The sequence below is a fragment of the Felis catus genome, chromosome X, assembly GCF_018350175.1.
Source record: "Felis catus isolate Fca126 chromosome X, F.catus_Fca126_mat1.0, whole genome shotgun sequence".
Lineage (NCBI taxonomy): Eukaryota > Metazoa > Chordata > Mammalia > Carnivora > Felidae > Felis > Felis catus.
In genome coordinates this window covers 91,794,715-91,855,779 of record NC_058386.1, presented here as the reverse complement: position 1 = coordinate 91,855,779, position 61,065 = coordinate 91,794,715, and the positions used below count along the sequence as shown (strand labels likewise).

The following is a 61,065-nucleotide window of genomic DNA, read 5'->3' as shown; positions in this document are numbered from 1 at the left end:
GTATCTCATCCTGATTTGATTTGTATTTCCCTGTTGATGAATGATGTTGATCACTTTTTCATGTCTGTTGGCCATCTGGGTATCTTCTTCGGAAAAGTGTCTATTCATGTCTTTTGCCCATTTCTTCACTGGATTATTTGTTTTTTGGGTGTTGTGTTTGATAAGTTCTTTATAGATTTTGGATACTAACTCTTTATCTGATGTGTCATTTGCAAATATCTTCTCCCATTCCGTCTGTTTATTTTTAGTTTTGCTGATTGTTTCCTTCACTCTGCAGAAGCTTTTTACCTTGATGAGGTCCCAATAGTTCATTTTTTGCTTTCGTTTCCCTTGCTTCTAGAGATCTGTCAAATAAGAAGTTGCTGTGGCTGAGATCAAAGAGGTCGTTGCCTGTTTTCTCCTCTAGGATTTTGATGGTCTCCAGTCTTATGTTTAGATCTTTCATCCAGTTTGAGTTTATTTTTGTGTATGGTGTAAGTGGTTAAATGGCCTTTTCTTGTAGACTAGAAAAGAACATGCACCCATAGTAACAAAGAACTTTATTTAAAATAAAAACAAGCAGCCCCCAATTAAGAAGCAGCTCTGACAAAAGAACAAAAAATAACTTAAAGTATATGCTAATGTGTATGAGGTTTAGTCTTGGGTTAATGAAAATGTTCTAGAATTAGATAGTGGCGATGGGTTGCATAATTTGGGGAATACACCAAAAAAAAAAAAACCTGAATTCTGCATTTTAAAAGGGTGAATCATATGGTATGTGACTTAAATCTCAATGAAGTTGTCAGTAAAAAAAAAAAAAAAAAAGCTAAGGTATATTGACAAACAACATAAACACAGGTTCAAAGGATAGTTAACAGAGAAATACATTTTAATGAACTTACTGAATATTTGACGTACAGTGATCTCTAGTGTGTTGTTAACTTCACAGATTCTAAAATCTGCTGAGGGTTGACTCGCACATTAAGAAAGATGAAAGCAAGCAGCATTTCTTTTTATTTCACTCCGCTGCCCTTCCTTTTCAATCAATCCCTTTCTCCTAATAATTAACATAACGTGTCTATTGGTGTGGGTTTAAATCAGGGGTCAGCATCTTTTTGTTTGTTTGTTTGTTTCTGTAAAGCGCCAGATAGTAAATATTTTAGGCTTTGTGGACCATAAGATCTTTGTCACAACTACTCAAATCTGCAATTGTAGCATGAAAACAGCCATAGATGATACATAAATGAATAAGTTGTGGCTGCATGCCAATAAAACTACAAAAACAGGCAGCCTATTAGAGTTGGCGCATAACACAGTCTCTGGCTTGCTGACCCTTTGTCTAGACTGCAAAATGTTGTGGGAGTGTTGATTTTGCTTGGGAAATTCTATTGCATAGAGTAATGTTTTGCAAACTAGGGATGGGGGGTGGGATAGATATCAGAATCATCCATCACCATATCTTGTCTTTGCAGGATCTCTTATTCCAGACTGACCAAAGACAAAATTTAGGTATTCCCTGGGTCCCTGACCAATACCCATTTTAGCATTATTAAAAATACTATGTATCATCTTATCCCCTAAATAAATGCAAGAAGTGCTCCCTTCTCAATCCTGCCCATGTGATCTTATGAAAGTAGGGCTGAAGAGCATTTTATTTTATTTTGTTTTATTTTATCTTATTTTATTTTATTTTTATTTAATTTATTTTTGAATTTACATCCAAGTTAGTTAGCATTTAGTGCAACAATGATTTCAGGAGTAGATTCCTATTAAAGCCCGTTACCCATTTAGCCCATTCCCCCTCCCACAACTCTTCCAGTAAACCTCTGTTTGTTCTCCATATTTAAGAGTCTCTTCTGTTATGTCCCCCTTCCTGTTTTTATATTGTTTTTGTTTCCCTTCCCTTATGTTCATCTGTTTTGTATCTTAAAGTCCTCATATGAGTCAAGTCATATGATATTGTCTTTCTCTAAGTTCGCTTAGCATAATACCCTCTAGTTCCATCCATGTAGTTGCAAATGGCAAGATTTCAATCTTTTTGATTGCTGAGTAATACTCCATTGTATATATATACCACATTCTCTTTATCCATTCATCCATCGATGGACATTTGGGCTCTTTCCATACTTTGGCTGTTGTTGATAGTGCTGCTATAAACATGGGTGTGCATGTGCCCCTTCGAAACAGCACACCTGTATCCCTTGCATAAATACCTAGTAGTGCAACTGCTGGGTCATAGGGTAGTTCTATTTTTAATTGTTTGAGGAACCTCCATACTGTTTTCCAGAGTGGCTGCACCAGTTTGCATTCCCACCAACAATGCAAAAGAGATCCTCTTTCTCCGCATCCTCGCCAACATCTGTTGATGCCTGAGTTGTTAATGTTAGTCATTCTGACAGGTGTGAGGTGATATCTCATTGTGGTTTTGATTTGTATTTCCCTGATGAGTGATGTTGAGCATTTTTTCATGTGTCGGTTGGCCATCTGGATGTCTTCCTTGGAGAAGTGTCTATTCATGTAGGGCTGAAGAGCATTTTCAATGAAAGATTACCTACAGCCACAAGATGCGAGCAATTTTTTTTTTCCTAAGACAATTATCAACTGTTAAACTAAGAACAGGAAACAAAACTTTGCCCAATAAATTAGATAATTGTTTAGTAAACGTTTCAGTTTTCATATTATTCCATTTAAAGGAACTGGAAGAATAGGGAAAGAGAGGATAAAAAGTGATAAGTAAAAACGATCTCTACGTAGAGTTGCGAATGGTCATCAGTTCTCCAAATGACAGGTGTAGCCACTAAGCAAAGAGCCATATTTATTGGTGGAATCAATTATTTTTCCTATGTCAAAATTTTCAGCCATATCTTATACATAGTTATGATGTGGATGTTAATATTGAGTTATTTTTAGTGATAGAGGGTGTAACATTTCTCTTTATGCAGCCCTATATCTGAAGCAGTGATTCTTAAAGAGACAACAACTGGGAGATGATAAAACTTATCTCAGGAGCTCAGGCTGCCAAAAATCTGACATTCTACCTAAGAGGTCATCTGTCCCTCCCCCAGAAACTGCCTTAGTAAGCCATTATTACAGATGGGAATGTGGTTTGTCACCGATAAAAGACAGAATGCCCACTTGTATCCACAGCAGGCAGGAAAAACTTTTACCTTCATTAAATAATTGTGGTACAAGTGTGTTGAACTGTTGGTTAATTTACTCTCCTCTTTTGAATGATTGCCACAGAGTGCTAGAAAACAGGCCTGAAAACCTTGATAGCATTCTAGGAAGGCAAGTAGGACATTATAGAAGTAAAGATACTTTGGACTAGTCTAGTATGCTCTATTAAGTTAAACTGGTTAGCATTCCTCCTTACAACTCATTTTGTTTAACAAATTTCCCTATGCACACAGCATCCGGGAGGGGAAATGAGACACATATGCAAAAAAACTAACACAAGATAGAAGGTGATAAGTTTCCCAAAATAATATGGAGCGCCAGGGACATTCACAGGTGGGAGAGATGACATCAGGTTGGATCAGACCATCAGGTAGAACCCCAACAATCTCCAGACCTCTCAGCTACCTTCCCAAGCACAAAAGCGATTATTTAGACCCTGACTTTTGCTGGTGCTGTTATTTTTAGGAAGCATTATCTAGCTTTTTCAATGTGTGATTTTAAGTTTCTTAAGTGTAAACTCGTTACATCTTGGAGTCATAGATTGCTCTGTTGGAACATCAGACAGTGGAAATTGGTTTGGGAAAAGAAGATTATTGTGTCTTACTCCATTCAGGCGTGTGTTTTCTGGCGTTTCTAGACATTTAGGTCTACTACCTGACATACACGGTGGGGACTATTTCGGGCTTTTGAGGAAAGTTGAGGAGAACCTTTATTCCTCGGCAGACACACACACACTCACACACACACGCGCGTGCACGCGCGCGCCCACACCCACAGCTGACTTGGCAGCTGTGAGGATGGAGGTGGGGGAGTCTGTGCCAGCTAAGCTACTTCAAGTGCCTGCATGTCTGAGGCTGGATCTGAAACCTCCAGCGTGTGTGGAGTTAATTCCCATTAGGTTGGACTCCGCCCCTCTCTCCCAAAGGTAAAGCAAGATTTTCAGGCGTCACTGCAAAGAGCAGCTGGGATTCCCATCCCCTTCTGACAAGCTGTGAGGAGAAGTTGTTTCTCAGATTTGAGTCTGAAGAGAGGGAACAAGTCAATCAGCTTTCGTGGTCAGAAGGTAAATTTGCAACTTGGGCCAAATGCAATTGAAACAGCTGGATAAGAAACTGCCTCGCTCTCCCCCTTGCTCAGCCCCTCTTCTCCCTTTTCTTTCTCAGGCTTCCTGTACTTTCATCTCACAGCTCAGAGAAGCTGTTTTCTTCCCAAAGAGGGCCTGGTGCATTTTTACTTCCTCAGAGCCTGTTGTTTGCACAGAGGGTAAGAGGAATCTGGGGCTGGATTCCTATTTCATATTGACATGGTTTGAGGACCTAAGGGTTAACTGCTAGCTGGATTCCCCAGGAGAGTTGGTAACTTGAGGAGAGGAAGTGCATGTCTCTGGGAGTGGAGGGAGGGATTTTGTTCTGACCTGTCTATAGAAGGGAGAGTGGATCCGCTTTGCTCGTGTGCTGGGTTGATCTCCTAGACTTGCCTAAATTGGGATTACGGGACGGAAATGGGGTGATGGGGTTAAAGTGAAGTGCAGATGTTGAAGTCAGTCAGGCTGGAAACAAAAGATTGCATTCACTCAGTAAATATTTATGAGTTCCTACTATGTGCCAAGCATGATGATTTACAGGAAAACCTGCAATAGTTTAAACTATAAATCCATTCTTGAAAAGAACACTGGGCCCAGTGGTTCCATTTTGTGATGGGAAACTGAATGCAGAAAGAAGCCGAGGGGTAAGAAGTCACTGGGAGAGGGGCTGGAGGAGAAAGAGTGGGGAAAGGAGGGATGTTCTACTTCTTGGGAGACTTCAAGTCTTCTCTCTTACTTATAGGGGAATGGAATCTCTTCCAGTAGAAGAGAGAATAATTGAGACCTGTCCTGTTGGGTATACCACAAATGTTATTTCTCTTCAACTATGTTTAATCACCTTCATTTTCTATATTTTTAAGTGTATTTATTTATTATTGAGAGAGAGTGAGAGAGAGAGAGAGAGAGAGAGAGAGCACAAGCTGGGGAGAGGCAGAGAGAGGGAGACACAGAATTCGAAGCAGGCTCCAGGTTCTGAGCTGTCAGCACAGAGCTTGATGCGGGGGGCTCGAACCCATAGACTGTGAGATCATGACCTGAGCCAAAGTGAGACACTCAACTGACTGAGCCACCCAGGTGCCCCTAATCATCTCCATTTTATAGAAAAAACTGAAACTGTGAGGTCTTAAGTGATCCTCTGAAGTTCATATAACCTGTAAGGGAAAGACCTTGGGGCCCTATCTCAGATCTGATGCCAAAATCCAGACCCTTTTCCACTAAAATGGTATTTCTCAATCATTAGCTCCCATCAGAATCAATTCAGAATTTTTAAAAAATGCAAATCTCATAAATTGTAATTCAGTGACTCTGAGAAGGAGTGTCACAGTCTGCATTGAAAAACAAGCATGGAGGGTGATTCTAATGCAGAGGCGTTGGGGCCCCCATTTTGAGAAACTCTTAATATGCCACACTGCCTCTTGTGTCTGCTGAAGTGATTGGAGAAGTATCCAGCCCACCTTCTTCCTATACTGGCTAATTTCACTGAGTAGAGGTGATCAGCTGTGGTGGCATTCTATTCCCCATTGAGGCCACAGGTAGAGGGTCTACTGGGCAACAGCAGCAAGGCTGGGACCTTGAACCTAAGAGTTTGGGGGGAGGCAGTACCAGTTAGTCCACTTTGATAGAGCTTAACAGTGTCTTTCCAGAGCAGGCTGGTAGGAATCATTTCTAACTGGTGGAAGGTGTGAAATAGGACTCATAGCTGACCAACTGATCACTGAAGGTGGTGGCATCTGTCCAGCTGGAATAAGAACTGAGATGAAGAGCTCTAATTGATACCTCACTTTCCAAAGCAGAAGACAAATGGGGAGCTCAGTGAGCAGAATTTTTTTTAGGGAAGGGAGAAGTTCATATGAAATTTAGGGAAATCATTCCAATTCTTACCTTTCCAACTTCAAACTCTGGAGAAAGGGAATAGCCCAGGACCTTCCGTGGAGAGTCTTTGTAAGGGCACTCTCTGTCTCTGCATGGCCAACTTGATTATTTAGAATTGGTCTTCCAGGCTGTCAGTGGTCAGTGACTCAGTTGGTCTTCTGTCTCCACTTACCCTCTGACTTCCTGCCTTGAACTGCCTTACCTGCTTGTGAGCATCTCAGATGCAAATGAATGAATAAACAAAGCCAACACAGCTAGTTTTTGCTAATCTTTCTACTCCAGAATAAAAGAGGAGGGAAGGAGGGACAAGGCTTAGAAAGAGGGTCAGCAAACATCAGCTCAGGAATTTGAAAGATACAGCTTAGGTCAAAAGTGAGATATTAAGCAGAGACAAGAATGGTGGTGCTAGGGGCTGGAGGGGAGGGGGAAATGGCGACTTGTTACTCAATGGGTATACGGTTTCAGTCGTGCTAGATGAGTAAATTCTAGAGATCTTCCATACAATTTTGTGCCTATAGATAATGGGACAGTGCCGTGCACTTTAAAATACATTAAGAGGATAGATCTTACATTGTATTCTTAACATACACATACACACACACACACAAAACCAATACAAGGAACTTTTTGAAGGTTACAAATATGTCCTAGTACCTTGATGGTGGTGATGGTAAAACAGATATAAGGAGATGTCAAAACTCACTGAGATGTGTACACATAAAGCTTAAAAATGCGAGGTCGTCTTTGAGTCACCTAGACACAAATGGGAAGCAAAGCCCTTGGAATAGCTACATCATGAGATTATTTCAGGCACAGAACTAGGAGTAACTCCCATTGTGGTGATATACAGAAGAGGAATAACGTCTACAGGACTAAGGTGGTAGAAAATGAGAGAAATGTTTGGGAAGGGGTAGTAGATCCTTTTTGAGGCTGTGTCCAAAGCAGAAAGATCTAGAATGTTCAGGTTCAGGCCGCTTATATACCTAACTTGATCCAAGGCATCCATCCCATTGGGCAAAGATATTTCTGGAGCATGCCTCTATTTACCACTGGAAACCTATGCCTATGTCACTTTCTACAGAAGTCTCAGCACTGGGCATGATATATTTGTAACAGGGTTGGCAGGTAGGTGATGCACACCACCTGGGGGGCATGAGGAGAAAGGCCTGTTCATATTCCTTTGCCAACACCAGTGCCAACAAAGCTGCTCCTCACAGACCAGTAGTCTTGCGGCCATGTTTTCCTTCGCAGCTGCAAATCAGGGACTCTCTGACCACTTTGCATTCTGGTCATTAACTCAATGGCTGCTTTTCCTCGGCCCTGTTACATTTGTAATGCAGTGCTTTACTTAACTCAGAAGATGTATGGCAAGCTTAACCGGGAACAAAAGTATTTGAGTCTTTTTCTGTGGGGACTGGAGAGAAAGTGAAGTAAAGGAAGGATTTGGTTTCTTTTCTTCCACCCGGAAGAAATAAGAGTGGTTTTTCCAATTCCATTGATACCAAGTGCCCACATATGAGTAGAACACATGAGAATGAAAAGGTGAGAACGAATGATTAGAGACTTGGCAATAAGACACCAAAAGAGAGAGGTAGAATGCTCACTTGGGGCGGGGGAGGGCTAAAAGTAAGCTACCAGCAATCTGAGTTGATTAAGGACTGTCATCTGGAAGACCAGCCAAGCTCTTCTCCATTCCCTCTGAGGACACGCGACCAAAGGAATTGCCCTTACGTTGCAGCAGAAAAGGTTTAAAATGAGACATAATAAATGATTTATTGACAGGGAGAGTTGTTAAACTACTGAGAAAGTTGTGGATTCTCCTTCTATAGAGTTCTTTAAAAGCACTGTACATGACCATTGGACATGTACGGCTTAGGTGGGTTTCCTGCCTCAAAAGGTTGAAGTGATTCCTACCCACGAGTCTGAATTAGAATGACCACCATGTCTCTAAAGATTAGTGAACATCAGCCTTCCGTAAAGAACGGTAAATGCAGAAGACACTTCACGCTTCCACTCTGGTTGTTATAACTTTCTGGCTACACTCACTGCATCTTATATGACCACGACCACTCTCAGAAACAGGCATGTGACCCATTTAGGAGATGAAGAAACTAAGGGATGAGGGACCATAGGACACCTAAAGAGAGAGGGTCATTAACAATCCTATCAATGCCCGGTTACCGGGCCAGTTATCGGGAGCACCAGGGTGAGTTCTTGGTTTCTGAAATCCAGTGTAGCTATGTGGCTAGAATTCTAGGGCAGGGAAACAAAGCCATTGTGTATATGACATATACAAGAAGAATAAAGATAGAATGAAGTATAGCACTGTGTGTGTGACTTTTATTTATGTCATTGCAAAGAGACTTAGCTAGTTCCCGGGAATGAACTTGGATTGCTTTGGAGGAGTGTCACGAAGGGAAGTTACTCCACTGCAGGCAATACAGGGACTGAGAGCACTTGCTTGAATGCGCTTCCCCGCCTGGCGCATGTGACCATGTAGCAGTGTGCCTGCCTAGAGTCCACATGGCCCATGACCTCTCTGTCCAGCCACAGGAGAAATCGTTCTAATTCCTGAGCTGGGTTGGGGCTTATTCTATGCTCAGAAAATATGGGGCAATTGGATCTGTGAGACCTCTTCCTTGACTGCATGAGGTCTCATCTATGATCCAGAAAGGCTTACATTCAAAACACATAGGCTTCATCTCTCCCCTGTGTAATTTCATGGTCACTTCTGACATTGTATTGTTCTCTCTGGAGAGAGAACATTAGAGAGTTATCTGTGGCAGTGATTCTGAACTTGCTGTCCACGGACGGTGCTGGCCCACCACACCTCTAGTACTAAATAGAATGACTAACTCTCCTAGTCTTATCACTGAAAGTCCCAGGAAATGCCTCAGTCCCAGGAGAACCAGCATAATTTGTCATCCCAGTCCTGAATGAAGTAAGGACAACGAGTCTTTTCTGAAGTTAGAAGTATCTAATTTAAGTTCTGAAAGCTGATGAGTTTCCCTAAAGCTAACCATGTGTAATTTAAACTGACTTTTGTGATTCTGCCATCTTACATCTTGGGCTCAAAATACCACTGAAAAAATAAAATTGTGGCGACAGTGGTTGGCAGTATTGTAGTTTTTTAAACTGCTGGATTTGTCACAGATGATGATACTCTTATGTCAGAGCCCCACCTCTTATTTCGAGTATAGTCTAGGTACCACTCACTGATATAGTTTCTTTCTCTGCCTTCGATTCTCTGCCCTTCTACTGGTTGTCATACTGGAACCTTGGATCTCCAGGTGATCATGTTTTGGGGCAACCTATGGGGTTGGTTCTGACTACAATTGCTGAGCTTGGAAGAGCTAATGCTTTTGTTCTGCTGGTTTACACGCCGCTTAGAGGAAGTGGCCTTTCTCCCACCTTCCCAGTCTGCGCCTCTAGTTCTTTCCCCATTCTTAAACATTTTGTTGAAATCCTGGATGGGAAACCATGGAGGCTTTGAAGTGTAATACTACTGGGGCGATAAAGGAGAACAATGGGGGAAGGTTGTGGGTGAATGAGCAGTGGGAAATGATGGCTGTGCATTACATCACTGTGTCACCTTGGGCAAGCCACTTAGCTTTCTGATACTCAGTGGGCTACTTTGTAAATCGGGAGTGACGCCTTTCTTACGGAACACAGATCGTTGGGCCGAGGACGTGAAGTGAAGGCTTTGGAAGGGAATACGATGAAGCAGTCAGCAGTCTGCGTTGGTCAGTTTGTTTCCTTTCATCCTCCCGCCTGGGCTTCTTCACCAGGAAGTGAGCCCATAACAGAGCTCTGCTTGTACTTCTCATAATCTTACAAACGCTAATATAACAAGCAGAGGCATTACCTCATTGCGGCCAAGCATACCTGTTTTCTAACAGCAATTACTTAAAACTAGTTCCACTTCTCCTGTTGGCTTTCAATCCCTCATCACATCTTCTTCTCACTGCCCACCCCCCCGCCCCCCAATCAGGCACAAAGCCTCCTTCCCAGGGGCCCAGCTCAGGGCACTTTCTTCCCAAGCCCTAACATTCCAACGTAAGCACCTACAATTTATGATCTCCTCTCCCTTCCTGCACAAAACACATAGCACACAATACATATGTTTCAGGAGGGGAATTGCGGTGGACTGAAAACAGAGCATTATGCTAAGAATCAAATAATTGGGCTCTGGTCTGGCCAGTGTACCTCACTAGCCCTTTTCCCTTGGGTAAATCACTTCCTCTCCGGATTCCCGTCCGTAAAGTGATGGTGGGGGGAAGGGATGTTAGGACTGTGTGGTAGAAAAGTAATGGCCCAGGAATAGGCAGATCGGGTTTCTTATTTTCTTATTCTGGTGTTGCCGCTTGCTAATTTACTCTATGACTTAAGGGAAATCATTTCTCCCCTTACTGGGCCGTGCCCCCCCCCATACATAAAACAAGAAGGTCGAATTAGGAGATTCATTAAGGTCCCTGCCAGCCTGGAAATTGGCTGCTTCTGTGAAATGGGTTTCATGAAACAAACATGAGTTGGAGCGCCTACTCTGTGCCGGGCACTCTGTAATGGTGCTTGTGAAAGGGCCCATGGCTGGGCACGGTCCCTGAGACCCTGAAAACAGCTGCTGCTAGCTCCTGACAATGTCTCCAATTAGCAGTATGGTAGCCCATACAGCCAGTGCCTGCGCAGTCCCCCTTACCTTGGGTCCCCACCCCTGAAACCCTCTCCCACCACCTGTAGCCTTAAGCAATGGTGATGAATCATGGAGACGTTTCTGAAACATCCTCCACCATCTGCCTGCTGGAGACATTCACAGTGCTGTCATCAAGCTGCAGTGTGGTCTCTGGCTGCCCTAATTGCGGCCAGAAAGCAATGGCAGATTAATGGAGTTGGGAGGGAAGTGGTCGATTTTCAACAGAGGGGTCTGTGAAAGCCATTTGTGAGCTGGGCCGAGGAGATGAGATCTGAAAAGGCTCTCGGGGTCTTGAATCTGAGATTGCTTGTTCCGGAAGCACCTTGAAAGGTCCTTACAGCTATATATACGTTCCTGCTGCCAGGCAGGGGGCACCTGATCCGTGTCAGAGAGAAGAGAAGCTTTGGAGCAAAGGATGAGGCAGGTTTTCTTAATAGCCGGTCTAGAGTCAAACCACGCTTACTGGTTGGAAAGTTGCCTCGTGTTGCTTTTGGGGAAAAAGTGACTGATCAGTGCTCACTCAGTGATAAGAATGGGGTGTGAGAGAGGAACCCCATATTTTATTCTGCACGTTTTTCAACCCTGTGAACGGCTCATATTGATGCCCTATTAGACATGCTACATAGGTCGTAGGGGCACATCCTGTGACCCCCCCCCACAGTGAGCTCTCTTTCCTTCTTCTCCCTTGTAGGAGGGGCAGCCCCCTGAGTTGTCTGATCAGGCTGCATTCGAGCTGCTGGAGCAGCCACCAGTTCATTTCTATGGCTCTTCCACTGCAGCCTAGAGACCATAGAAATCGGAATCAGGTGGAGGGAAGGGAAGATGGGGGAAAATGCTGGAAAGCAGAATCCCAGAAGGACCTAAACGGTCCTGAGGAGAATAATGTTATCCAGAAGCAAAGGCCAAGTGGTACATAAACGAGCCCTAGGACTGGCCAGCCAGATGAAACTGGCCTACTTGCTAACTTTCTGCATTTGGTGCTATGACCCAACTCATCTCCCCATCCCTGCAGAGAAACCTGGGACCATGAGGAGCAGCCTGACCCTGGTGGGGACCCTCTGGGCCTTCCTGTCCCTTGGTACTGCTGTGGCCAGTTCTACCAGTTACTTCCTGCCTTACTGGCTCTTTGGATCCCAGCTGGGGAAGCCAGTGTCATTCAGCACATTCCGGAGGTGCAACTACCCCGTGCGGGGAGAGGGGCACAGTCTGATCATGGTGGAAGAGTGTGGGCGCTATGCCAGCTTCAGGGCCATCCCAAGCCTGGCCTGGCAGATGTGCACAGTGGTGACAGGTGCCGGCTGTGCTCTGCTGCTCCTCGTGGCACTGGCTGCTGTCCTGGGCTGCTGCATGGAGGGGCTCATCTCCAGAATGATGGGACGTTGCATGGGAGCAGCACAGTTCGTGGGAGGTAAGACTGTGTCACCGGGGCTGGGCAGGTTGTGGAGCTTGGCGGTGGGGGTGGGGGCGGGACGTGTTGCCTTACGGGGAAATCCACTCTCAGCCCCTCCTGTTTGCCCAACCCGAACGCTATGAACGTGGACTCCTTTGAAACACCCAGCCCAGGACTCCCCAGAGTGCAATCTATAGCAGGGTTTTACTCACAGCAAAACGGGCTAGTAGCAAAGTTGGTATCTGGGTTTTTTGGTTTTTGTTTTTTGTTTTTAGCCTCCATTTTCATCACCTTCTTCCCCCTGAGCAGTGCCCATTGAAGACTTTTATCCAGGTCCGCTTTCCAGGGGCGGCAACATATACTCTAAATACACTTGATCTCTGAGAGCCTTGATCTCTGGTAGTGATCTCAAAGGGCAATGATCTGATAAACATGTACATGCAAGTGCTAATTACTGAGAAGTTTAATGTACAGCCTTCACCAAAGGAATATATCTCTAAAAGTGAAATGCTAGGTACCAGACAGACTGTAGGTCCCTGCTTATTTGCCCTATATCTAAGGCTAGCCCTATCTGGTAGCTGTTAACAGTCTATCCCAATTTCCTATGGCCCTGACCCACCCTACTCATTTTTCCCCTCATTCAGTCTCCCTCTAAATTTAGTGCAGAAGACCTGGGGTGCTGGTAGCGTGCAGATGGGCCAGGAAAGAGCAGAATGCAAATACGGCAGACTGCGGGAAGGCAATGGGGGCAGTTTAATTTGAACTTTGCGAGAAGAAAAGGCAAGTGTAGACAGGCAAATGTATGTGTTATATTTTATACCTAAATGGGGCACTGGGAAAAAGTGCTGGTAGAACATCTTGCTGAAGTTTGTGGTTGTTGTTCATGAAGTTTTAGAATCATTATTCAAGTCATCATCATTATCACCTCCATTAGCAGCACAATGTGTGTGAATGGAGCCAAGAAACTTGGTTCCCACTTCGGGCTCTTACGCTAAGTTGCCCAGTGGCTGGGCAAGTGACAGTGACCTCTAGTATGCTCACCTCCCTTCCTTCCTTGAATTTGTTCGTTGGCAAGATGGCGCAGATGCTAAATTTCTTTATTCTCTCTAATGACTGTATTGAGATGGCCTTGGAGTAAGAGAATAGTGGTGAACAAAGACATTGTTTCTCAACAGGAGCTATTCCCGCCCTGCCCTGGACTTTTGGTAATCTCTTTGAGACACTTTTGATTATCACAGCTTGGGGAGTGTGCTATTGACATCCAGTGGATAAAGATGTGGGATGATGTTAAATATCCCACAAGGCACAAAAACGCGACAGCTTCCAATTTCCAACAACAAAGAAGTATCCGGCACAAAATGACAATCATGCCAAGGTCGAGAAACCCTGAACTAACGCATCATGGTTTCCTGACCTGCTTATGAAAATTGCCAGTTTCTTTGTGTTGTTCCAGTTAAGGTGATATTTTCTGGTTCCCTCTTTCTTCAGACTCACTGTAAAAGTTTTAAATGTGAATTCACATTCTAGTCTCCCTTATTCCTGAAATTTTCCATTCTTTAGCTACTAATGGTTTTCTGGCCACATTGAAAGTCATTAGACTAGCTCCTTTCTTCCCCCTTGAAAACCATGGTACAGAACCAGTTACTAAGGCTGGTCTAAGCCAATGACTTTGTCTCCCTTTGGGGGCTCTATGGGTATCACAAATAAACCTTAAATAGGCTCACTTTTCACCTGAATTCTTGGGCATGCTATAGATAGCTCAGCACTTTTATGGACACGTTATTTCAGAAAATAACACTTAGCTGGCGGGAGAAAGGGACGGTCTTTGCAACTTATATTTATAGTCTCAGGGCCCAGTTCGGTGCCTGGCACAGACCAGGTCTTCAGTAACTGTAGAAGAATGAATACACAGCTATAGCAGTGTCTAGTGTATCTTAGGATAAGTTGAACACGTGAGAGCTGGGTTCCTTCACATCCAATCCTTTTTGTTTCCCCAGGGGACATTAGCACCCTGAGTCCTTTTCTATTCTGATTTGAGAGTGACAGCTTAGCCTCACTTGAATTTCTAAGAGTTGCCAGCAGAGGGTGAGAGGGGCTAATTGGTAGGAATCAGAAGGCAAGTAACGACAGCTTCCACCAGAGTCCAAGCATTATTAACAGTGGCTCCTACTCCCAGCTTACTTGGGCTTGACTGAGACTTTTACAAAAACTCTTATGTTTCTCCATATGATACATTTTAGTTGATCCCACTTCCGAGGTTTAGAAACTCAGAGGAAATTCTTGAGGAGGTATGTGGGTAGGTCATGGAATTTTACAATACACGCATGGACTGAGTGGGGAAGAACTTTGGCTGAGTGGCAGGTGTCATACATAAGAAGCAAAACATTAGTACTATTTTCCTCTTATGTGGTTCCTCATATAGAATGATTCCCCATTGACCTTTGCTCATAGGCATATGGTCACAGTATTTATACCTGGGTGAGGGTCTTTAAAGTTCAAAAATAAAATGCCATATGACAGTAGTCATAGGAGTCAAGACCCAAGGCATGGTGGTTCAAGGTTTATCCCTGGATAAGTGAATGATACTGGAGAGATGGCTAAATTTCCACAGCTCTCCCATCTGTAACACCAGCCAAATAAGGGTCATTTGTACCTCCTTTTTAAAAACCAGCACCTGTCAAGGTTACATCAGATGTGAGGGAATGGTGAAGACTGCTTGGATGCATCATATTTCCTAGGAGCCCCTTGGCACATGACCATCACCCAAGGGTCTCCAGAGATCTTGTATCTGACCCCTCGGAGATATGCTCTGTCAATGTCAGGAAGCCAAGCCTGAACAGCATGTTTAGCACCACGGATAAAAGACACAAGAGAAAGAACCGTGGGGGTTAAGTTTAAGCTTGCTGTTCAGCTGAGGGGAATTGATTCTGTTGTTCCAGGCCTGCCTGCTTCTCGGCAGCTAGTGCATTAACCGAAATACAGCAGGGGGGTGGAGCCAATTTGTTTTAGGTCTGGTTGATCTCTGCCAGACCCCAAACCACTGAAGAGATGGAGTATCCATTAAGAACTACTCCCTCCCCCTGCCTGACTCTTGTTCCCCAGTTTGGCAGCTGCCCACAGAGATGAACAGTGGGAAGTGGGAGAGACAGGAAGAAATAAAGAGCTGCTGGCCTGAGTCAGACTTAGCAAGGTGACCTGATGGGGCCCTTGGGTCCCATTTGCTCCACCTGCAGCTGATCCAGCTGGACAAGCCTAGGGTCCAGGGAGCCTTCCACTGGGACCTCCATGCCCTGCTCCAACCGGTGAAGGAAACATCTGGCCAGGAGATTATTTCAACCCTGGGGATGCTGGGCTTTCCAAACAGCTGGCCCCCAGTCCCTGAGAACAAGGTCATTATTCACATTCCCCTGTGTATACATATGCAAGATGCTTGTGAATTGTTCTCTATCTTCAGTGCGAGCTAAACAAAGAAGAAATAGTTGAGAAGTAAATATAAGGAACTTCTTGGCAGGAAAAAGTATAAGATCTTGGGTCGGGTTACAGGAGGGAGGCCAAGAATCTTTCTAGAGCAGGGAATGTATCAAGATCACCTGGAGGGCTTAAAAATATGTGGACTCCCCAACTCTCTCAACCTTTTTCCCATTCTGATTTACATAGCAACAGGTGGACGTCTGCGTGTTTTGAAAAATCTCCCCAGTGACTCTGATGTGTATGCTGTGTTCCTTTTTCCCAACGCAAGTGAGAACCACCACTCTGGACATTTTTTTTTTTTTTTTTTGGTTAAGGAGATATAATTCAACGTACCCAGATAGGCACCAGTGTTTCTCTCCACGTAAGGTCCTAATGTTACATGCTTCAAGCTCAGTGAAAACCGCCACTAGAGACAGATCACTGAGAACTTGAATCAAGGAAAGGGGGCTATTTTTCTAAAAATAAAACAAAACAAAAACAAAGTCAAAAACAAAACAAAAACAAAAACAAAACCTATTATCTTCCCTGTAAACCATGCATTTCCTGGAAAAATCCCTCAAGTTTTACCAGGCATCATTTAATTTATCCTTACCATGATGAACGAGGATAAAAGTGGCTTTCTGCTTGGGAAAATAGTATTTAAAGAAGTTAACCTACTAGCAAATACTTAGGTACCCAATTGGAGCAGAGCAGAGAATATGGGTCAGGGCTCCTGACTCTCAGCCCTGGGCCTTATGCACTGGTGCTACTGATTTCTCCTTTTCCTCTTGAAGATGAAATGCTATCACAGTGTTTTTTTAGAGTGGCCCATGAACCGTTTGTATAAGAATTACCTGGGGTGCTTGTTAGTGCCATTCTAAGCCTACTGAATCAGAACTGATGCCTTATACTCTGTATTTTACACAGTCTCCTTAGGCTGATCTGTTCTTGACAGTATAGTATAAAATAGTTGAGATGTATGCACCGGTCAGCTTAAGAAATATGTTACCAATACAATTATATTCTCCTTCGTATCCCGATCCTATTCCCTTGTTCCTACAGCAGAGGTAGCTATGATCTTTCATTTGTACACACCAAAATTTGAGAACCTCTGCTCAGGGTTGTTCATAATGTTGCTTTTTCCTAGAACTCCCTTTTCTTCCATCTCTGCCTGTAAACATCTGCCTCTTTCTCCAAGTTCAGGTCAGATATAGCCTCTATGTGAAGTCTCCCCTGATCTACCTTAAATATTTCTTGCAGAAGTAAACTTTCTTATAACTCCAAGAGAGAATATGGGGTCAAATGAATTAGAGAGTTGAGTGAGGAGCTCCCTGGGAAGGGAAAGCTAAGATTATAGCTAGAGGGCAGATTTATACATTTTCTAGTACGTTTGAGTTAAAGTTGCTACAAGAGCAATAAATTGAGCAAATTAATAACAAATTAACCCACACTGGACTTCTGCTCAGGTGGTAAATTCAAACTACCTAATAACCGTATTTGGACAGATATTTGGGGATGGGGTGGAGAGTGCAACCAAATGGTTGCATCCTCAATATTTGCGCTTGTGGATGGCGGACGGGGTAGCAAAGGGGATTGGTAACACCCAGAGATGGGACTTTCTCTGCCCAGAGACGAAGGTTAGGCATCTGCCTAATGGAGAATGTGCAGTTAGAAGGAGGTTACATGACTGTTGGGGTATGGGAAAGTAGTCATTCTGTCATCAAGGGAAGGTTGAGTGTAGCTGGGATGTAGCTGCAAGAAGGGTTCCACGTTCTGTCCGAGAAGGTGAGTGAGTCTGAGGGTTTGTACTGGTGTTGAGGTTGCCTGCCACAAGGGCTGAATAAAGTGTTCAACTCCAGGCCTCTGCTTGGTCAGAGAAGGGAATTGAGACTATAGCAACAAAGTTAGGGGAGGATATTTTGGGATAGGGGATTCTTGTGGAAAGAACAGTCAAAGAAGGGAAACAAGATGGCAGCCCACTGGTCACTGTATAGTAGGGAAGTAAGGACGAGAACAGGCTCTCACATTCCCCTGTGTGTACATATGCAAGATGCTTGTGAATTGTTCTCTATTTTCAGTGAGAGCTAAACAAAGAAGAAATAGTTGAGAAGGAAATATAAGGAACTTCCTTCTTGGCAGGAAAAAGTATAAGATCTTTTCTAGAGACAGGTGAGAATAAGAAAGTACCCAGCGGAACAGAAGCAGTTGGGGCAGACTTTTCCAAGGGACGTATTTGGTTAGACAAAACCAGGAGTTAGCAATAACACATACAGAAGTGGGAGCCGGGGCTAGATCTCACACGGGGCTGGAGTTGGGATTTAAACTAGTTTTTTTCTGGGGCGCCTGGGTGGCTCAGTCGGTTAAGCATCTGACTTCGGCCCAGGTCATGATCTCACAGTTTGTGAGTTTGAGCCCCGTGTTGGGCTCTGTGTTGACAGCTCAGAGCCTGGAGCCTGCTCTGGATTCTGTGTCTCCCTCCCTCTTTGATTCTACCTCACTCTCTCTCTCTCTCTCTCTCTCTCTCTCAAAAATAATTAAACATTAAACTAGTTTTTTTCTGCCATCAGAGCAGCCCAGGAATATGCTGAATATGCTGTGTTCATCATTTAAAAGGCAGGAGGGAGGACAGAGGATAGGAAGAGTAGGAAAGCTGGTTGGGCAGAGTATGGGGCCACATGCACTGGGGCAGAACACATGCCTGGCCGAGATTTCTAGTCTCTGGCTTGGTGCCTGCAAAAAATTGCAAGATAACAACTCCAACCAGGCAGCTTTTGAATCGAGCCCCATTCAGTTTTTGACTTTTCAACTGGTTTTTCTTATGAGGACAAAGAGGTGAGAAAGAAATTAGCACAGAGAATATTATATGTGAGAAGTTGAGAGAGGAGTCATAGGGGGAGGCTGCTTTTTAATAATAATATTTTTTATTGAGCACTTTCTATATGCTAGATACTTTATGAGTATTACTTTTTGAAGCAGTCCTATAGGATAGAGTACTATTCTCATTTTAAAGATGAGATAACTGCACAGAGAGATTAAGTAATTTGCCGAAAGTCACACAGCCTCTAGGTGGCAGAGCTGAAATTTGAACGTAGATCTAGACTGACTATAGAATCCATTCTCTCTCTCTCTTTTTTTTCCAGCTTCTTAAAATATAACGGACATAGGACACTGTAAGTTTGAGGTGTAAAATGTGATTTCATACACATACATACTGTGAAATGATTACCACAATAAGGTTAGATAACAATCTATCACCTCATTTCATTCCTTGTGTGTGTGTGTGTGTGTGTGGTGAAAACATCTAAGATCTACTCTCTTAATAACTTTCAAGTATATATAATCCAGTATTGTTCTCTGAAGCCATTGTGTTGTACCATCTCTCTGGATCTAATGCCTATAAGATTCCTAGTGCTTGCTAGAGATATTGTTGTCAAAAGGCAGTCATATCTGGATAGAAGGACAGAGCTTCTAAGGGTTGATGATCTCTCTGATTAGTGAGAAAAAGTGTTTCCAGTAACTGGCTATGTGACTATAGGTAAATCACTGTCCCTCTCTGAGTCTCAATATCCACATCTGTAATGGGGACGGATTAGAGTAGGTAATCTCCAGAGACCTTTCCCTCTCTAGGATTCTATAGCTGTACCAGGTGTCTAGGATGATCTCCCATCCATGCTAAGAAGATCCCTTCAGAAGGCTTCCCCCTTGGGTAGTGTGGGCAAAGTAAGCTGTCTATTAGGTACCCAGAGCATACTCTGAAACAGATGCATTTATTGGGCACTTATTATGTACCAGGTACCAAGGGTACATAGTCGAAGATAAATAAGGCCCCTCCCTTCAAGGAACACACACCTTTTTTTTTCTCAAAACATTTTATTAAGAATACATTCATTGGGAGTCGATTCCCATGGTTCATCACTTACACACAACACCCAGTGCTCATTCCAACAAGTGCCCTCCTCAATGCCCATCACCCATTTTCGCCTTCCCCTGCACCCCCAGCAACCCCCAGTTTGTTTTCTGTATTTAAGAGTCTCTTATGGTCTGACTCCCTCTCAGTTTGTAACTATTTTTCCTTTCTTTCCCTTCCCTCATGGTCTCCTGTTAAGTTTCTCAAATTCCACCTATGAGCGAGAACATATGATGTCTGTCTTTCTCTGACTGACTTATTTCACTTAGCATCATACCCTCCAGAAGGAACACACACTTTAGTGAGGGAAGCAGACCACAATCAGTTGTAAAAGATACATATCACAGGATATTTCAGTCACGGGAGTAAGCACAAGGTGCTGTGGGAACAGAGGGGAGGAAAATGGTAACTTAGGCTGGGGGCGGGGCACCTGGGGGATTGTGAGAAAGGCTTCCTGGAGGAGATAGTTCCTGACCTAAGCTTCTCACCACGGTAAGGTCTGAGGAACAAGAGAGGGCTGAAGAAGTTCCACCCTCTTCAGCCACGGCAAGACAGACACTCGGCCAGCACTTGTTCCTGCTTGAGCACTCAGAGCTCATGCCAGTCCCAGGGCTTTGAAGGTGGAGGTTAGAAAGCTGCACTGCTGTTCTTTCATAAACGTGTGTTCTTTTCTTCCTAGTTTATGTGGAAAAGCTCACTTTTTAGTAACTCTTCTCTCAAAGGATAAGTACCAGGGGCAGGAAAAGGCTTAGGATCCGTTTCCCATTTTGTCTTTAACCCATTGTGCACGCTCTGAGCTCCATATTCTGGCTGATACCTCTTCATATCACAGGGTTTCAGTTCATCTGTGGTAAAAACAAACGAACACGACGAAGGAATCCCTAAACAAATAGGAGTGTTGTTCCATTGCTACTGGATAAATTCCAGAGCTTAGGAAGACCTTTGAGTGACCAGTTTCGTTTCCTTTAAGACTACGAGACAGATAAGAATGCCTTCTAATTTTAAGCATTCCACTGAGGAGAATTTCTAACCTTAACTGGTCATTCTTTTAGTTTCTAAACCCTCTCTTACTGTTAGAAAGTTATCTCAGTTTTCCTATTTAAACTCTTCTTGCTACCTCATCTTTTTCTCTGGACTCGTTGAATATTAAGAAAAGCTGGCTGCCATGTTGCAGACAAGCTTAGAGTACTTTGTGGTCTTCTTCCGAAAGGATTCAGCTTAAGGCAGAGTGGACTTATTAGCTTCTCAGCGTGTATGTGGAATCTTCCTCAGCGGGGAAAGGGAGGTGCAGGGGAGGCCAGCAGTCCCTGGAGTAGCCTGCTTTTCACTGTCCAGCCGAGCCCTAGAGCTCTGGAACCTATAAATATGCCATTCATTCATCATTGATCAAAGCCCTGCTCCGTGGAGGTTCTGTGTTATTAGTTTCTGCATTTATATCTCTGGCACATGACCTTCCCATAACCTTTGGTGTGGCACCCAGGTATAGTGTTCTTGTAATTAGGCTCTCTTGGTCGCAAGTAGAAGAGCCTCACTTGAGCTCTCTCACTAAAAAGGGAGTTGATTATAACACAAGGAAAGTGGAACTGGAAAGCCATTGGGAAGGACTGGATTTTTCTCTAGCTCTTTCAGGGGAAGTGTGGAGTTCTTCGCCATGGCGTGTCTGCTTCGCGCCGCTGTATTCTCTCTCTCTCTCTAGGAATCAGTTTGCTCAGCCTACCCAGAGTTGATGTCTATTCATAACTCTGGATTGAACTTGGCTTCAGCTTGACACACACTTGGTTCTGCCTCTTAGGGTGTTTCTTCCCTAACCTTTGCCCCATCTGCTAACTCCCTCAGCATCTCTGTTTCTGGATTAAAATGTCCAGAAGGAAGAATCAGGCCCAGCTGATGTCTTCATGCCAGGATATGAGGTCACCCGTCATTGAGCAGCCAATGAATTTGGTTGTTTTTGTGTTAGCTGTCATGTGTAGTCCACCGCAACGTCACCAAAGACATGAGGGAGGAAGAGGTCATAGGTTATAAAATGTAAACCTGGGCAGTAAGGAAGAGCTGAGGATCATGTAGTTTCCTTAGAAGGAAGTATCAGCAAGCAGAGCCAGATTTGTATCTCTGATCAGAAGAGTAAGGTTATTGCTAAGATCCCATAGTTTCTCTGTAGTGACCAAATAACCTAAACAAAATGGATGCGAAGATGGGGGGCACAGCGGAAGGTATCGGAAGCCAAATAAAGGAGAGATACTTAGCATAAAGCTGGAACGATTTCTCAGAATGAGACAGTATTTCTGGAAGAAGGAGTGTGGTGCCCTCCTCACCAGGAGAAGCCTACCCAATGTGTATGCTTTCTGTAGATATCGGTCTGGCAGCTGAGTCTAAGTGATAGAAGCCATGACCTACCTTTAACCATTAAGGACCCATTTGACTCTTAGAAAAGGCTGAGTTTTAGGAAAGAGTAACATTCTCTACATTGTTGTCTTTTGAAAATCAGACCAAGATAGAAGAAGAGTCCGACTGGAGAGGCCAAGTTAGCTTCGTGGGTCGTTGTCAAAAACATTTTGCCTGTAAAAAGTACACCGGCCTGTCTTAATTCCTAATACTGCCTTTTCTTTAGAAGTTCCCTCTACTATCTACTGCAGCTCACTACTTATGACATGGCCAAGAAATCCTGTTGAGTTGGTAGTGTCACAGACATTTAAGGTTAAAGGGGAAAGATAAACTCTGGGAACAAGAGGCAGAGTTGGAGCTGAGCTAATCCAGAGAGAAATTTGGGGTGACAGAAGACTTATTACATTTTTTTTCTACCTATGTGTATGCTTTTCTTTCCAGGGTTGCTGATAAGCTCAGGCTGTGCATTATACCCCTTAGGATGGAATAGCCCGGAGATAATGCAAACATGTGGGAATGTCTCCAATCAATTTCAGTTAGGTAAGGTGGTCTGGGCAGGATGGCAGTGATGGTTCTTTTGGGAACCTGGTTTTCCAAGCGCTTTACTTCTTGGAGGGGAGTCTTCTTGCTAATGGTGCTTGCCTGAGTCTCTGTCATCATGTTAGCTTGTGGGGAGTGGTGGCTTGGCTAGATTCATTTGGCCTTGATAACTCACCAAGGTGGGACATAAATTTCTCTTTTTCGGTTATGTCTCTCTACATCCTTTATGCGCTTTTACCCAGAGTCCTGTGACCAGTTTGGGGAAGCCCTATCTACAGGGGGATTTCAAATGTTTAGAAACTGATGATCTGTCATTCTCTGAAAAAAAATCCCAGTTTCTATTACTCTTTCCTTTCCAGGCACTGATTTCCAAATATAAATCAACACTATCTCTTCTCACTCTCTATGAAGGATATAACAAGAGGTAATCTGGTTTACATCAAGCATTAGGAGCCTAGATTAAATATTGGGAATTGTTACTCACATTGTTACATTGTTAGTGGTACGTTAATGGCAAGAGCTGTCAAATATTAGAATGGGTGGCAGAGTAATTCTGGACTCTTCTATGGCTGCCAATTCTCACTGAGAATGACAAGTTCGCTAATGTGAATTGGGACTAGATTAGACTCTAATTGAAAGACGTCAAAGTATTTTCCCAATATACTATCGTGGAAGAGAGTAGAAGGGGAAATGTCTAGGAGAGGATTTTGGAGTAATGAGGTCACCTATTCCCTACAGCTTACGTTCCAATACTTCCCTTTCTGTCTGTTGCCTCAGCCTGTTTTTTGAGTCTCCTCTGATTCATTTTTGGAGAAAGGAGTTGTTCACTATAGAAGCATAGCATGAGGGAAGAGCTATATAGAAGATGTGACAAATGTGGGCCCTGGAATGTCTAGTGTTACTGGCTCAGGGATGAGCTGAGTGGCAGATATAATAATTTTGCCATAGGTGAAGGAATGAGTACATATTTGGGGGTGGGTTCTGAAGAAAAACGAAGCAAGCCACTATTCCAGCTAGCTGGGATAGAGACAGTTAAAGATTTAATACATTTCTCCTATTTGGTTGTTGGATATATAATTCTACTTTTTAAAATAATGGCTTTATTGATATACAACCCACATGCCATAAAGTCTGCCATTTTATTTATTTATTTATTTATTTATTTATTTTTTTTTTTGTAACTACAGTCTCCTTTATTCTATATCATTCTATTAGAGTTTTATTATTTTTACACCAGAACTGTGATATGCTTAAGGTATAGATTATTAAACAACAAATAAAAAAGGGATCTCAATACAGAAAATACATTTAATAAATAAAGCAAGAGTCAAAGATCGGGGGAGACCCAAGAGCGCAAAACAAGCCTTAACCAAAAACATCTGGAAATACCCAAGGAGCTAGTCTTTTGAGCCATTTCTCTTGGTTTCCAGTGACCATATTTAATAAGGAGCACATCAGCCCAAAAAGGCCAGCAAAAAGGTTAATGGTTTAAAAGATAAGCAAAAGTAGACTTAAGTTGTACTGCGCAAAGTGCTTTCAACAGATCCATTAAAAATAAAGAATATGTGAGAAACATTAATAAAAGTGATGGTCACTCAATCCAAATCAATGTTAGACATACAGTTTACAGCATTTTATTACTGCTAGTGTTTTAAATCTGTATGTATGTACAAATCCAAATATTTGAGTAGCTAGTTTCTTAAACTTTCTAGAAAACCTACTACAATCTCAAATGCTTATCATCATAAGCATGTTAAGAAATATTGTAACTGTTCAAGTGTTAACTAGGTGCTACGGTCCTAAGACAGGCCACTTCCAAAAAGTCTAATAACTATGGATTATCACAGTAACTATATAATGTATTACAGTAAACAGAACAGTTATACACATGAGCCATCTGGAAAGCTCAGCAGTCATGAATATGAGGTGATCACTGGACATCCATTTCCAAAGCTTCCACGATGTGTGCGGCAGAAGGGCGATCCTTAGGGTCTTCATTAGTGCATACGGAGAAGAGTTCAATTACTTTCTGGTACGTTTCATCCAGCTCTTCCATATTAACGGGTGGCCTCGTCCCCAAAGCTGCATAGTAGGCTTCATCATCAAAGTCACTTTCATCAAAAGTTTTATCTTCATCATCATCATCATCATCTGGAAGATTAATGTGTGGAATAGATAAAGTCATCATTTCCCACAGAGTCAGGCCAAAGGCAAATATGTCTGCCTTGTCAGTAATAATACCATTCTCTTCCAAAGCTTCCTTGGGTTTCCAAGGCTCGGTGCCAATGTAACAGGCCTTGGGGTCAGTCACAGTCATATTTTCATCCAGTGGTAGAGAGACTCCTACATCACAGATTTTAATTGTTTCAAAATCACCTTTAATTACAACATTTGAGGACTTTATGTCTCCATGAAGCAGTTTCTTTTCTTGGTGTAGATACTTTAACCCTTTCGCCATGTTCAAAGCAACTTTTAAAATTATGGCTGCTGGAAAAGGATCTTGGCTGTCTTTATTTCGTTCTTCTATTAAGTCATTTAAAGACTTTTCCCCTCCATATTCCATAGCAAGACACAGACTACCGTCACTGGCTTCAGTGAAAGCACGATAACCTACAATGTTTGGATGATGGAGGTTTTTCAAAATCTTAGCTTCATCTATTAGCCTCTTTTGATACATACTTTGATAATGATCATTACATCTAGGGTTAATCTTTTTCACAGCCCAAGGAGAATGAGACAAACCTCTTGGAGATCTTTTCATAAGGTAGACATTTACTCCAGTACCAAAGCCAAGCTTCTGCATAAATGGAGAGGCAGGAATATTTATACATGGAGTTGAACATAGTGCAGATTTCTTTTTTTCAGATAATTTGCTTGGTGTCTTGAAATTATTGATTTCTTCCATTGTAATAATCACTCTAGGTCCGCAGCCGCGCTGGGGTGGAGAGGTCCAGGCCAAGGCTATCTTGAACACTGATCCTGCGTGGCCGCCAACAAGACCCTCAGCGGCTGCCTCAGCGCCCCGCCACCTCTAAAGTCTGCCATTTTAAAGTGTACGATTAGTGGTTTTAAGTACATTCACAAATTTGTGCAATCATCACCACTATCTAATTCCAGAATATTTTCATAACCCCCCAAAGAAACCCCTTACCCATAAGTAGTCACTCCCCATTCCTCCCTGCATCGAGCCCCCCCCCCCCCCCGCAACCACTTTCAATACAGATTTGCCTATTCTGGAAATTTCATATAAATGGAATCATATAATATGTGATTTTTACATCTAGCTTCTTTTACTTAGCATGTTCGTCCATGTTGTAGCATGTATCAGTACTTCTGTTTTTCAGTATGAAAGAGTTCCAATTTCTCAGCATCTTCACCAATACTTGTTTACTTGTTTTCCATTAATTTTTTAATGTTTATTTATTTTTGAGAGAGAGACAGAGAGAGACAGAGCATGAGCAGGGGAGGGGCAGAGAGAGAGAGGGAGACACAAGATCCCGAGCTGTCAGCACAGAGATCGACACAGGGCTAAAACTCATGAACTGCAAGATCATGACCTGAGACAAAGTCCAACGATTCACCAACTGAGACAACCAGGTGCCCCTGTTTTCCATTTTTAAAAGTCATAGCTATCCCGGGGGGTGTGAAGTGGTATCTCAATGTGATTTGAATTTGCATTTCCCTGATAACTGATGATGATGAGCTTCTATTCATTTACTGATTGGACATATCCTTCCTATATCTTCCTTGGCGAAATGTCTATTCAAATTATTTGCCTATTTTTGACTGGGTCATTTGCCTTTTTTGTTATTGTTGTTGAGTTGTGAGAGTTCTTTATGTATTCTGGACACTAGACCCTTTTCAGATACATGATTTGCAAGTTTCCCATTCTGTGCGTTATATTTTACTTTACTGATGATGTCCTTTGAAGTACAAAGTTATTTAATTTTGATGAAACCCACATTTATCTATTTTTCTTTTGTTTCTTGTGCTTTTGGTGTCATATCTAAGAATATATCGTCAAACCCAAGGTCATGAAGACTGTTTGGGCTATTCTGGATCTCTTGCATTTCTATGTAAATTTTAGATTCAGCTTGTCAGTTTCTGCACAACAGCCAGCTGGGATTTTGATAGAGATTGTGTTGAATCTGTACATCAGTTCGGAGAGTATTGTTACTTCCACAATGTTAAGTTTTCCAACCCAAGAACACAAGATGATGTTCCACTGAGTTAGATCATCTTTAATTTTTTTCAGTGAGATTTTGTAGTTTTCAATATACAAGTCTCACTTCTTTTATTAAATATGTTCTGAAGTATTTTATTGTTTTTGATAATATTATACATAGAATTGTCTTCTTAATTTTATATTTGGATTGTTCATTGTTAAAGTGTATAGAAATACAGATGGTTTTTCTATATTGACCTTGTATCCATCAAGCTTGCTGAACTCTTTTATTAACTCTAATGATTTTTTTTTTGGTAGAGTTCTTAGGATTTTCTACATATATGATCCTGTCATCTGAGAATAGAGATAGTTTTACTTCTTCTTTTCCAATCTGGGTGTCTTTTATTTCTTTTCATTATCTAATTGTCTTGCCTAGAACCTCCACAACAATGTTGAATAGAACTGGTGAGAGCAAACATTATTGGCTTACCCCTCACCTTAGGGGTAAAGAGTCCAGTTTTCCACCACTAAATATTGATGTTAACTATTGGTTTTTTTCATAAGGCTTTTATTAGGTTGAGAAAGTTCTCTTTTATCTATTCCTAGTATGTTAAGTGGATTAATCATGCAAGTGTGATGGATTTTGTCAAATACTTTTTCTTCACTCACTGACATGATCACTTTTTTACCGATTGATTTTCATATGTTAAACCAACCTCGCATTTCAGGGATAAATCACAGCTGGTCATGGTGTATATAATCCATTTTATATGTTGTTGGGTTTGTTTGTTAGTATTTTATTGAGGATTTTTGCATCTATGTTCATTAGGAATATTGGTCTATGGATTTCTTTCCTGTGATGTGTTTGTTGGATTTGGGTATGGAGGTAACATTGGCTCCATAGAATGAGTTGCTACTTTGATTAATGTAAAATGCCAAAGTAAAAGATTGCAGACATGATTTGCATATAGTCATCTGGCAGTTTTCTGCACTAATCACCACCCCAAGGGGCTAGTTCACAAATGGGCAATTTTGTGTGTGGCTGCCTTTGTTTCAAGTTGACGGCCATCAATCTTGTTTACCACAGGATCATTATTTTTCTCTTAATTTTTACTCAATATCTTATTATTGTTTCTCTCTCCATTACATTCTTCTTCTTTATTACCTTTCTCTCCTGCACCATATGTCTCCCCAGGGACTCTAGCTCCCCTGTCCACAGTGCACAGGATAGTGTAGTTCTGTAAATGCTTAGGGATAAAGGGATTGCTGAATCCTGCTTGAGTCAAGCCCTCCCAGTTCCTTTTTCGAATCACCCTTTCTAACTCTTCCAATCACCGAAGTGTCTCTCATCCATGAGCCACATTTCCTGCCCATATTCTTCAATTACAGGCCTCCATATTAGCACTTTTCTGGTTGAAAAAAAAAAAACCTGGTTAATGCTGAAAAGGAGAGACCATCTGTGCCACTCTTGACCCTTTTCTGGTCAGCTGCCAAAACACACATGACGGTGCCAGCTGTATTATCAGCTGTTCCCTTGTAATACAGAGGTGCCAGGAGCAGCAGCAAAACATGTAGTAGAATTTAAAAACATATATTTTATGATATGTTGGGAATACTGAGCTTGTGGATACCAAGGTTTGGAAAAGCCAATGCTAGAAGTACAGCTTTTCCCCTTAGACTTTTGTTTAAGACTCTGGAGATCCTGGGGTGCCTTGCTGGCTCAGTCGGTTGAGCATCCAACTTCGGCTCAGGTCATGATCTCCCGGCTCATGGGTTCAAGCCCCGCGTCGGGCTCTGTGCTGAGAGCTCGGAGCCTGGAGCCTGCTTCAGTTTCTGTGTCTCCCTCTCTCTCTCTGCCCCTCCCCCCCCTCACACTCTGTCTCTGTCTCTCTCTCAAAAAGGAAATAAACATTTAAAAAATAAAAGTGCATTAATGCTCTGGACATTCTGGTAGTGGGGAAGCCCCTTCGGCATACCTTAAATACTGTGTGGCTAGATGAATGAAATACAAGAAAAGTACACTCAGTATCCAGTGTACAGACTTTCGTTTCTTTTTCCTTGAAAGTAAGCCTGGTATACTGAAAGATCATAAGCTTTGGAGTCAAAGATCTCAGTTGCTATCCAGGCTCTGCCCCCTATGTATTTGTATGGGGGTACAGTCACTTAAGTGTCTGCGTCTCACTTTCCTTCTCTGTAAAATGGGGGATAAAAATAATACCTATTCCAACGTTGTCACAATGACATAATAAAATATATATTAAAGTACCTAGCACAACATTTGACTTGAAGTAGATAGGGGCCTTCTTTAAAAGATGGCAGAGCAGAATGTGCTGGAGGGGAGACTATCGATCGGTGGCATTAGTTTGATTCTGCTGTAGGCTCTATTTTACGCACTCTGTATTTCGGAAAGGACGCTTCACAGAGTCAAGAAAGACATGAGCCCTACCCGAGGAACAAAGCTTCTTACCTTGACTTGCTTGAGAGAGATGAAGGGAATGAGGAGGACAGTGGAAGCAGGCATTGTTAGTCTGCCAAGGCGATTGTGAGAATGAGTAAAATAGAATTCTACTCTGAGACTCTGGATAGCCTCCTTCATCTTCCAGTATGAAGAGGTCACACTCGTGTTTTTAGCTCCTCTTTCCCTGGGTTTCCATTCCAGTTATCCTGAACCATTCACTGTTACAATTTTTAGTCCTAACCTGAATTATCAAAGATATAACTTGTATTAAGGCAGCACTCTTGGGGTATGTGTTGGATTAAAGATGAGCACAAATTCTTTGATGCCCTTCCCATAGAGAGGCTAGGTCTGTCTCTACTGCTTATGTTATAAATCTGGGCTGGCCTATAACTGCTTTAACCAATAGAGTATGGCATAAGTGACATAAAGCTTATTCTAGGCCTAGCCTCTAAAGAACGTTCAGTTTCCATGTTGGTTTCTGGGATCTCTAAGCCATCATATAAAAACTTTGACTACTCTGCGGGAGTGACCAAATGGAAAGTCCCACAGATACTTGGAAACAGAGAGAGGCCCAGCTGAGTCCAAACTTCCAGCCATTCCTGCAAAGCACCAGACATGTGCGCAAAGCAGTCCTAGGCCCTCCATTCAAGCCATCTGAATACCACTGAATGACTCTAGTTAAAGCCAATTGCAGTAGAAAAATTGCTCAGCTGAGCTCTGACCGAATTATTACCTATAGATTCATGAGATATAATAAAATGGATTTTTTTAGTTTATTTATTTATTTTTGAGGTGGGGGGCAACGCAGAGGGAGGGGGAAAGAAAGAATCCCAAGCAGGCTGCACGCTGAGACCTGATGCAAGGCTTGATCTCATGAACCGTGAGATCATGACCTGAGCCAAAACCAGGAGTTGGATGCTTAAACGACTGAGCCACCCAGGCACCCCAAAATGGATGTTGTTTTAATCTACTATGTTCTAGAGGTAGTTTTTTATTTTTGTTTTTTTAATGTTTATTTATTTTTGAGAGAGACAGAGTGCGAGCGGGGGAGGGACAGAAAGAGAAAGAGGCACTCTCAGAGAATCCAAAGCAGTCTCCAGGCTCTGAGCTGTCAGCACAGAGCCCAACCAGGGGCTTGACCTGATGGACTGTGAGATCATGACCTGAGCCGAAGTTGGATGCTTAACTGACTGAGTCATCCAGGCGACTCTCTGGGGACAGTTTGTTATACAGCAATGGATAATAAGAAAAATTCCAAATCATATACATATAAATTTAAGATTTTGATTTTTATGGGGCGCCTGGGTGGCGCAGTCGGTTAAGCGTCCGACTTCAGCCAGGTCACGATCTCGCGGTCCGTGAGTTCGAGCCCCGCGTCGGGCTCTGGGCTGATGGCTCAGAGCCTGGAGCCTGTTTCCGATTCTGTGTCTCCCTCTCTCTCTGCCCCTCGCCCGTTCATGCTCTGTCTCTCTCTGTCCCAAAAATAAATAAACGTTGAAAAAAAAAATTAAAAAAAAAAAAGATTTTGATTTTTAATCAAAAGCAATTTATGCATGTGATTAAACAGTACATAAACATATAAAATGCAAAGCCAAAGTCTTTTTCCTAACCCTGACTCCATTCCCCAAAGGGACCACTAAATTTTTTATATCTCTCCAGAATTTTAATAAATATAAAAATATGAATATAAAATATAAAAATATATATAATATATAAAATATATATTATATAAATAAATATATATTATATATATTATATATATTTTATATATATTTATAATATATTATATATATAAATATATATATTTAAATATAAATAAATAAATAAATATATAAAATATATATAATATAAAATATAAAAATATTAAAAAACCATCTTTATTTTGTTCATCCAAGGTCATATTAGATATCTAGTAGCTAACTGTACCATTCTGCACCTTACATTTTTTTACTTACCAAAATCTTTTAGAGACCTATCAATGTTCATAGATCTCCTTTCTACATTTCCAGCATGCCATATTTTTCCATTGTAGGGGCAGCATAAACTCTGTGAAGGCAGGAATTTTTTTCTATGAGATTAAGTAACTTGCTCAGGGTCACTCAGCTGATAAACTGGCAGAGCTGGGATTCGAATTCTAGAGGTCTGGTTCTAGCTAGCACCATCCAAAGGAAGTTCCTGCAATGGTGGAAATGTTCTGTGTCTTTCTGTCCAATGTGTTTAGCCTTTAGCCGTATGTTATTGTTGAGCAATTGAAAGAGTAGGTTGGTGGGACTCAATTTTTAATTTAACCTAATAAATATTTAATCTTATTATTTTATTTAATTTTATTAATTTTATTTCTTTAATTTTATTAATTTAAATGCAATAGCCACAGTGTGACTAGTGGCTACCATATTGGAAAGCAGGGCTTGAGAGTCTGTGTTTTTAACCTCTATGCTCCTCTGTAGAGAAGGAAGAGCCTACTAAGGAGGCCCAGAAAGAATAGCCAGAGAGACATATAAAGAAAAATAGGAGGGCGCCTGGCTGGCTCAGTTGGTAGAGCATGTGACTCTTGATCTTGGGGTTGTAAGTTCAAGTCCCATGTTGGGTGTTTGAGAGTACTTAAAAATAAAATCTTTATTTTATTTTATTTTTTTATTGTTTTAATAGAGAAAGAGAGTGCATGTGTGCAAGTGGGGGAGGAGCAGAGGGAGAAGGAAAGAGAATCTCAAGCTGGCTCCACACCAAGTGCAGAGCCCAACTTGGGGTGTGATCTCACGACCGTGAGATCATGACCTGAACTGAAATCAAAAGTCGGATGCTTAACCAACTGAGCCACCCAGGTGCCCCTAAAAATAAAATCTTAAAAACAAAAAAAGAATGCAGGGTCACAAAAGCCAAGAGAAAGAGAATCCATCAAAGAAGGGGGTGTAGTCAATTGTGTGTAATACTGATTCAAGTTGCTAGATGAGGACAGAGAAGTGACCATTGGCATCAGCCAGCCAAAGTTGACCTAGAGAAGTTTTGCAATTACAGATATTGGAGTAGTTGTGAGATGAGGACAATGAAAGCAGCATGTGTAAACAATTCTTTCAAAAAGTTTTGCTATGAGGGAAAGCAGAGAAACTGAGCAGTAGCTGGAGGAGAGGAGGATGTAGGATTAAGAGAGGCTTTTTCTAAGATGGCCAAATACTTGAGTACTGATGATAATCATCCTGTAGTGGAGACAGATTGATGCAGAAAAGCAAGGTCCTTGAGAATGTGAAGGTACAAGAAGACCCTTGAACAGAGACTTCATTTCAGTGGGTTTCACATATTTCAGCTTCACTGTGGTTTTCTTTTTTAAATTTTTTTAAATGTTTATTTATTTTTGAGACAGAGAGAGACAGAGCATGAACGGGGGAGGGGCAGAGAGAGAGAGAGAGACACGGAATCGGAACCAGGCTCCAGGCTCTGAGCCATCAGCCCAGAGCCCGACGCGGGGCTCGAACTCAGGGACCGCAAGATCGTGACCTGAGCTGAAGTCGGACGCTTAACCGACTGAGCCACCCAGGCGCCCCATGTGGTTTTAAAAATCCTCTTAGATCCACAAAACTACTAGGGAATTCCTTCATACCCAATGGCCTATACAGACAGTGGACACCCAACTGAGCCCCGCTGAGAATTTTGAGAAGCTGAATACTTCTAATGGGACAGAGCAGTTTTCAAGCTAGCTTATAAAACCACTGTGTTACCAACAGCACTTAAATGCAAGGTAAGGTCTATCAATAGATCACATTTGCAACATGTTCTCATGAATATTATCTAATCTGATTTTCAAAAGTGCATGGATAACGGATGGTAATATGCCCATTTTATAATGAGGAAAGCCTGAGGTAGGAATAGGTAAAGTGATTTGTGTAAGGTCATACAGCAAGTTAAAGGCACAACTGTGAATGGAGCTTATCTCCAGACTCACCTTCCTATGTGCGCGCGATGACTTTTCCCCACTCCACTGGTGAGGGTGTGTCTTGAGTCATTTGAGAATTTTTCCTTAAGATCTACTTTAGCTCTATTGTTTCCAGAAACAAGTGTCTGAAACATCATGGAAAGTACCTAGTTTTACATCTTGTCTCTCTCACTTCCACCCTCAGTCTGAGTCCCCTGTCGATCTTTTAGTGTAGTCAGGGTACAAATACATCAGGCAGCAGCGGCACCTGACGGGATTCTGGAAGAGGTCGTAAGTGGAATGGATATGTGTGGGAGATTTCAAAGTGCCTCTAGATTTGACTTGCATTAATACAGACACCTAAGTTGTCTTGCTAAACTTGATCATAGAAGAAAGATATACAAAACTTTTTGTTTCATATGTTCTAAGATCACATACAGTCTACCTAGGGCCTCTCTCTGGTCTTCTAGCATATCTACTCTTTATGTACTACCCATCTTGGTCTCTCTTCTTGAAAGGAAGAGATTGAGTAGAGCAGGGAAGGGAAAATAAAACATCAGAGGGTCTGGAGAAGACACAGCTCCTGAGACAAAAACACGGTTGTATAAGGAATTCCCAAACTCTTACACCCCAAAAGTTTGGTTATCACCAGTTAGACCCCCAAGACCTGACCTTTACTGTCCTCCAGCTTGTGCTCACCGACCCTTCTCCACATTTTTTCTTAAGCTCTTTTTTTCCAGCTTATCTATGAACTTAGGCAAAGGGAAAGTGAAACTGCCCCTGGAGCAAGTGACTGCCCTGACAAGACCTCCAGCCAGCCCAGACCATCGAGACTAATTTTAACTTAACCCCTAGACCCGCACCTGCACAGATGGACCTTGGAGTGACCTCTAGAATGACTCATGACTACCTTTATTATAATACTAAAATCTCCACCCAAGGTGGACCTTCAGCCTCATTACATAACACACAATGTACGTATGGGCATGTTTCCTTAAGGTGCATGTGTGACCTTATGCCTGCCTCTACATACAATGTCAAGGCTTCCCTATCTAAATATTTATCCTAAACCTAAATAAAAGGGGGAGTCATGGCTTTGGAAGCTATTCCTTCGTGATCTCCTTATTTGCTGCAAATAAAGTTTACTTTGTGAGACAACTCAACCTGGTCCAGTTTCTGACTCACCGAGGAGCTAACTCACATTGATTCCATTACATGACCACCTCCCTTCCATTGCCTCCTTTATTTCTAGGATCTTCTCTCGTGTCTCCAAACCTATCTTCCAGGTCCCCTGCTGTCCCAATCCTCCCTCAGTGCCTGCTCTAACCCCCTGGAACATACCTTATCTGGCTCTCACCCACCAGGGTCATCAGTTGAGCAGTGTAAGTGATTGACTCCTTTTCTTCTTTTTCTCCCTTCAAAGAGGAAATTAACTTGTATGAAACTGTTGTAGGATTTTTTTACCCCAATACCCAGGGTTCATTGTCTTGCCACTTCCAAGAATGAAGATGTGGACACAAAATGAGCAGCAGGCAGAATTTTATTAGCATATAAGATCAGAAAGGAAGAATAGTAGGAAAGCTCTCCTTACAGAGAGGGGACATTTGAAAGTGAATGCCCAAGAGGGTGGGGGATGGGTATTGAGGAGGGCACCTTTTGGGATGAGCACTGGGTGTTGTATGGAAACTAATTTGTCAATAAATTTCATATTAAAAAAAAAAAAAAAAAAAAAAAAAAAAAAAAAAAAAAAGAAAGTGAATGCCCAAGGACTATAGGGGAGGGTCCTTATTTTATAAGGTTCTGGTCACCACCCCTCTTCCCTTCCCCCTCGTTCCTTCTCATGTTCTACCCTTATTGGCTGGATAACTCTGGGTGCTGGGTTGAACATTCCTGATTGACTTGACTCCATTGCATGAGGGGTGGTCTATGGCCATACCATTCCTTGTGGGTCATGTGTTTTATGCTCTACTACTTATTTTTAATTAGGTCTTTTGTCAAATTCCTGAAGGGAACCTGAGGGGGAGTAGGTGGTGTCTGTTACATTCTTAAGAGGAACCTTATGCCTGAGGGGCTTTGCTGTGTTCAGACACTCCCAGCATTGTTCCAAAATATGTGTTTTTCCCCACCCAGGGACCTCAGGTCCTAACCTTTCACTCTCTGCCTGCTGAATCCTATCTTTTCTTATCATAAAATCACAAGATAACCCCCCCCCCCCCAAATAGCCAAGAGAGTCTTGAGAAAGGAGAACAAAGTTGGAGGGATCATGTTCCCTGATTTCAAACTATATTACAAATCTATACTAGTCAAAACAGTATGGTATTGACATAAGAACAGTTGTATAGATTAATGGAACAGACTAGAGAGCTCAGAAATAAACCCACACAAATTAATTTGCAACAAAGGAACCATGAGTATACAATGAGAAAAGGGAAGTGTCTTTAACAAATGGTATTCAGAAAACTGAACCACTATATGCAAAAGAATGAAGCTGGACCACTATCTTATACTGTACACAAAAATTAACTCAAAATGGATTAAAGACTTAGACATAAGACCTGAAACCAAAAAACTCCTAGAAGAAAACATAGGAAGTAAGCTCCTTGACATAGGTCTTGCTGATTTTTTTTTTTTTTTTTTTTGGATTTGACACAAAAAGCAAAGGCAACAAAAGCAAAAATAAACTAGTGGGTCTATATTAAACTAAGAAGCTTCTGCACAGCAAAGGAAACCATCAACAAAATGCAAAGGCAACCTATCAAATGGGAGAAAGTATATGCAAATCATATATCTGATGATAAGGGGTTAATGTCCAAAATATATAAAGAACGCATACAACTCAATAGCAGAAAAACCTCAAACAATCCAATTTAAAAAATGGGCAGAGGATCTGAATAGACATTTTTTTTTCAAAGAAGGCATACAGATGGCCAACAGGTACATGAAAAAGTTCTCAACACCCCTAATTATCATGAAATGCAGATCCAAATCACAATGAGATATCACCTCACACTTGTTACAGTGGCTATTGTCAAAAAGACAAAAAATAACAAGTGTTGGTGAGGATGTGGAAAAAAGGGAACCCTCGTGCATTGTTGGTGGGCGTGTAAATTGGTGCAGCGACTGTGGAAAACTGTGGAAATTGCTCAAAAAATTAAAAAAATAGAACTACCATATGATCCAGGAGTTTCATTTCTTGATATTTATCAGAAGGAAATGAAAACACTATCTCAAAAAGATATAGGCACTCCCCTGTTCATTGCAGCATTATTTACAATAACCAAAATATGGAAGCAAACTACATATCCATTGATGGATGAATGGATAAAGAAAATATGGGATATGTATACAGTGGAATATTATTCAAGCATAAAAAAGGAAATCTTGACATTTGCAACAACATGGATTAAACTCGAGGGCATTATGCTTTGTGAAATAAGACAGTGAAAGGTAAATACTGTATGATCTATAAAACCAACCAATCCAACAACTAACCAACAAACCAAACTCATGGATACAGTGAAATGATTGGTTATTGCCAGAGGCAGACGATAGGAGGTGGGTGAAATAGGTGAAGGGGGTCAAAAGGTTCAAATTCCCAATTATAAAATAAATAAGTCTTGGGGCCATAATGTACAGCATGGTGACTATAGTTAGTAATACTTATCATATATTTGAAAGTTGCTAAGAGAGTAGATTTTATAAGTTATCACAAGAAAAATATTGTAATCATGTATAGTGATGGATGTTAAGTAGACTTATGTGATGTTAATTTCATAACATTTACAAATATTGAATCGTTTGCACATCTGAAATGAATATAATGTCATACGTCAATTATAGCTCAATAAAAATAAATAAGAAGTTAACAATCAAATATTTAATACAGGAAAACAAAACAAACGCTGATCAGGAGCTTGCACTGAAACCTACAGTGGGAGGGACCTTACAGATCAATCAGCGGGTTTATTTATATCTAGTGAGACCCAATGGGGGCAGGTGACTTTCTCAAAGCCCCACAACTAGAGACCTGGGACTAGCTTCCTGACTCTCAGGCGTACTACCCGTGCTGCCCAATAGCAATCCAATCAATACCTGTTTGTTGAATGAATCACTCATTCAGAACGAAGGGGAAAGTCAGACAAAGGCTCCCAGCAACAGCCTGTTAAGGGCAAACTTTCCCACACTTTAATTTGATTAACTAAATGAGAGATTTAAGCTGTGAAAGGTGTTTGGATGGTTCTTAATTAAACTCCGGCCATCAAATAGAGATTTCAACAACTTGATCCCACACAAGTGAATCCTCAGTCCAACGTCAAGTTGATGCATTTAACTCTACCACCTATTTGTCCTTCACGGAGTCTCTAATTGGCATCAACAACAGCGTGAGTCAGGGAAGAACCCAAGGGAAGATTGACTAGTGGTAAGAGTGGGCTTTAGCACAGCTACATCCTGAGCTCTGTGACCTGGGGCCAGTTTTTTCAGCATTTGGGAGCTTATTGCTACCTTGTGGGGTTGGCGTGAGGATTAAATGAGCTCACACAGGCAAAACACACAGTGCAGTTGTTGAGCGCCTGGGTGGTTCAGTCAGTTGAGCGTCCGACTTCAGCTCAATGAGAACCTATGATCTCATGGCTCATGGGTTTGAGCCCCACGTCAGGCTCTGTGCTGACAGCTCAGAGCCTGGAGCCTGCTTTGGCTTCTGTGTCTCCCTCTCTCTACTCCTCCCCTGCTCACACGTGCTCTCTCTCTCAAAAATAAAGATTAAAAAGAAAATTTTTTTAAAACACAACAGGTTAATAGTAGAAAGACCTGCATTCAAATTTGAGCCTTGCCACTTCCTAGTTGTGAATTTGGGGGCATGCTGGTTAACCTCACTGTGTCTCCATTAATGGGGATCGATAAAAATATTTTTCTCCATAAGGATATTGAGAAGATTAAGTGAAGTGATACACACATACAAAGCATTTCACACAACAGGCTGCACTAAATGTAACTTGTGTTTGTAGGTAGTCGGCACAGTTCTCCAGAGCCTCTTTAGGGAGGACACCCCAGGCTCGACTTCTGGGAGGGAGGGAGAGACCCATTCAACTTGACAAAGGCCTGCAACAGAGGCTACCCAAAGGCCTCATGTGTGCTCCCCGTGTTTCCTCTCTCTGAGGCCCATTTCCTTTGTTCTCTCATCATTTCCTCTCATTCTTGCCAGTTCAAAGCCTTTTACGGCGACTCGGGGTTTAGACTTTATGGGTTCAGTTTCCAGGCATTTCCTGTTACCTTTCCTCTTTATCAGTTTCCTTCTTTACGGACAGTCTGTTTTCTTGTGCTCACCGCAGCACAATGAGGCAGCCTAATACATTCTCATGTCCACAGAGGGGCAGCAGAGTGTGGTAGAAACAGTCCTGGCCTGGGTATCAGGACAGCTGTGTTTTGATTTTCCTAAATTTGCTCGAGCACGTTACGCCCCCACCCTGAGCCTCAGTTTGTCTGTTTTTATAGAGAGAGCATTGAATTAGACTGAGGAGCAACCAGAGGCCCCAGACACCTACCTAGACCTCTGCCGCGACCCACCTACGTTCGTGGTGAAGCCTTTGATCCAATTTCATGTTTATCTATTGTGTTCTTAAAAAACCAGAAGGATAAACCAGTCTACTTAAGGCAGCCTTCCTAGAGGAGAGGAGCCTTTTATTATCACTCCCCCAGGGGAGTGAGGGCCAGGGATTGGCCCAGGGGATTGAGAAAAGCAACTCGTCTATGGGGCAGCATCGGCTAGAATGCCCTGGGCAGCCTGTCCTTCTGGAAAACTCCTGGCTCAGGTGTTGCTTAAGGTTTTCCAGTTGCCCTCCTAACTCACACTCCTGGATGGGGGAGTCTCCATCCAGAAGAGCTGGGCTAAGCTGGAACAGACAGGAGGAAACGGGTGAGTCAGGGAGCAACTTCATTCAGCCGTATATCCCTGGTGCCTGGAACATGCTTGGCACTCTCTAAACGTTGCACTGAGTGGAATGAACCGATTGTAAGGTGGCTCTGTTGTCATCTTACTATGGGACCATAGCTGAGTCATCTCAGTCCTTATTTTTTGTGTTTTTTTTATTGAAATATATTTGACCTATAACATTGTATAAATTTAAGGTGTACAACAGGTTAATATGATACATTTAATAAACTGTAAAATGACTGCCATTGTAGTGATCATTAGCACCCCTATCACATTACATAATTATTTCTTTTTAGTGGCTGGAATAATTAAGGTCTAGTCTCTTAGCAAGTTGGATGATTATAATACATTATTATTGTTTATATTCACTATACTGTGCATTAGACCCCTAGGGTTTATTTACTCCTTGTTGCAAATTTGTACCCTTAAACGACATCTGTCCTATCTCCCCACCCCCAGCCCCATTTTACTCTCTGCTTTGGATGACTTTGGCTTTTTTAGATTCCTCATATACATTTCACGTCTTTCTTTGTCATCATTTAAAAAAATTGTTTTAATGTTTATTTGCTTTTGAGAGACACAGAGAAAGAGATAGAGAGAGCCGGGGGGGGGGGGGGGGGGGGGCAGAGAGAGAGGGAGTCACAGAATCCGAGGCAGGCTCCAGGCTCTAAGCTGTCAGCTCAGAGCCTGACACGGGGCTCGAACTCACAGACCACGAGATCATGACCTGAGCCGAAGCTGGATGCTTAACTGAGCCACCCAGGAGCCCCTGTATTTCACTTCTTTAACCCTAGCTCCCCATGACTAAAGTGAGGATGATTTTTTATCTACTTTCAGGGATTGTTTTGGCCATGAAATGACAAAGTGCACATAAATGTACTTTATGAAAACAATGCCCTACAGGCGTCGGGCGTCGAAGATGAGAAAGCTTATCTACTGTTAGATTCCTCCCCCCAGAACGTATCATTTTAGTGACTAAACTCCAGTGCCAGGTTTCTCACTGACCGTCATCTCTTAAAAATAGTGAAGAACTTTAATTAGATTCTATACATCCCATGGGATGCTAAGCTATTTTCATTTTGAATAGGAAAAAAAAAAAAAAAATGACGGTGCTTATAAACATTTCTGGCTTTCCTGAAATAGCCAGCATGAGAAAAGTGTGCTTACCCCTGGAAGAATCGACCCTAAGGTGACTTCCAGCTTGACGACTCCAGAGGGAGACAAGACTCTAAAAAGACCCCAGAGGGCAGGTTCTCAATTTACTTGGCCTTATTTCCCCACTTAGCGCTTCGCAGAGGGTCTAGCGGGCTCATTGAAACAGCGAAGGCAGACTTGTGAACTGCTTGTCTGTACATCAGACCACCACGAGATGGCAGTAAAGTCAGGCGATTTCATTCTGTTCTCTGCTCCTTCGTTCAGCCTCTGGTCCTCAGGTCAAAGAATATGATTCACGTTTAATTTCCTTGCTTCCGTTTCCTCCATTCAAATATCCTTCTACAAACCTCAATATCATAGTTTTTTGTCCCCCTCAGTTTTAGTCTGTGTCTTTCCCTGGCTACTGGGGAATGAAACAGTATTGTAAGCCTTTGTTTAGAAACAGAAACCGTTTGTAAATAGGGGTGTTAGTACCGTAACGCCCATTTTCACAGGGCTCTCCCAGGGATGAAATGAACTGATGTACCTAAAATTTCGTATAGGGCCCGAACTCAATAAATGTGAACAATGACTGCCATTATTAGTATTGTTATTCTTATGGCTTAGACTGACCCAGGTTATTTGATAAGTGAAACAGATTTCAAAGGTAGGAACCAGAAGGAAAACGGGGAACAATTCTTGCACACACATCCCAGGGGCAGTTCTCTGGCAAGGTTAGAGTTACAGGGGTGGAAATATATGTCTTTCTGCTGTGTTGTATGACTTTTTCAAACCGTCTTCACCAAGCCCCCCCACCCCCACCCGGGTGAATTTTGGGAGAAATTGCACACAAATACATCTTTCAAGAGAAAGCCCCTAGCATTGCATCGAGCGCTGTAGGTTCTCAGTGGAAGTCGGACTTTTCATCTGAAAGCTAGACCAGTTTGAGCTAATGATATGGTCTCATTCAGGTGGTTCCCCACTGGACTGTGTGTTGCAATCATCTGGGCCCTCTTCCCAGAGATAATAATTCTATATATCTGGAGCCGGGCCTAGAAATCTGTATTTTAAAGCTCTCTCCAGACATTTGTGGGAAGGAATAGACTAGTTGAAAAGTGTTTAGCGGGAAGAAAAAGGAGCCAAGATGCGTTGATCATTCTAGGTGTTGTGCTGAGTGCTTTATATGTGTCATATCATTTGACCTTCACAGCTGCTCTGTGAGGTGGGTGGCGTCACTTCCATTTTACTCACAGGAGGGCTGACACTCTGAAGTGTTAAATCACTTGCCTACTGGTTCAGTTTGTAAATGACAGGTCATGGCTGCAGACACCGTTCTCTGTAATTCTCATCCAGGATCTTGTTCGTGCACCACTTGACTTCCGAGCACATATGGTCCTGGCCCAGTCTCTACCCTCTGGCTAAGTGTCACTCTTGGTCAAATGCTTACCCGTCTACTCAATGGCTTTCTCTATAACAACATTCCTGCCTCTAGCTGGGGCTTGATGAATGAATACAACAAATAAAAGAGGATTAAATGAAATAATGGATAGAAAAAGCGCCTCGTAAATTGTAAAGTTCTATACACATATTGGGTGGTATTGCCACACATTATTTAACGTATTTGTGGCATTGGTTGTTACCTAGAGGTTCCGGGCCCGATGAGAGCCTTCAGGGTCTATATCTATTGGCCAATGGAGCATGGATGGAAATAGCTGAATGCTCAAAGCTGGCCTCACAGGTATGGGGCTAAATCAATGGCTGGAATGAGGGTGCACTTGCTCCTGAGTCGTGAGGTGTGTCAGCTTGCCAGAAGAGCAGTGACATGGCACATAGCAGGTGGTGAGCACGTGTGCACCCTTGCTCCTTCCTCTTTCTTGACTCTATCTTTGCAGTAGAGGCTGCGGTGGCCGTGGTTCAGTCTCACGGGAGGGGATCACTCAAGAAGGCCAAGTCTTCCTCCTGGCAGGCACTCACCTAGAGGATGAGGCCATTCCTGGTCAGTGTGGAGTTGAGGCTCTGATCACCCTGGAAGCAGCTGGCCCCATGCTTGGAAGAAACGTCCGTGGTTCCCTGGCCTGTGCCGGGAACATAAGAGGGCGGACTCCCAAGGTGGCCAAACAGGATAAATGGAAGAAGAAAGGCCAAGTCATATGGTTGTACTGGTTGCAGTACAACCAGCCATTTGTCAATGCTGTGTCCACCTTTGGCAGGAAGAAGGGACCCAGTTGCAACTCTTAAGTCTGTTGTGATCCTAGATTTCCCCAATAAAGCCATTTAGTCCAATGAGAAAAAAAAAAGTATGTAAGAGTCACTCAATAAGCATATTATGGACACTTACTGTACATAAAATACTGAATGAGACACTGTACATAATTTTAAGAATTCAAGAATATAGTCTTCAAGAAGCTTTGAGATGTTATATATATAATATATGATATATGACATATATCTATATATATATATCATCCATATAGCCATTTTATATATATATATTATATAAACATGCATCTATTATGTCTATATATATACATATATAGACATCTAATAAATACAACCATAATAATATCAATTACAAACCATAATGACATGAATCATCAAAAGGGATAAATACTGCTAAGGCTCATGAGAACTTTAGAATCTATCTTCTTTTAGTGTAAGTTGCCATCTATATTACAGAAAACAACTCTTGACTCTCTCTCCATATTTCTCACACTACTCCCTTGATCAGTCTCACCTCCTGTGGCCAAAGTGATTTTGAAAAATGCAAATCTGATGTCACTCCCATTCTTTAGCAATGGTCCCCATTGTCTACAGGATAAAGACTCCTTAAGAATGGCCTATATGGACCTTGGCCGTCACGTCCATTAACACTCAAGATCTTCCTCTTGCCCGGCCACCCTCAAAATACCATGTTCTTTCAAACCTTTGCAACCTTGCATGTGCTGTGTCCATTGTTAGGAACACCCTTCTCCCCCTTCCTCAGCTAGTTAACTTCCTACTTTTTCTTGAAAACTCCTTGCCCTCTTTGAGCTGGATTTGATGCCCTACATCTATATCTTTGTTTCATCTATATAATAGCACTCGTCACACTAATATTCTCTTCACTTGTTCCACTTCTCTCTCTGGCTCCCTTTCCCTCAATCTAGTTTGTTGATCTTACCTATGTGAGAACAACATATTTAAAGAGCTCACCACAGTGACTATGAGCTGAAAAAAGTTCAAGTGGATACAATCAGAAATCTATTGAGCAGATGCTAGATGAGAGAGGCCAATTTCTTAGAGAGCTCATGCTGAATCGAACAGGTACAAACACTTGGTTGGCTGGTTTTTGACCAGTCTCTTTGGGGGGAAAGTACCTGTCTTAGTCCATTTGGACTGCTGTGAGAGATGCCAAAAACTAGGTGGCTTATAAACAACAGAAATGTTTTTTCTCACAGTTCTGGAGGCTAAGAAGTCCAAGATCAAGGTGCCAGCAGATTTAGTGTCTGGTGAATTCTTTCTTTCTGCTTCACATGTGGCAATCTTCTCGCTGTGTCCTCACATGGCAGGAGGGGGCATGGGAGCTCATTGGGGGGTCTCTTTCGTAAGGGCACTAATCCCATTTATTAAAGCTCCACCCTCATGACCTAGTCAATTCCCAAAGGCTCCACCTCCAAATACCATCACGTTGGGCATTAAGATTTAACATATAAATTGGGGGGTTCACATTCAGTCTACGGCAATTCCCAAAGCTCTTCTGAAAAGCTGCTTCAAGTGTCGTTTGATGGTCTATATAAAGAATAACAGAGTGACACGAAGGTTTCTTCAGGGGCGGGTGGGGGTCAATCTTAAGAAAGATCCAGAAGCACAATTTAAGTTGGCCTAAGACATGATTCCTCTCAGTTATCCCCTAATGAGGAAAAAGATGAGCAGATTAGCTAAAACTTGGGATAGCTATGCAGGAAATAATATAAATAGGAAAGACTGGTTGGCAACATATGTGGATGGGTCAGAAGCAGATGTTTAAGGGTGCTGTGGAAGATTTCAATGGAAGGACTTTTTTTTTTTTTTTTTTGGCAGAACTATAAGGGAAAGAAAATCAACCATATCAGGGCATCTCTGTCACCATGAGGATTTGAGTCTTTACTGAGTGCTACCCTGACTTTCTGGAAGTGGTTAGAAATAGTGACTACTAACAAAAACATGTTTTCCTGAACTACTGAAGTTTTTTCAAAGGATTTTTTTTTTTTTTTTTTGCCTTTGTCTCTGGCAAGAGAGCCTGACAGACTTCTGGAATCTTTAGCAGGTTCTTGGCCTCCAATCTAGAGTCTGGTTGATAGTTATGCCCAGCCTGGAGAGCAAGAAGAAAGCTGTCCTCATGGCTTTGGCTATCTTTTTACTGGGGGCTGTGGTAGGGTGTTGGGGGGTAGGGTGTTTAGCAATTGCCCTTGAATTCACTGGCTTTGCTTTATATTTTACAATTATTCATCTATGCTGAACCTAGCGGAGAAAGTTCTCTCCTCATTTAGCTTGGCTGCATTGAAAATATTTTTATGCTGCTACCTATGGAGACCCTATAGTTAGCAGTGTCTCTCTGAACAGATGGGACCACCAACTTCTTCCAAACCCTTGCTGCCTGCTTAACACAAAATGCAAGTTCCTATGGCAAAAAAATATGTTGAATAAGCAAATAGCAACCCTAGCCCTCCCCACCCCCAACCATGAACCCAACCAGGTGGGTTGCAGCCCTCGTTTCATAAGTTGAGATGGTGGGTGAAGGGAGGAGTAGCTGATTTTCCTGAGCTGGGTATGCTTTGGGGAAAACGCCACTTTTATTAGGAAGAGGTCGGTTGAAGAGCTCAACCTCTCCACTCGGTCCCTATGTTCTCTAGTGTTCTAATTTTATACTAATGTTTTCTAAACTCCCCCCATCTTTCTTTTCTTCCTCTTCTACCTATCTATCCCATTGACTCTCCTTTAGACTCTTTCCTTTCTTTAATCTCTCTCTAATTCTTTCCCTTTCCCTCCACAGACTTCCAAAGGAATCTCTTTTTTTAATTTTTTTTTAACATTTGTGCGTATTTTGAGAGACAGAGACAGAGCACGACTGGGGGAGGGGCAGAGACAGAGGGAGACACAGAATCCGAAGCAGGCTCTAGGCTCTGAGCTATCAGCACAGGGCCCGATGCGGGGCTCTGAACTCATGAACCGTGAGATCATGACCTGAACTGAAGTCAGACGTGTAACCGACTGAGCCACCCAGGCACCCCAGAATGCCAACAGAATCTTAAATATCTCTCTGTAGCTGAGGTGATTGTTCTCAGGGCCAGTGCGGGCAGCCTGGTTTGCTATGAAGGCTGCGATGGCCCCACAGGTGGCTCCTAGACAGACATCCTGCATATCTGTTCTGTCTTTCTGCTCTGGATGGTGAGGTTGAGGGCAACATGCTTGTTCCCATTGCAGGTCCCCCTCTACCTTGGGGTCACTTCTTCCATCATTTTGCCTATAAGGCTCAAGCAGTGTCTCTCAAGTTCCCTGGTTATGGGAGTAGATTTGATGATAAAAAAGATGTCAATATTGTTCTCATTGCATTCTACCTGAACCCCCTCCCTGAATCCTGACTTCATGAGTTCCTAGAATTTGGATGTCATCTTTGTATAGGACTATAGTCCCCCGTCCATACCCCTAAGCTGCTTACATTGGTAAACAGCTCTATACCTTCTTGCCCTACCCCAAAGCTCCAAGCTACTTCATAGATCTTATCCCTTCCATTAGTCCCTTCCTCACCACATATCTGGGGTGCCTTACCTCTGATCCTGGGTCATAAGCATGCCTTTTTCTGGAGCGTTAGCTTCCAGAACTAGGCTTTTGGCAACACTTGCATCAAATCAAAACTTCATATATCTGAAAGTTCCGTTTCATTTCGTCTAGCCCTTCATCAGTGTTGGAAGTGTCAGTGGTCATTAGGTACTTGCTATATTCTTGCTTCCCTGTCTTTTCCTCCAAACTTTCAGGGGCCAAGACTTCCATCAGATGATTTTGTAAAAGAGAAGGCTTGAGAAACCCAAAAGACAGACTTAGCTCACTCTTTTTAAATGAAGACTTCGATAATGCAGTTTAAGATTCACAGCAAAATTGAAGGGAATGTGCAAAGATTTTCCTATATTCCCCCATGCATGCATAGCTTCTACCATTATCAACATCCCCCCCCCACCAAGAGTGGTATACTTATTACAACTGATAAGCCTACATTGACACACCATAGTCACCTGAAGTCCATAGTTTACATTATGGTTCACTCTTGGTGGTATACATTCTATGCATTTGCACAAATGTATATTGATGTGTATCCACCATTATACTATCAAACCGAGTGTTTTCACTGCTCTACCAACACTCCATGACCTGCCTATTCATCCCTCCCCAAGCCTACCAACTCATGGCAACCTTTGATCATTTTACCGTCTCCATAGTTGGAATACTAGAGTAAGTAGCCTTTTCAGATTGACCTTCCACTTAGTAATATATATTTAAGTTTACTCCATGTTTTTCATAGCTTGGTAGCTCACTTCTTTTTAGTGTTGAATCATATTCCATTGTCTGGATGGACCCCAGTTACTCTATCCATTCACCTACTGAAGGACTTCTTGCTTCCAAGAATGGGCAATTATGAATAAAGTTGCTATAAAAATCCTTGTGCAGGTTTTTGTGTGGACATAAGTTTTAAACTTCTTTGGGTAAATACAAAGGAGCATGATTACTTAATCATATGGTATAAGTATCTTTAGTTTTATAAGAAACTGTCAAACTGTCTTCCGAGGTGGGTTCACTCTCTTTTATGCCTTTTCCCTCTTTCTCCAAGCAGGACTCTTTTCTTCGGATTAGTTCTCTAGCATCCTTGGCTTCTAAGCTGGCATTCTGAGCATGTTAGCTGCAGAGAGAGCCTCTCTGTTACTCTTTCCTACTCTGATTCCCAATCCTGACGCCCACACCAATGCTAGGCCCTACCAAAAGCATCAGCGTGTGGCTAACACCTCCCAGTAGTTCATAATGACCCATTTGTAGTTGGCCAGACACCATGTCCCTTAAGTACATAGGACTGGGGTTCTATGGAGGGCAGTCAGTTTAAGTAGCAGCCAGTGACAGTTTGTTCTCTAAACAGCAGAGATGTAATAATATAACTTAATGCTGAATCAAAGAAAATAGTGTCAAACTCCAAACCAATTTGATTTGCAACTTGGAATAAAAGCAACGTGTCTTGATTTAAATGTCAGGCCCACTGCTGAGTGATGATTTAATAACTTTTATGAGGGATCTTGTCATAGCAAATTCAACATTGGAATAGAATGACTCACAGATAGAGTGTTAGAAATTGTACAGAAGAGCACATAAAGGAACAGGCTTATCTCAGGGCCCCTCTAGAAACTTTGCATGCAGCGAATTTGCAGTTAGGACCTCTTTTCTCCCTCTCTCCTGCCACCTAATCTTTCTTTTCACAGATACATATGCATGTGTGTAGAGACAATCCCCCAGTGTGATGCCAGCTTACTGCATTATTTTCTGAGCACACAGGTCCCTGAACAATTGTAGCTTGGAGGCTCAGAATTGGTGCAATCTGAGAGGTGAGGCAGCAGCGATCCTGGCTACTTCTGAAAAAGACCTCACGAACTCATCTGGTCTTTATTGCTCTGTCTTTAGACGGGTACTTAATTGCTTTCTCCCATTTTAGGAGTGAGATAGCTGAATTCCAGTGGGGTTAAGAGGTGCCTTCAAAGACTCCAGTCTCCTGACTCCCAGGGTATTCCTCCTGAATACCTTGTGAGATCTCTCTCCTTGGCCTTCCCCAGCTTCCCTGAGCTAGCATACTAGAATACTCAAAGCTGACCATGCTGTAGTTCCAGCCAGCTCCCCAGGTCAATAGGGAACCATGCACAGATGTTCTTAAGGGAAAAGCTTCCATTCTGTTGGGCTAATTGTTCGGTCATCAAGATTCATTTTGGAGGTCATTCAAAGTGTAAATATCTGGTGTTTTGCCTAGATGAGGGTTGCTTAACATCAAAAATATTGACATTTTTGGCCAGATCATTTTTTGTTGTGGGAGGCTGCTTTATGTATTGTTGGATGTGTACCAGCATCCCTGTCCTCTGGTTAACCGGTCTCTTCCTACAGTGTACAACTGCCTCCAGTCTCTTTTATACAGAGATTTTAGGTTAATCTTCCCAAACTATACCTCTAACTCAGTCGTTCTTAACGGAAAGCAATCCACCACGCCCCCACTCCCAAGGATGCTTGACAATGTTTGTGGATATTTCTGGTTTCCACCACTCAGGGGGGAGGGATAAGTTGCAGACATCTAGTTGGTAGAGGCCAGGGTGCAACAATACACAAGACAACCCTCCCCACCCCACCCCACTTCACCCCCGTACAACAAAGATTTGTTTGGCCCAAAATATCACTAGTGCCAAGGCTGAGACACTGTTTTCTATCCTGCCATCCTCTGGTCAGAAAATTTCCATTGCTCCCCATTGCTTGTGGGAAAGATGCCACATTCCATGGTTCCTCCTGGTCTCGATTCAGCTTATTATTTGCCAACTACATCTTCTTTCCCGAAGCAATTCTGAATAGAGTACTGTTTTTGGAGCGTGTGGTCAACCTTCTTCTCACTTACGTACTTTGCTCACACCAACCATTCCCACTTCCTAGAATGCCCACTTCCCACTACTGAAGTCAAGTTGCAATGCTATGTTCTTTATAAAGCATTACCTGAGCACTTGTTGCGATGAGCACTGGGTATCATTTGTAAGTGATGAATCACTGAATTTTGAATTCTACTCCTGAAACCAATCTTGCACTGTATATTAACTAACTAAAATTTAAGTAAACACACACACACACACACACACATACACACACACACACCATACACACACAAACATTTCCTGAGCCTGAATTCTCCCAGATAGAAATAATTCTTTTTTCCCTAGGTTTTCCTGTAGAATTTCTTGCATGTCTCTTAAAACATTGATTACATTCAGAGTAGAATGGACATTCTGAGTTGGAAGGGGATTTTTAAAATCTCTCCAGCAAAAATTCCCTTCACTTAAAAAAAAAAAAAAAAAAAAAAAAAAAAGGAAATTGAGATCCAGAAAGTTGAAGTGATTAGTTGAAGGCATTATACTTTGGATTCTAGTAACTTGTATCCTTGGCTCCATTCTTCTGGCATGGAAATAGATGACCATGGACGTTCTGTGCTGGCACTCACATCTGAACACTTGTTAAGTTGGTAAAGTAATTTATCTTTCTGAGACTCCATTTTCTCAGCTGTTAAGGAAAATAATCATGGCTGTTGTGAGAGTCAAATGAGATGGTGTATTCAAAATGTATGGCACGTGGTAGGAACTTAATATGTATTTGTCAGATGAATAGAAGAATCAACAGTGCTTCAAGGAGTAGGATTTAGGGATTGGTGATGGTTCATGGGACTTCACTAAAAGGCGATTGGAGGAAAAAGGCGGTAGCTCATCGTCACTGCTCCCTATTTTGCACCCTTTCATAGAAAGCACAAGTTCCTCTATAGGGCATCAGACCAGTGTCCAAGGTTTCTGTGGAGTAGGTGAATATTGACATCAGCTCTCAACCTGAAGCTGTGCTTCTTTAAAGGTTTGCTTCCCCTGCCTCCCCTTTGCAATGCTAGTGATGTAACCTCTTTATTTCCTCAAGCAGATAGCAGGGAGGGTTGTGGGGAGAGGTTTGGATAGAAGGTGTATTTCCTCTATTTCTCCTTGGCTCCCTGTGTGGCAGCAGCCTGTAGCTTAGGTGCTGTTCAGTTACCTAATAGGGGTGTCTGTGCCTCTGTGACGCTGTGACTCCATGACTCTGACTCTGACTGGAAACTCTGAGTGCATTTGGTGTGGCAATGGGAGTGCTTTGGTGCTGAATCCTCGCCCGGTGGTACCCGGTTCTGACTGACTTCAATAAGGTTTATTGAAGTCCTTCTAGCCAGGTCTTCACTCCGGAGTTGCCTGCTCTGTCAACTTTCTTCCTGCCTAGAGCTTAGAGGTAATGGCATGCTATGCATCTATTCCTTTCATTTACAGAAACAAGTCTTTCCCTGGTCCCTGGGTGCCTATATCTAATAAAAATGTCCCTGCTACTCTAATGGGAGGATGAGCTGACAAGCAACTGAAGAAACAGAATGAGACTTCGGATGCCTTGTCTGGACTAGATTGGGAGCATTCCAGAGAGGAGGAAGTTGCCTGACAGTTAGTCCACCTCAGAGCTGGCGCCTGTCTACTCTACCATGTGAGCACAGGAGATTTCGGTTAGAGGGGTCACAGGGGAAGCTCAGGTGGATCTATTACAAATTAATTTAGGGACCCCTCTTTAGGGCTTGTAGGTCAAGGGTCCTATAAGAGGAAAATGGCTTTTGAGAAGATGAAAAAAAAAAAAAACAGTAGAAGACAGAGTACCAGATTGAGAGTAGAGAGACTTGATCTGGATCCTTGCCTCTACCTCTCTGTTTCGGAGAGAGTTCCTAAGGCTATCAACTGAGCCTCACGATTCCTGTCTGTGAACTGGGTACAATAAAACCTGCAGCCTTCTTCCTAGGGATGGCAGAAGTTGAAGGTTTGCCCGTCTCTACAGTTTTCACCTTGTGAAACCCAAAGCATTATATAAAACCTCCTACTTTTAGTAAGAGAGGGAGTATGTATGTATGTCTAAGGGGAGGCGTGACAAGGTGGTTAAGGAACAAATTTATTGTTTGCTTGCCTCAATGTGGTATTCTTCAGTTTACTCTTCCCAGAGTCCCACCCATCATTGTTCATGTTGAGGCCAGTTAGATTATTTTCCCTAAGAATGGTTCTCTTTCAAATTCACTCCATCTATCTGAGGATTGCATTGTTTCCATTACCTACTGTAGTCTGGCTTTCGCTATAATTTTCAGTGGGGCCATGTGACTTCAGGGAGTTATATGACTGCCTCCATCTATGGTAAAGCAGTATCTCTGCTGAAGAACTGAAGTTTGACATTTGCCATGGGAAGGGATAAGGGATCCATTCATTCATTCAAGTATAGAAGGCAATATACACAGTACTCATGAGGGCCTCTGATGAAGGAATTTGACTTAGGGAGGTCAGGGAGGGCTTCACTAAGGAATTAATGATTGGGCTGAGCTTTGAAGAATGAAAATTCACTAGGCAAAAAGAGCGGTGGGAAGTATATGTGCACATGCCTACATGCGGTAAGCATTTTAGGGAGTAGAATATGCATAGGCCTTATGGTGACAAGGATCATAGCACATTCCAGAAACAAACAGAACAATACTGTGGCTTTAATAAAAAAATTAAGTCATAAGTTTGGCTGTTGAGGGTTAAAAAATGTAAGTGTACCCACCTTTGGAGTATTGTCAGGCTAAATCATGCACACTGAGCACCCACTGTTGACACAATATGGGAGCTATTATCAAGAAAGAAGCTAATGCATCTGCACTGTTGAGCCAATCTAGAAGGGGGTAAAGGGTAGATGAAAAATATTTGATATGCAAATTTTCCTCCCAAAATTTTGACCAACAGGTACACCCATGTAAGGGATGTATGGACAAACTCCTGGTAGGATACTTGTTGAGGTGACTTGAGCCGACTGGGGTTAATCTAGGAAAGTTTCTTGGAAGTCCTGGATAGAGTTCCAAGGTAGATATGAGTTGGTGAATAAGAGGAAAGAAGCTGTTTCTGGCAGGAGAGACAGCATGAGTGATAATTTGGTGGTAGAAGGAACACTATTTCTGAGGTGAGAATTTCGGGATATATAAGGCTGTCCCGAATAGAGGAGCAAAGCAGCCTAACTTGGGACCATCTTAGACTCTTTATATGACATGCCAACTAGCCAATTAGAAGAAGTAAAATTAACATTCCCTGGGCACCAGGTGAACAGAAGAAATTGGTTATTAAAAAGTAAATTGTCATGAAGATCAGTCTTGACATCTCCAACTGACTGTAGTTAGACCTAGCTTTCTGCAAGACTGTGAGGTAGGTGAAGGTCACTACCTATGTCTTTTCTCAGGATCCCTCTGCAGTTTCCTATCACTGGCATCCATTCCAATTGCTGGAGTCTTGTTTGCTTAGGCACTTGATTTTTAGTAATTAGTTGTTAGTCTGTTCCCTTATAAATTAATAGCTCTCTTTTCTTTGGGCACTGACATTTTCTGAGGGAAAATTCTCAGAGAAAGCACAAATACTTCAAAGGACAGTATCTACTTCTGATAGGATGGCAGGTGGTAGAGTGGATGTTTTTGAACAGGTGACCTCTCCTATTACCCTTCAAATTTAAACTGCTGCCTCACAAGCTTGGCCTTGATTCCAACACATGTTTCTTCCCTCGATGATGCAAGGGTAGGTTAAGACAAAGACATGTTGTAAACAGCAAGGGATTTTTATTGATGTTTTGCCTGTCAAATCTCCTGATGATGCAGAATATGATTCTTTGGAAATAGTCTATGCACATCAGTGTGGTGAAAAACGTAGAGCTTTAGAGTCAAGATTAGCCAGTGTTTATACCCTGACTCTATGGCTGTTCATCTGTGTGATTTTTCACAATTAACTGAACCTGTGCCTCAGTTACCTCATCTAATATAAAACGGGGACAATAAGAGTGTCTATCTCATATAGTTACTGTAATGGTCAATGAGATATATGTCCAAGGAGTTTAGCGTAGTTCTTGACACGTGATTAAGTGGCTCTTGTCATCATTCTCATTAGCATCACCACCACCATTACCACCCACACCACCCCCAGGTTCCTACTGTAACAGAATAAAATTCTGTAACTTCTTTCTAAAGCAAATACCAGCCATAAGCCCAAGAGGAAAAGGAGGAAACAGGAAGCCAAGTTGTATTTGCTGTTTCATATTATCACATTAACCCTAACACCCCAAAGAGAATGTATGAGAAGACAACCCAACCTTTATATCTCTGTCCCTATTTCTACAGGTACCTGTCGGCTTGGCTGGGCCTATTACTGTGCTGGAGGTGCAGCAGCTGCAGCCATGTTGATCTGCACCTGGCTCTCTTGTTTTGCTGGAAGAAACCCCAAGCCTGTCATGTTGGCAGAGAGCATCATGAGGAACACCAATTCTTATGCCATGGAGCTTGACCACTGCCTCAAACCTTGAGTTTTGGCAGAAGATTGGAAAGGGTGGGAAAGAGAAGGGAAGGGAGCCTTGAAAAGAGACACTAAGGGGCGCCTGGGTGGCTCAGTCAGTGAGGCGTCCGACTTCGGCTCAGGTCATGATAATGAGTTCAAGCCCCGCGTCAGGCTCTGTGCTGACATCTCAGAGCCTGGAGCCTGCTTCGGATTCTGTGTCTCCCTCTCTCTCTCTGTCTTCTCCCCACTCGTACTGTTTCTCAAAAAAGGAATAAGTGATAAACGTCCAAAAACTTAAAAAAAAAAAAAAAAAGAGAGACACTAAGACAAGGCCACTTGCTACCCACCTGCTAGGAGTATAGCCTAGTGTTTGCATGCTTTTTAACTTACCAGTCATTCGTTTTCTCTTTTGTTTAAGCCAGCGGGTCAGTGGCTATTTACAGAATTCGTCAAGAACTATGATTCTCTCAAATGTTTACCTAGCTGGTGAGTACCCACTAGCCCTCAAGTCCCAAAGTGCTCCTTTATGCAAAATAAGGAGAAGATCCTCACCTGAAAAGTAACTTCACAATCAAGCAGCTCTTCAGAGTCCTACAGCTCCTCTCTATCACTTAAAGGCTGTGTAAGAACCTGTGTGCAGGGAAGGACTAGGAGACAGACAGGGCTGGTTCCCACCACTCCACGCATACGGCCCTCCCCCTGGGACTTATTGCTATCTCCGAACATCTATGGAGTGCCACTGCTCAAATTTTTGTCACCTTCTCAGGACTATACCTTGACTCTTCCTATTTTCTCCTGCCTCTCTTCCTTTCCAGTTGCGGGGAAGCTTACGGGGCGGGTGACTCCCAGTGGGGAAAACACGAATCAAGTATGTTTGCATATAGTCTAAGACCCCTTCCTTATTATGCTTTACAATATTCATAACATTTCATTTTGTGTTTTGCCTGGGTGACTGGCATCAAAATAGTGGCACGAATTCTCTAGTCCCTTAGAAGTTCAGAAATTGTGGTCCATCCAATGTTCTGAGCAGCGACTATAGCATTTGTTGTACCCTCAATAAACATGGATTCACAATGATGATGACAAGGATGTTTCTGCTGGCTCCTTATTGAAACTTCTATTAGAGTTCACTTTTATCAACCAGGAAACCCACAGTGGCCTTTTGCCCCTATAGTCATTCGGAACATGATATAAGTTTCTCTGCCTGTTTCAAAGACTGCTCATCAAATGCTTCCTCTCCATCTGGGATGAATTAGACATGAAAGAACATAGCTCTGCTGTCACCTAGGGCTGATGTATTTTTAGGGTTGGCCTCCATCCCATCTGTGCTCAAGGTTGACGGATGGTGTAGAAGAACTTGGTGTCTCCCAAGGACAGAATTTGTCTACCGCTCCCCCCACCCCCACCAACGGCCATTAATTCAGGCCAGCTCTATTGTTCCCTAACTGTAGCTTTAGGGATTAGGGACAGCCCGTGACCTAAAAGGCCAGCTCATCTGTTTCTATTGTTAATCACTCCAGAGTGGTTTGGGTACGGCCTTACCTGGTAGGAGAGAAATGGCAAAGATTGGCTGATTAGTTATATGCCATTTCAAGAAGGTTAGGCCCTGATATTGATCTTACGGAGGTGAGTGAATTCAAGCATATTCTTCCCTCATGGGCTCATTCACTCATTTATTCACTCATTCAGGACACATCTCTTGAGCATCCTACTACATGCCACATTCTGTGCTAAGTGCTGAGGATAAGAGGAAGAAGAAACAGTTTCACATCTTAAGAGTTAGTTGTGGGCTCTGACAGACATGAAGATAAATAATTGCCAGTGTGTTGAGTGCTAGTAAGTGAACAAGAGGGGGCTAAAGGATTATGCAGAGAAGCTATTAAAACAACTTGGGGTAAAGAGGTTCATGAGAAAACTTCGTAGGAAAGATGATGCCTAAGATAAATCTGAGAGATGAGTAGGAAGAGTTAGTCAGCAAAGGCAAGAGTGAATGAGACAAAAGAGTGGGGAACCAAGAGGCATGGAGACACGAAAAGAATATGGCACCATCATGAAAGCAATGAATAGGTTTGTAAAAATGGAAGTGGCAACAACAACAACAAAAATGAAGCCGACAAGGGAAATACTACCCAGAATCCATGGGGCTTTCTACACCAAGATAAGTAGTTTGGATTTTATCCTAAAGGAGCACCATTGAAAGGGAAGTGACATAAACCTATTTGTGTTTTTTTCAAAGGTCAGTTTGACAAAAGTGAGGACAATCGGGAGAAACTAGAAATATTTCCATAATCTAGGGGTAAAAGGCTCCAGTCCTGACTAAGGTAGTTAACTGTGGGGCTTGAGCAGATGGGTGAATCTGAAAGAAGATATTTAGGAATTAGATCCCACAGCACTTAGCCTAATGGATAATGTATAGGTGAGGGCAAGTGAGAATTTGGGGATGACCACTTTGAGATATGAGTGGTCTCTATCACCGAGATGGGGATACTGGAGGAATAACATAGTGAGGAACTGGTGATTGAATCCGTGTCAAGAACTATCTTCCTCATGGAGCTGGATTAAGTGTTTAAGGTAAGGCAAGCTGAAAATAGCTCAATGGGAGGCAAGCAGTGTAAGTGAGTTTGCAATTACAGGAAAGATGACTAACAAGAGGCAAAACAAAGTGGAACCAGCTCAAACCTCCGTTTTATTATATAGACAAAATAATGCAACTTTAATTTAGAAAACTCCAAGATATGGAGAGTATGTCAGGCATCTGAGAAAAGGCAGGCCACTCCCCTTAAAAAAGATCAGGGGATCTCTCTTCTCAGGATAGGGAACATTCATGAATTCTGTAGCATGGAATTTACGGAAGGGGCAGAAGTCTTTAAGTCAAGGTCTTGGCAGGAAACAGATGGCATACTCAGTAAGGTATACTTAGCTGAGATGAGCTTAATGCAGGGACCATTTATGGTGGTATGGGTAGGATTAAAGGGACCTACAATACTGGTGAGGCATACAGACACTATGAACAGTGGGGAGCCGTCAACACCCCTACGACTGAAAGGGCAAAGGGAAGAAAGTGTGTTATTGGAACCCATCGAGAGCTACACCAGTGCACGCTAGGGGCTGCTGTGTAACAGCTGTGGCTTTAGGTTGCACAATGTGGGCTCTGCTTAAATGCCACACAGCTGGGAGGGATACAGGGGCATAAAATCTATATATCTCACTCTCTTACCACTCTGATCTCCTGCCAGTGCCCACCATTAGCCAGACCCAGCCAGATGCCAGCTGGCAAGGAAGCCTATTGCTACAGTCCATTGAGGTCAGCTTTGGCACAGAACGTGGCAGAGAAGGGCAGAGAATGGACCTTGGGGGAGCAAGGGGCAAATGGAAAATCACAGCTCAGTGGTGAGTATACTTAGACCTGACACTGTCATCTTCTTACACATGGCTCTCCAGGAAGCCTACGCTTTGCTGCCCTACATGGCCCAGACACCCAAAGACACTGGGAAGCAGTCACACCCTAAACAGGAGACTGAGCAGGAAGGAGTTAATTCGAAAGAACTGTTTTACATGACTGTCGCCTTGTATAAGGTACTAGTTGGTTGGAATGTTTCCTCTCCTTTTCCAGGGAAAGGGGATAGGATTTAAAAGGGATTTTTTTTTTTGTTCTTTAAGGAAATCAGGCCTTCAGGGAGCTTATACTGAATAAAGGATCCAGCCCCTTGTTCAATTTGAATTTAAATTCCTTTCTGCCTGTGTCTGGTTTCTTTGCTGCCAAGCCTTGTTTTTGCAGAGATGTCTGAGTAGCCTGGGTTTTTTTTTTCCCTGTGGCCTGGAGCAGGCTCTTGAAAGCTAAGCCTGCCTTCTCTGGCTGCTGTTGAGCAGAGAGGAAGGAGAGCCATTCTGTCAGGAGGAGGGCCAAATGAGTCAGGTGAGGACCTTAGAGACTATGGTTTGTTCCGTGCCTGGCTGGCTGTCATGCTCCCCACCTGTGTACACGGATGGAGTGGCAAACCATGGGTCCTTTATGAATCCTGGAAACACTTAGATCTTCTGGGGGGGGGGCGGGTGACAGGTGGGAGGGTATTCACCTGGACAAGCTCGCAATCCACTGACTGTTTCATAAGAGCCCATTTAGCAGGACATTCTTTCAGGAGAGAAGGCCAGATTGGGAGTAACTGCCCCATGAACATGCCTTCATGTCTGTAGGGTTATAGTTTCTACACCTGGAGTGGTCTTTGGTTTCCTGCAAGTGTTTAGTCACCCAGGTGTGTCTTAGGCAATGTCCTCTCCCGAATGTTGTTCCTCGTTATCCCTGTTCCCAGAGGAATAGCTGCCTCTGTTCGCTTCCAGGCACTGGGATCCTGCCTTGCCAAGATGGAAAGGAAACGAAGATAGAAAGGCTCTGGCCTCTGGGAAAGGGGTTTCTGGCTTCTGCAAGAATAGGTGGCAATAAAAGGTTTTTGCTGGATGAGGGGAAACCCTGGGAAGATGTGGGGATGAGGAAGCTACTGAGACGCACATGCTTTATAAACTGTTAAACAACTTGCACTAAGAGGGAGGGCCTGGCCCCTTCAAAATGTGATAAGAGACGCTCTCCAGTCTGGCAGTCACTCTTGGTAGAAGTACTAATGTGGAGAAACTTCAGGATTGTATCTGGTCCCAAGGCAGCCTGTTGGTGGTGGTGGTGGTGGGGGGGTAAAAAAGGAAGCTTCAAGAAAACTAATAGTGAACGCATTTTGTAAAATGTGGAAGGCATCCCACTTGGTGGCTTGAGGGGAAAGGTATGCTATTTCTAGAACTGACAACGATCTCTCACCAGGCCCAGGAAAACTTTCCTAGCAGACAGGAGGCGGGACCCTTGCAAGGAGTCATCTCCCCTCCATGTCCTTGGTCGAAAAGCATTTCCTGAGCTGGAGAGAGGGCTGAAGTTGAAAGATATTTTTACTGGCCTCCCTTTCAGATGTAGAGATAATGTATTTTCAGCTTGAATTTTCATTTTGTCTACTTATGAGATTAGGCTTTCCCAGTGTTGATCTCTTCTCTAAATGCATCGAACCCCCACTGAGTCCTCAAAGCTAACAGCAAAATAAACAGTTGCTATGTATGCACACAAATGATTTAGATTTTCATTATACAGAGCTGCTGACATGTCAGGAGGCAGAAGTAGGGGGAGACAAAATGCTTGGTTTTGGCTGCAGCGCTGCATCCTATTTCTTCCTCCCTGTGTAGAAAGGAGGCCCTAGAGAACAGTACTTGGGGAAAGGGGGCATTGAGGCCAGCTGGCATCCATGAGGGCAGCCCACAAAGCTGGCTCCCTTTCCCTCTACCTCCTGGGAAGATGGTTGCAAATCCGGAAAGGAAACAAAGCTGGTAGAAAGGTCAAGCAGGATAAAAAGGGGTAAAGACATAAATACTTGAATCATTCCAGAGACACGTTGTCTCTTCCCACTGTGGCCTATTAGAGTCTCATTTGTGGAATTTTGGACTGCTTTCCAAGACATCTCTTTGTGTCCTGTGAGCTAAAATATTGACCCCCTAGACAACATGGTAAAGTGAAGGCCTCTAGGCTGTGGAATCAGGCTGATCAAGTTTTGAATCCAAGCCTAAACATTTCCAAGCTGTGTCTCCCTGGGCAAGTTACTTAACTTCTCTTTGTTTACTAAACTTTCTAAGACAGCATCTCCTATTTGCTGTTGGCCTTCACATTCCCCGGGAGCTATGGTAGGTATTTACCGTTCAGCAGCTCCATACCTTTCACTTCACAATAGTTATTCTAACACAGTGATTTGTATTTCTGGGTCACATTAGAATCCTCTGAGAAGCTTTGAAAAATGTTGGATGCCTATGTTCCACCCCAGTTTAACTGAGTCAGAATCTCTGGGGGCTAGTAGACCATACCATTCCATTTTCATTGTTGATATCATCTGCTGGCCTCTTACTCATCTGTCATTCATTGAGGACTTCAGCACATGGCTTGCTTCTTGACTGCCATAATTTTGTAAATTTCAACATCCATGTGAACTTCTGTGCTGACTTCTTGCTCTCCAAGTTCTTTGGCTTCCTTACCTCCAATTATATTTTCTTTCACTTAGTCTCAACCACTCCCACTCTTGAAATCAACAATAAATGCTCCATCACCAAAATCTTGATTTTAAGCCTTCTATTCCTGACCAACACCTCTTATCCTTTCAGTTCGTGGTCTTAATATCTCCAGTCTACCAATTCTTTTTTTTTTTTAATTTTTAATGTTTATTTAGTTTTGAGAGAGAGAGAGAGACAGAGCATGAGCGGGGGAGGGGCAGAGAGAGAGGGAGACACAGAATCTGAAGAAGGCTCCAGGCTTCAACACACCTCCAGGCTCTGTGTTGTGAGCTTTCAACACAGAGCTGGACACGGAGCTCAAACCCATGAACTGTGAGATCATGATCTGAGCCGAAGCTGGAGGCTCAAGCAACTGAGCCACCCAGGCTCCTTTGGTCTACCAACTCTTTGATCTCATCCTACTTACCCAATCTAGAGTCCCATAGTTCATCAATTTAATCACCTCTTGAATAAACGTTCCTCTCTTTTGCCCCTCACGCAACCTGTTATATATTTGTCACACAAAGCTTTAATCCTGTTTAAATTTAATAGTCTGCCTGGTCTGTGCATGGATCAATTTCCGTACCTTTGAGGAAAAAAAACAATAACTATTCTTGTACCTTTTCTCTGTCTACACCCACTCCCCTGATGAGTTAATCTAATCTCATGGCTTTATTTTTTTAAATTTTATTTATTTATTTTTATTTTTTAATTTAATTTAATTTAATTTAATTTAATTTTTTTATTTTTATTATTTTTATTTTTTAATGAAATTTATTGTCAAATTGGTTTCCATACAACACCCAGTGCTCATCCCAAAAGATGCCCTCTTCAATACCCATCACCTACCCTCCCCTCCCTCCCACCCCCCATCAACACTCAGTTTCTTCTCAGTTTTTAAGAGTCTCTTATGCTTTGGCTCTCTCCCACTCTAACCTCTTTTTTTTTGTTTCCTTCCCCTCCCCCATGGGTTTCTGTTAAGTTGCTCAGGATCCACATAAGAGTGAAAACATATGGTATCTGTCTTTCTCTGTATGGCTTATTTCACTTAGCATCACCCTCTCCAGTTCCATCCACATTGCTACAAAGGACCATATTTCATTCTTTCTCATTGCCACGTAGTACTCCATTGTGTATATAAACCACAATTTCTTTATCCATTCATCAGTTGATGGACATTTTGGCTCTTTCCACAATTTGGCTATTGTTGAGAGTGCTGCTATAAACATTGGGGTACAAGTGCCCCTATGCATCAGCATTCCTGTATCCCTTGGGTAAATTCCTAGCAGTGCTACTGCTGGGTCTTAGGGTAGGTCTATTTTTAATTTTTTGAGGAAGCTCCACACTGTTTTCCAGAGTGGCTGCACCAGTTTGCATTCCCACCAACAGTGCAAGAGGGTTCCCATTTCTCCACATCCTCTCCAGCATCTACAGTCTCCTGATTTGTTCATTCTGGCCACTCTGACTGGCACGAGGTGATATCTGAGTGTGGTTTTGATTTGTATTTCCCTGATGAGGAGCGATGTTGAGCATCCTTTCATGTGCCTGTTGGCCATCTGGATGCCTTCTTTAGAGAAGTGTCTATTCATGTTTTCTTCCCATTTCTTCATGGGATTATTTGTTTTTCGGGTGTGGAGTTTGGTGAGCTCTTTATAGATTTTGGATACTAGTCTAATCTCATGACTTTAAATATTATCCCTATCCTTGCTACTCAAAGTTTGAGGCATAGTCCCAAAACATAGGAGTTCGTTAGAAATTTAGAATCTTGGTTTTCACCCCAGACCCACTGAATCATAATCTGCATTTTAGCT

General features: G+C 42.6%; 2 protein-coding genes across 2 annotated transcripts; one reads left to right on the top strand and one right to left on the bottom strand.

The window, feature by feature from the left end:
• The first annotated feature begins 3,978 nt into the window (after nucleotides 1-3,978).
• Nucleotides 3,979-53,342, top strand: LHFPL1 (LHFPL tetraspan subfamily member 1). Its single transcript, XM_023249367.2, has 4 exons — nucleotides 3,979-4,219; nucleotides 11,815-12,210; nucleotides 22,373-22,471; nucleotides 53,032-53,342. Exons 2-4 carry the CDS (start codon nucleotides 11,829-11,831, stop codon nucleotides 53,211-53,213), a joined length of 663 nt encoding a protein of 220 aa, XP_023105135.2. The 5' UTR covers nucleotides 3,979-4,219; nucleotides 11,815-11,828; the 3' UTR covers nucleotides 53,214-53,342.
• Nucleotides 24,090-25,504, bottom strand: LOC123383412 (lymphokine-activated killer T-cell-originated protein kinase-like). Its single transcript, XM_045050981.1, has one exon. It carries the CDS (start codon nucleotides 25,374-25,376, stop codon nucleotides 24,402-24,404), a length of 975 nt encoding a protein of 324 aa, XP_044906916.1. The 5' UTR covers nucleotides 25,377-25,504; the 3' UTR covers nucleotides 24,090-24,401.
• Nucleotides 53,343-61,065: the final 7,723 nt, after the last annotated feature.

Bases quoted from the DNA above. Each gene is read 5' to 3' on its own strand.
- LHFPL1 (XM_023249367.2), top strand. From the start codon at position 11,829: ATGAGGAGCAGCCTGACCCTGGTGGGGACCCTCTGGGCCTTCCTGTCC. The intron at 12,211-22,372 runs GTAAGACTGTGT...TTTTCTTTCCAG, and splicing joins AGCAGCACAGTTCGTGGGAG to GGTTGCTGATAAGCTCAGGC. The intron at 22,472-53,031 runs GTAAGGTGGTCT...CTATTTCTACAG, and splicing joins CTCCAATCAATTTCAGTTAG to GTACCTGTCGGCTTGGCTGG.
- LOC123383412 (XM_045050981.1), bottom strand. From the start codon at position 25,376: ATGGAAGAAATCAATAATTTCAAGACACCAAGCAAATTATCTGAAAAA.